Source organism: Phaethon aethereus (genome assembly GCF_964289735.1).
Source record: "Phaethon aethereus genome assembly, chromosome: 2".
NCBI classification, from domain to species: Eukaryota; Metazoa; Chordata; class Aves; order Phaethontiformes; family Phaethontidae; genus Phaethon; species Phaethon aethereus.
In genome coordinates, this window is record NC_138582.1 from 119,384,004 (window position 1) to 119,456,092 (window position 72,089).

The 72,089-nt window shown below is 42.1% G+C and overlaps 1 protein-coding gene across 1 annotated transcript; it reads left to right on the forward strand.

The window, feature by feature from the left end:
- Nucleotides 1–11,560: 11,560 nt before the first annotated feature.
- Nucleotides 11,561–58,945, forward strand: TRANK1 (tetratricopeptide repeat and ankyrin repeat containing 1; the record flags this gene model as incomplete). Its single annotated transcript, XM_082015129.1, has 23 exons — nucleotides 11,561–11,694; nucleotides 13,276–13,399; nucleotides 14,786–14,936; nucleotides 15,953–16,071; nucleotides 18,623–18,706; nucleotides 22,090–22,228; nucleotides 22,810–22,941; nucleotides 26,072–26,239; nucleotides 27,580–27,738; nucleotides 28,124–28,375; nucleotides 29,225–29,401; nucleotides 30,983–33,844; nucleotides 34,445–34,644; nucleotides 35,118–35,255; nucleotides 39,413–39,553; nucleotides 40,241–40,397; nucleotides 42,194–42,282; nucleotides 46,372–46,475; nucleotides 48,014–48,146; nucleotides 50,484–50,629; nucleotides 52,220–55,296; nucleotides 57,489–57,590; nucleotides 58,833–58,945. 23 exons carry the CDS (start codon nucleotides 11,561–11,563, stop codon nucleotides 58,943–58,945), a joined length of 8,901 nt encoding a protein of 2,966 aa, XP_081871255.1.
- Nucleotides 58,946–72,089: the final 13,144 nt, after the last annotated feature.

Genomic DNA, 72,089 nt, shown 5'->3' on the forward strand with positions numbered 1-72,089 from the left:
AGCGGGGAGGGGGAAGCACACCGCCACAGATGCTGACACGGGCAAGGCGAAGCAGCCAGGCTTGAAGGAAAAGGAGTAACAGGAAAGGCTAATAGGCAAGATACTTAGACAGGAGAGATGTGAAGCGATTTTTCAGCACTAGGGCAACTAGAAGCCAAATAATAAAATAGGTATGTATTTGCCATTAGTTGTGTTGCATTATTGTTTACTTATTATGTGCTTAAGGTTCCATTACAAGTTCTTTTAAAGCTATTATTCTGAAGTAGCCGATTTCTCTGGGACAAGCTTCTTGACCTCAGAAGTCAACTAGGGTAAACAGAAGTTCGTTAGCAGTATTGCTACATCAATTTGGAGATATGCTGTTAAAGTCAAGCAAATACCCTGAAATAATCACCCTGATAGAATAGCTGCAGCTTGGATACCTCCACAAAACCACACCTATACTGCAAACTTTTGCCCTCATAACTGTAATAGCTGGAGACATCATTTATGGCCAGTGTCTTTTTGTTGACTAACTCATGTGGGATGGTTATAGCAGAAAAAACCATGGTTTTCCATGTATGGTGCCAGAGAGCAGTAAGGGACAGCTGCTTCCCGAGCGATGGGGAGACATGGGGGTGCCCAGGGGACCAGCTGGGCAAGGGTTTCCATAGCCAGCATCTGCCCCACCGCCCCCGGGCATCAGGCAGCTCTGTGGGGATGGGGATGGGCTGAGGCCAGGCTGGGATGTCAGCCTGTGGGTGGGGGTCAGGATCAGGCCCGGTGAGGGGAACCAGCGTCAGACACAGCCCTGTGATCGCTGGGCCCATGTGAGTTTGCTCCTGACGTATGGTATAGTTTTCTTGGGTCCTCAAGGGAGGGAGGACAAGATCAATTTGCCAGTTCAGGTTGTGTCAGTGTTGGGTGCACGTTGCCACTACAATAGGTGCAACACCTTCAGTTGGGAGCTGAGTCTGCATCCCGCCAGACACAGGTCTCTGGTAAGACGCAGTAGAATCTGACCTGGGCTCGGTGCTGTGCTCTTGGGAGCCGGGAGATGCTGGGTGCTCGGGAAAGCAAGAGCTGTTGGTGGAGTAGCTCCCTCAAGCCAAGGGCTTGCGACACGCGTTGCAACGCTCCTTGCTGGATGTGTTACGAAGGGTGTTCTTCCCCTCAGAGTGAGGTTTTCCCATCATTCAAAAAGGAGCAGAGCTAAAAAGCAGATTCCTAGCATCAGCTTTGTGCTAGGGCCCATCCCTTCTGTGCGACGGATGCACCTCCATCACGGGGTTCACGTGCGGAATGACAAGGCAGCGGAGGGATCTGTCACTCACTCTCTGTTTTCCCTTGGAAATGTACCCACACCAACACTTCCACTCCAGAGTTGCAACAGAAGGGGTGTAGGAGCTAGGTAGAAAGGGCTTTGTACACTATTTTATGCTGCCTTGCTGGACTTCATGAGCATCTCCTCCCGCTGCTCCTTCTTCCGCGCTGAAGCAGCCCGGCGTCAGCGGCGCCGCTTCGCTGTCCGAGCGCCCGTGCCCTGCGACGTGTCGTGCTGCCTCCCCTGCCGCGGCCACCCTGCCCGGTTTCTGTTCCTTCTCCGCTCGTTTAGGATCAGGAAACGCAGCAATTTGTCGGCTCAGTAATCCGCTGGCACCGCGTGTGCGCGGCAGGGACGCAGCTTTTGGAAGCATTTCGCTCTGCACGAGAAGGGGACGCCCCGCTGCGCACCGGCGAAAGGGTTACGAGCTGCCAAGTTTCAGTTTGACAGCCGAGTTAAAAACACCCAAGTTTCATTTTCTGTCGGGTGACTGGTTTGACCAACACACCCAGGGCTTGCAAAGCGATGTAGCAAAGGCTGTTTGTTGTGCCAGTGGTTAGGTCAGCGTCCCTTCCAAGCCAAAAAGCGCTGTTTTCCATTTTCTGCAACCAGAATTGAGGTGGGTTGGCCCTGGGTTTCTCTGCGCTGAGGTGAAACACCCCAAAATACCAGTGACAGGGAGTTCCAAGGTTACATGGAACGCCGGATATGTTACCCACCGTCAGCCGCTCATTCCTCTCAACATTTATGTTCTGTGGATTCAGGTGACCGCTTGTGCCCACCCACGGACTTTGATTTCTTTAGGGCATTTAGCAAACAAGATGACACTGGGGAGCATGCACTTTCCCCACCTCGTGTCGACGCAGCTCCAAACCAGCCACTGTGGCTGCACTGTTGACCGCCTTTCCAAGAAGTGGCCTTTCCCCGCTGTTTGGGTGTGTTCCACTCGGGGCAAAGCGATAAAAACACCCACGCTAAAGGTTAGCGTTCGTTTCTCCAGTCCCTAAATGGGTAGCAGGGTAATTTATGTGCAAACTCGCGGCAGGAGACAGACGATGAGCAGAAATCTGTTTCTGTGTGAGAGGGACGTGCAGACGCTAGCACTTGACGGCAGAGAAAAACCCGATTAAAAATGTGGTTCCCAGACAAGTGGATTATTGCACTGTCTCTTGTAAAGTATTAAACTTTGGCTTATCGATGCGCTTTTTCCAGTGTGAAAAGACGACGGGAAATGATGGATTAGGAAACAGTTACGTTACAACAGGAGAAGCCTTCGCTCCCTGGGTTTTCCTTGCACCGTGGAAGCCCAGAGCAGCAGCTGCTTCCTCTGAGCAGGGAGTTGTCTTGAGAAATCACCCGTAGCAGCAGCGCGCCTCAGGCTGAAGGGGTGACTGAGGCGGGGGCGAACGCTGTTTTTCCACGTATGCTGAAGACGCTGCGACGTCATTTAAAAAAAAAGAAAAAGAAAAAAAAAAAAAAAAAGGCATTTACACCTCCGGGGCGGTGGGAGCAGGTTTCCGAACGCGCTGTTAGGGGATGGCTACCTGCTACCCCCCCGCTCAGGACCCGGCGCGCGGGAAGGGGCGAGGCGGGAACGACCCCCGAGGGGCGGGGCGGTCTCGGTTTCGATTCCCCGCGCGCGCCCCCAGCTCCCGAGGTGACGCGAGGCGCGGCGGGGGCGGGGCGGGGGCGGGGCGGGGGGGGCGCCCGTGTTTAGGGGCGGTGGCCGGCGCGCGCGCCCTGGGGGCCTCGGCGCGCGGTGGTGGCGGGCCGGCAGGAAGGCAGGCAGGTACGCGCGCGTGGCCGACACCCCCCCCTTTCCCCCCCCCGGGGTACGTGCGTGGGGGAGCATCGGTCGCCCTGCGCCCACCCGCCGGCACGGCAAGGCCGCCGCCTCTGCGGCCGCCCCGTGCGGGCTTTGGGGCGCGGGGAGCACGCGTCTGCTCGTCCCGCGTGGCTCCGCGCGCGCCGCAGCAGGAGCCGCTGCCCCTTGGCGGTGGTCTCCCGCCTTGGCCGGGCTTCCCTTGGCCCTCAGCGGGGGGTTCCCGCCGCCCGGGAGCGGGGTGGAGCGGAGGCCCCCCGCACACGCTAAGGAGGGCGGGGGGCGGCCGAAGGGGAGCGGGAGGAGTGCAGCGTGCCCGTTCCTGGCGGGCTTCTGGGGGCGTGGGGCGGCCTGGTACAGCCTGCGCGGAGCGGAGCGGGGGGAGATGCGATGGTGTCTCCGTGCTTGGAGAGGAGAAAGAGGAGTCCTTCGGCACAGCCCTGAGCCGAGCCTTGCCTTCAGGGGTTTGCGATCCTGTCCCTGAAAAGCCAGACTCTTGTACGAGGTCGTGGAGCGGTCACAAAACAGGCTTTTTCGTTTGGAAAGGAGTTTGGGCACGGTGTGCGCTTCAGAATTAAAAAAGGCAAAAAGATCTGTTGTCAGTCTTCATATGTTTTGCGCACTTTACAGAAACTGAACTTCAGGTTTGATGGTGGGAGTTTACTGCAACTGGGGAGAGGCTTTGCTTTCCCATGAAAACATGCAAAAGGGAGTGTTTCCTACCAGTGTTTTTACCAACATGCAATTAAACTCGTCAGGCGTTGGCTGTGAACTCCACAAGCTTGGGAATCTTGTTGTTTTCATTTTTTCATCTCATTTTGGCTGGGATAGAGTTAATTTTCTTCCTACTAGCTGGTATAGCGCTCTGTTCTGAATTTGGTGTGAGCATAACATTGATAACATGCTGATGTTTTAGTTGTTGCTGAGCAGTGTTTACACTAAATCAAGGACTTTTCATCTTTTCACGCTGCCCCGCCAGCAAGGAGGCTGGGGGGGGGGGGCGGGGCACAAGAGGCTGGGTGGGGGCACAGCCAGGAGAGCTGACCCAAAGTGTCCAAAGGGATATTCCATACCCTACAACGTCATGTTTAGTACATGAACTAGTGGGAAAGCTGGCTGCAGGCTGTGGCTCAGGAACTGGCTGGGCATTGGTCAGCAGATGGTGAGCAATTGTATTGGGCATCACTTATTTTTGTATATTCTTTTATCATTATTGTTATTTTCTCTTCCCTTGCTGTCCTATTAAACTGTCTTTATCTCAACCAACGAGTTTTACTTTTTTATTCTCTTCCTCGTCCCACTGTGGGGTGATGAGGCGAGTGAGCGAATGGCTGCGTGGTGTTTTAGCTGCCTGCCAGGTTAAACCACAGCAATGCAAGACCATCTTGAGCTCGTCTGTACGCAGGAAATATTGAGGCTGTTTGTTGCCATTGCTTTTTTACCCGGTCAGCTCTGTTTGATGACAGGAACATTGCTAAGCTGAGCAAACAGCTGCAGCAGTGTAAACACCTCCCTCTTGTATGGCTGAGCTAGACTTAGGGATTTCAAGATTGTTGTTGTTGCAGAGGATAAGAGGCAGGGTTAACTTTTTCCACTGTTTTGTGAGGTTTTGTGTTTTTTTTGTTTGTAAAACAGTAATGACGCTATGTATATAGAATATTGAACATGTTTTTGCATATAACATAGGAGATGCAAGTCCTTCTCTAGTTACTGGAAATCATAAGTATATGTATGTATACACAGAGATTTTCTTGAAAATGCAACTCCATTCTTGCCTTAACCATATGGTTTTATCATAGGTATAACTTGTTACTGGTAGGTTACAAAGAGGGGAGAATCGTTTGAAACTGAAAGCAAAAAAAGTCTGTTTTGTTTCACTTAGCAAAACAGGATGTGCTGGGGAACAAGGCCAAACCTGTCACTGGTGTGAGCTGTGAAGCAGTTTTCGACGAAAGCTGGTCCACATTTGCTCAGCGTGAGTTCAGCTTGCAGGAAAAGGAGGAAGGATGTTCCAAGATGCTACCTGAAATCCAGGATGATGTATCATGGTCTTGTGTGAGGACCTTTGTCACCAAATTAATCAGGAACCCGTTGAGGTCTTGCCTACAAACTGAGCACGCTGTGGTGGTTTTTGTTTTTTGGTCTTTCAGTAGTGTTATTTTTCCTTATAATTTTTTTAGGGAGCTTCCCCAAATGAGGTGTAATTTCAGTGACATGAAGATACCTTATGGACAGGCTTAGGACGTCCCAAGTGGTCTGCAGGAGGCAGTCTGTCAGGTTTCTGTTGCCCTGTTCATGGGTGTAAAACTCTGGTTTCACAGGGAGCGCTCAGGGTATAAAGCAGGTACAAAGCTGGTGTCCTGGGGTGTGTGCATCCATCTCATTTCATAGAAAGTGTTGTCTTGCTCTTGGTGACGTGCTTTTGGTTTCCATTTCCTTGCTCTTTTGCTTCCTGGCCTAGTACCTTTCTTGTGCACAAGTCAACCACAAATCCCTACTCTAGAGGATTTATTTGTACCGTTTTAGTAGCGTCCTCATCTTGAGGTTTTGCTTGGATTACTGCGAGTCAGTAGGGCTGGCCCAGTACTTCTGGCTGGGTTTGGGTCCTGTTTCTGTGGTCTTGTTTGCTGGTCATGCATCTGAAGAAGAACGGAGCTTCTAAGCAGTGTCAGCTGTGTGAGTTTGGTACGTGGCTAGGTGGAGACCTCAGGCAGCTGGGCTTAGTTATTAGCAATAATTGCTTTATAACAGTTTGCAGAAATAGAAACCAACATACAGTCATACTCTAGAGAAGGAGGATCTTGGGAGGGGGTCATTCAGTCCAGCCTTGCCCAGAGCAGGGTCCTAGGCTGGAGCTTGAGTTTTCTTGTATTTGTATTCCACTTGCTCCCCTTGTTTCACCCAGACCTTGCACACATTTCTTCCGTATCTGGTTTGTGCATAGTGTTTGAGGTGTTAAAAGGCCATTGAGATGTCTGTGCTAATATCTTACCCTGGCATGCATTTGCTAAACATTAATAAGGATGTATGTCTTGTTTCTGACAAGGTCTGTGCCCTGCAATCATCAGTTTACTACAAAGCACATTTCCAGGGGAAAGCTTGGTATGAATTGAAGAGCAGCCTAGGAAGTTCTGCTGTGCTTTGTGCACCAGCAGCCATTTAGTATCTCCTGGAAGCACAGCCAGAACTGAGGACTCTCACAGCAGACTTTCAAAATACAGAGGTAGCGCTTGCGCGCTAGACCCAGTGCAGGTACAAATCCCGTCTCGAGAGAGATGTGCTTTGCACGGATTCAAGATGCACTGATTCAGCATGGTACTGCACTGGTGGAGCTATGAAAAGGTAGGCTGAGTTCCCCCCTAGTACTAGTTCTGGCTGAACGCTTAGGAGGGAAGGGTATCTGGAGAAGCAAAACTCTAAGTGGTGTTTAGGCTTGGTTGTTTCCAGTTGCGGAGATTGTGTTCAGGCCTCCAGTTCAGACTGAAACAACCTAATAAAGCTTTCTCTATTAATTTAGAGGCAAACACAGCTACAGAGATGCACGTTGTCTTCACCTCTGGACTGTTGTGATGCATAGGACACTGGCTGGCTGTAGGGCACAAAAGCAATAAAGAAACTTCATTTGGTCCTGTCCTGGCTTTGGGTGGGATAGAGTTAATTTTCTTCCTAATAGCTGGCATAGTGCTGTGTTTTGGATTTAGTATGAGAATGATGTTGATAACACACTGATGTTTTAGTTGTTGCTAAGCAATGTTTATACTAAGTTAAGGACTTTTCAGCTTCTTGTGCTCTACCAGTGAGGAGGTACACAAGAAGCTGGGAGGGGGCACAGCCAGGACAGCTGACCCAAACTGTCCAAAGGGATATTCCATACCATATAACGTCATGCTCAGTACATAAACTGGAATTGGCCGAGGGGATGTGACCATGGCTCAGGAACTGGCCTGGCATTGGTCAGCGGATGGTGAGCAATTGTATTGGGCATGACTTATTTTGTGTATTCTTTTGTCATTATTATTGTTATTGTTATTTTCTCTTCCCTTGCTGTCCTATTAAACTGTCATTATCTCAAACCACTAGTTTTACCTTTTTTTCTGATTCTCTTCCCCATCCCACTGGTGCAAGAGTGAGCGAGCATCCGCATGGTGCTTAGCTGTCAGCTGGAGTAAACCACGACAGTCCAATTTGTGCTAAGTTCAGGGCAACACGCACCCATAAGAAGCTATGACTATGCTGCTCTGCTTACCCTAATCGGTGTCAAATTTGCTCTAGAATCTCATTCTTTGTTTTCAAAGCAGTGCTTGCTTTTACTGGGAGAAAAGGGTCTTTTGGCACTTCCAAGCTCTAGTGCAAATCTGGCAAGGTGATTTGTTACAGAAATGTTTTTTTTTGTTTCGTAGGGCAGAGTGAGAATCTATCCAATGATAGACTATCCCTATCTGTCTGAATCTGTCTTTAACGATAGGGATGTCTAATGAGAAAATATCTAAATGATGGGCTTTTCATCTGAGTTGACCAGCTTCTTCAAGATGAGCTGACATATTTTACAAGGGTTGAACACATTCTTCGTTAGATACTGGCTGAACATTCGATTAAAATGTTCAGATTATCACAAATACCACTACAACTTTTTCCAGACTCAACAGATCCATGAGGATGGCCATGTCTAAATCTCAACTTCTTTCCCCTCTTCTGCATGAGATTTCCTAATGTGTGTACTTATGGCGTGGTCAGTTATGATCTGTTCATCCTGATTGCAGAACTTGTATTTTTCTCTGCTGTTTCTCCAAGGCCTCCTCTGAAAGTAGAGGTGATTTCAAGATTTTTTTGTTTGTCATTTCAGCATTCAATGGAAAAGCCAAGCTCCTGAAAGTAGTACATTTTTTTCAGCTTTTCTCTCTTCATAACTCTCAGGGTTATGCTTAAATGCATTCAAAGGATGCTGTGTTCTGTAAATATGTCTTTGGTGACTGCTGCTGCTGTTGTCAGGAAAGCAAATAAAACTGGCCAGCAGACAGAGCATTGCCTCTTTGAGTTATGGTCTGCTAGAGCCTTCTCATTCTATATTTTTCCTCTCTTTTCTTGGGCCTGCCCTGACATTCACATACATCTATACCAGGACACGCTGAACATGTCATTCAGAAGACCTGTATGCTTGGGTTCGCTCTCAGACTTATAAAGATTTTTGTCCTTTTGCTGAGTGACTGCAGGATTGCCTGTACGGACGGTGCCAGTGGCAGCCATGTGGCTGGAGGGGTCCTTCTGGTGTAGCAGGTCAGGGTGACATGGCAATTCCTTCTTGGTGGCACCACGCTCTCAGAGCCAGCATGCTTTTGTTGGGCAAGAGCCAATGAGAGCCTGGAGGTTTCCTGATGAGAAAACATGAATTATTCGAATGCTGATGAAATGTATTTAGTTGTCACTCAACCACAGTTTAGATGCGTTGTTGGGCTTTTTCTCTCCATACCTGTTGCCGTTGGTAATGTCTGCCTGTTGGGTTAAGGGGGAAGAAGGAAAGATTAGCTATTCCTCTGCTTAATAGGAGTGAGGAATGCACAGTCTTTAGAAGTCAGATTTCCTGGAAGTAGGAAGATGCTAATTTTTCATCACTATTTTAATTCGGATGCAGAGCTCCCCAGATTGCTATACTTCATTTGTTGCTTGCATTGTGGAAAGCTACTGTACCTCAAGAATAAAAACATTATTCTACCACCAGGTAATGCCATAGGGATGGAACCTCAAAGCTTAACTTCCAGTATCAGCAATAATTAAAAGCATGGCTGTGTACACCTTCCACTCTTTCTCTGTGAATAAGCAGTGCCACGCAGTTTCTCTTCTAAAATGTGTGGACCAAATGCAGACAGAACAAATGCAATTGCTTGGGTTCACTCTCAGATTTATAAAGATTTTAGTATTGCCAATTTTAGATGTTCAGAAAGAACAAGCTGGCCTCTTTGAGGCTGATAGCTGGTGTAAGGAATACAACATTTTTCAAGAATGACAAATGGTTTTTCTGGGCAGCCCCTGTTTGTGTTTTCAAGCTTATCTGCTGAAGCGAGAGGAATCAAAACTTAGCCTTTTAAACCCCCAAAACTGCCCTGCTTCTGAGGACAGTCTGACTGAAACAGTTCAGTGGGACATCAACCATCACAATAACATAAGAGTTGGCAACATGTCAAGTAAATGGGAATTTTGCCCACTGGCAGCAGTAGGGGTTGGAGTCGATTGTTTCTGACTTAACTGTATAATCTTTTGTTTTAATCCTTTGAGTAGAAATTAATATGCTTCATTTTGCTGTCACAGTCATGCTGGTGGCCTCAGGAGCTGTAAAAAAAGTGAACAGTAGACCATCTTGCCTGTTTTTCGTTGGCTTTTTTTTTCTTTGAAGTACAAGGTCTCAACAATGCACTGGGAAGGGTCTTTCAGACCTTAGGATGTCCCTGCACATGTATGTGTTTCGTGGACTCCTTAGCTTTGGAGAAATCCCCACTTTACAAGCGGAACCTGTCTTACTCTACTGTGGCTGGGATGGAGTTAGTTTTCACCATAGTAGCTCATATGATGCTGTGCCTTCAATTTGTGACCAAAACAACGCTGATAACATACTGATGTTTTACCTGTTGCTGAGCAGTGTTTGCACAGCGTTGGAGCCTTCTCTGTTTCTCACTCTGCCCTCCCCAGGGAATAGATTGGGGGTGCGCAAGAGATTGGGAGGGGACAGAACTGGGCAGATGACCCAAACTGATACTCCATGCCATGTAACCTCATGCTCAGCCATAAAAAGGGAGAGGAGGGGGCTTAGGGAGATTAGCGATCCCTAAGTCGGCAACTGGCTGGGCAGCGGTCTGCGTGTGGGAGGTGGTGAATGATTGCCTCTGCATCTCTTGTTTTGTTTTATTTCTCTCTTCTTCCACTTCTCTTTCACTTATTAAACAATTTTCATCCTGACACACAATTGTTCTTGCTTTTATTCTTCCTTTCCTCTTCCCTCATCCCTCTGGGGGTGAGGGGAAGTGAGCGCTTCTGCTGCCTACTGGGGTTAACCCACAGGTTATTCAGGTGCAGTTGTGACCTTTATCTGTGTTGTTTAAGCCAGACTAATAAACAACATTTTTATTTAACGCTTGCCATGGTCAGTAGATGTGTAGTAGACCTAGTACAGTAGGTCTTTCGGTTAGTCCGGTGGTTTTGAGTTAAAACTGTTTATGCTTCAGGAAGATGTTAGGCAATAGCAAGACATGCTGTGTTAGTCAGCACAGCGATTCTTTTGGGTCATTGGCTGAGATGTCAGATTTGCGTGCCTGTGTATCTCTTGGGTCTGCAAACTTGGGTGTAGTTGTTAAAGCCCGCAGTAGATGTCCCAGTTACTTAAACGACCTCCAGTTTGGAGTTTGGCTAGGAAACTCCAGTGCTGGAAAAGGATCGGAATTTGTGTTCTGGAAGATACAACTCTGGGTAAAAATTTCACCCTAAGTAGAAGCAGAGCCTTCTTAAAAAAAAAAAAAAAAAAAAAAGCTTGAAATTATTTTATTTTAATCATTAAACTGTTCTTGTCTCAACCCACAAGCTTTCTTACTTTTGCCCTTCTAATTCTCTCCTCCATCCCACTGGGACAGGGGCATGGTGAGCAAGCGGCAGTGTGGTGCCAGGTTACCCACTGGGGTTAAACCGAGACACCATGTGATTAGTTTTATGTAATGAACTTAATTTTAAAATTTTCATGATGAAATATTTGTTTAAATCGGTTGTAATTGATGCCTGTTTCAACCTTTGTTTTCTTCGGGTGCTTGCTATATTAATTTTAATAACTGTTTTAAATCTGATTCAAGGTCTTCATACACTATTAATATACTAATTATTATAATTAATGTACAGTTATTGTACATTACTGTAAACACTGTATGTTACAGTATTTTCATGCAGTAATCAAGTTTCATTGCAGTTTTGTATACATTGGATTATTGAATGTCTAGCCAGAGAGGCTGGGCAAAAAAGTCATAAAGAAAAAGTAAGTAAATGAGTTTTGTGTTTAATTGCAATGTATTCCTGTATTTCTTAAGCATGTGAACTCTGTTCTCTTGGATATTTCCTCCCGCGTTTAGTTTGTGTGCACACATTTAAATAATTTGGAATTTTAATTTAAAAAATATGCTTTAAGACTTGAGAAGAAAACTGGAAAAAATGCCTACTGGTGGTAGATCTGGTTAGCTGAGGTTGATTAAAAGTGGATGGGAAGTTAAGGCATCAACAGCAAGGGTGAGGTTGTTACCTGCGTTACATTTTACTATTCAAACTGCAGCAAACAAAAAAGATGTGTTGTTTTGTCCTCCTTTTCAAATATGCAAAAACTAAGGTGAAAATTTAAGTGGATTTTAGGGAAAGAAGTGTCTCATAAATTAATACTTGCTTTTGATTAATTTTTTTCTCTTATTAGCATGGATGCCATGGAATATGCACAATTTATGAGACAAGCTGGGAACCAGGATTTCAAAAATGGAAATTACGCTTTGGCCATCAGAAAATATGATCAAGCTCTACACATGCTTGGTTGTTTAATGCAATGGGTCCAGTAAGTATTCTTGAATGTAAATGTAAATCGTAAGACTAGCCTGAAATTTGTACAGTAGTGCAGTTAACTCAGAACTGTATTTCTTGCCCTGACACCTGATTTTCTTGTATCTTTTGTCACACTCTTCAGTGTACCAGTTTTATAATTAAAGAGGAATTGCTGTTGCTGACATATATGTGTGATATTGTTTAGTGACTGTAATCTGAATATTTTTATTAAACATCAGTTACAAATTAGTGTAATTAAAGCTCAAATTAATTTTCCATAAACCGTGTTGGTTTCTGTTAAATTACTTCTGTTTCTTAGCTGACATGCCATGGATTAATCTTGCTGTGATTCTGCCGTGTACTGGTCATGCCTATGGCCTCTTGTTACCTGAGTCATCTGATTATCTTTAAAACTATTCATGCAAGTTACTTTATTCTTGTTATTTGGTCTGTCTTAGTATTCTCAGTTTTCTTAAAAAAATAACTTTTCAGCAGAAGAGTTCTTTGGGTATTTCTTTCCAAATGTTAAGTGCTTGTTTTCGTCAGTCAACACCAGTTGCTAATGTTATTAATGATTAAATAGTTGAGTATTGTGTTAACTATTAAATATTCATTACTACTGTGTGTTAACACTACTGCTAACCTAATTTAACACCAGCCATTCATTTATTTTGACTATTAGCTGTTTAGACTAGTTAGTAAAATAAGTCTGGAGCATATGCAGGGAGTAGGACTGAGTGAGGACAGAGCCGAGCAGGCTACATCCAGCGCCTGCCCCTCATGGGCAGCGGGACTTCGTCGTACTGCAGGGATCCGCTCCTGAGTGTCTCCTTTCCCCTTGCCGTGGGTTGCCTCGTCAGTATTTGCTTGCATGCCAGAGTGTGCTCCGAACACGTTCAGTGTAGTTGAAACAACGTTCTTGAGTGTACATTAGTATATAGGATTAAGATGAAGGATGCAGCTCCGTGGCACGTACTATGTGTTTGAGCGCAGGCAAGGCAGGCTTTCTGGGCTCCCCAGCACCCTGTGGACTGTAGTCCTGTCACTCATGTACAGCTCTTTCCAGAAGCTCTCTTGGATACAGGAGATGCTTTATATACTTCAGTATATTCTGTTCTCTAAAATACATTTCTTTATTTCTTAGCTGGTGTAAATGTGGGTAATTCTGTTGACTTCATCAACTGCTGGTACGGTAAAATGGGTTTAGGTTGTTTTTTTGGTGACCAAAATCTGTTTAGCATTCTTTCCACCTAGCAGCTTCCATTTGTGTGTCTGTTTTCTCCTGTTCTTGGCCATTGGCTTTCACTGAGCTGTATCTAGGTGTGTCGAGATGGTCTAAACTCTAAATCCTCATACTGTGTTATTCTAGTGGATTGGCTTTCTGCTTCAGAAGAGACCAGGATATCACTAAGGGTAACACTAAGGTATTATTTAGGATGTCACGAAGAGATTTGATCGCTGATGTTCAAATGATCTTTATTCTCTACAACTCCATTTCTACCTCTACTTTTTTCTTTTTTCTCGTTGCTAACTATAAAGTACGATACGTCCTTTTTCAAGCAAATAAACGGTTATGCTAAAAATGTATTTTTAGGTGTTCCAGGGACATAGCTGTGTTACACTGCAACAAATCAACTGCCTTGTACAATCTTGGTAAATGGAGAGAAGCAGTGTTTTCAGCCTACCAGAGCCTACACTGGGATCCAGAGTATGTTAAGGTATTCAGATGTTTAAGCTGGCAGTTTTTGCATGACTTTTTAAAACAAATATCACTATCTGCTTTTTATTGTGTTTTGGTTTTGAGGTGTGATAAGCAAATAATAGCATAAAATTCCATAATCAGTGTCTGACTCTGTAGATGAGCATCAGAATTACTACTGTAATAGCCCTTTTAATAAAATGAATCAGCTCTCTTTTGCGCCAGGAGATGCTTGTTCTTTCTGGCTCCCAGAGAGGCACCAATGCTTTCAAGGAAGATAAATATTTTATTAATATCCCAGACAAGGTGATAGCAAGTAATAAAATCTTATGTGCCCTTGTGATGCTGGAGACCCAGGGATGGCGCAGCACCGGCCAGGTCTCTGGTCAGGCCACGGCACGCTGTGTAGATCCCATCTGTGGTGAGGTTCACCAGTTCTGTGTTCAGGCTCCGTTAAGACCGCAAGTGGCTCACAGTACAGATTCATCAGTCGCTGACAGCAGTCGGGGCTGGGATGGGGACTTAGCTTTGAAAACTCCCAAGGGCAATCTGCCCAAGTATTCTTTACATGTTAATAAGCCTACAGTTCCTGGGAACAGTACGTGATGATCAAGGTCGTATTGTATTTCCAGTGGACAGAACAATACCCTACACATACGCTTGTGACTAAATACACATTGATTAAGTACACATTGACTCAAATACTCATCTGTTAGGATTAAGCAGCGGTTGTACAGTATTTATAATATGGAGGCATACACCTGGATTGGCTTTTATGTACAATAAATAAGTCTTCTGGATCAACCACTACAGTCTTCCAAAGGCTCTAGTAGGAGGTATTTGATTTAGATTTGGTAAAATTGCATGCAAATAGCAATTTAACTTGCACTGTATTGCAGCATGGCAGTTATCTGGCTTGGACAAATTGGTTCCACTGCGACTCTGAACCAGTACAACCTAGTTCAGTGGTGAATATAAACATGTTCAGGTGCCAAAGGCTGAAGAATATATGCATTGTGGTAAATACTGCAAAATGCAGTGACATGGGGACATAAACATATATTCTGGACCTTGTGACAAAAAAAAAATCCTGTCCAAAGGAGATTAAAATATAGTTGCTAACAGTATGTCTTTCATCCTGTAGTTATTTTCCAAATTTTATATGCCAGGATTTATCACTCTTAGTATCTGTGATGATTTCAGTAGCATATTGTGAATTTCAAGGGATGTTTATTGGACTGTTTTTGGATCTGTGTGTAAGAAGCTGTAAAAATAATACTACATGTCATTTTTATAGCATAATTAGAGAATTTAGGAAAAAAATGGTAACATCTTGTTTTGTAGTAAAGATCTCTGAATATTTTCCCAACAATGGTCTTTTTTTGTTCTTTTTTTTTTTTCTCAGGCTTATTATAGAGCTGGCCACTCATTGATCATGTTATCAGACTCTTATGAGGCGATTTCTATGTTTCATAAAGGTTTGATTCTCCTGAATGCTTCTGCAGATCGGACTCAAGTTGCTGATTTTGTAGCAGGAATCTTCATAAGTATCAATGGTAAACTCAATTTAAGAGCTTAATTTTTCTAAGAGCCTTTCAATAGTGGGGACAACACAAGTCCCTGGTAGGGCATGCTTCGTGAGATGATTTATTTGGTACTTAGTGCCTCAGGTCTGTTTGAGAATTATGAATATGTTGAGCGACCTAATCAAAAGGATGTGGTGAACTTGGTCCAGTTTGTATACAGCAGATATCAATGGTCCCAAAACACTGTGCAGGGAAGTGTGTTATCTCACAAGAACAGGTCTGTTGTGGAATAGTTAGAAAAGGTTGAAATTTAGAGTCAGGGCGACAAGGTTAGAGATTTGGAGCTCCAGACCCCTAAGGCTTTAGTGGTTTTTGTCCAAACCACTCTGCTTTTCTTTTAGCTAGGTAGATTTGAAAATAGTTAGAAGATACTCAGCTTAAACCTGAGTTTGTAGTGCCCTGTATTCCAGTGTGGGGGACTTTCCCTCAGCTAGTAATGGGCAGCAATGAAAAGAGGGAATTTGGCCTTTCTGTGGCATTGTGGGGTTTTTCTGAGCAATGTCCACCCTGTGTCTTGCTGCCCTCTCCTCAGCCTCTCCTTCTATACTTGCTTTTTTGTCTGGTTCACAAGCTTTGTCTGATGGGGCCTGCAGGCATGCCGGGCGATTGCAGGTTGTGCCCCTGCTGCATTTACTTGAACCTGTAGCCCCATGTTAAGAACCTTGATTAGCTTTAGCAGCATCCGTAGTTGGGCTCACCCACAAGTGGAAGAACCACCATGAAGTTCACAATGTCTTGGGACTTAGATGTGTTTCCTGAGGGCAGGGATTAATTTTTTTTTCCCCTTGTTTAATGAAGACTGGCCACTGAAGACAAGGTGCCGTATCAGTTGGATAGCCAGGGATATTTAAGCCCCCGTTTGGCATTCTCCTGGGTATTAATCAGTGCTAAAATTGTCTCTGTGCAATGAAGTAAATTAATTGGAGACCCCAATTTTAAAAGTGCTTTGTATACTAAATAGTTTCCTTGATTGCTTATTCTTGCAGATGAGAGAGTCTTTCCACCAACTTTTCCCCCTGCATATGATTATATTTTCAGCACAAGGTTTGATGCTGTGATTTGGCAAGCAGTGATAGAAAGGTTGGCTCAGAAAGGGAAGTGGCGGGTAAGTCTGTCGCTGCGTTACCTACTGCTGCATCATAGGTCCTCATGTCTTACCTCTTCAGAGTAAGTTCCTGTTACCTTTAAAATCCCAAACAATGGGTACTTATTGTTCCCTGCTTCAAACGTCTTGATTTTTAAGACTTGAAAAATACTTTTAGTGATAAATAATTTCTGAAATTTATTTCTTGAAGGTATACAGCGAACCTGAAATCCCACTTGTCTCTGGCTGTTGTCTCTGTTATGATTTATGGTGCCATCTGGTGTCATTATTCTTGAAGGAAATTAGAGGGGAAAAAAAATACCTATGTATTTATGGTCCCTTTTACTTTTCCTTCTGTATGACAAGCTGGACTTTTGAAGCTGTCTGTGAAAGACCCACTAATAAAGGAGCATCTCAGAGGAAGTACATGGTTATTAAACAAAACCAAGTAATTTAGAAAAATCAGAAGGTGAATCACCTGAAATTATTTCAGTCCTCTTTTCTGTGGTGACTATATAAAATTGATCACTGTCATGATTATTTGGGTGTCAGTGGCAAGGAGCTGGTGGGGAGGCTGCAGGGGCCTCTGTGCGGAGACGCTTGGGGCTGCCCTGTGGCAGGCATGGCTGATTCCAGCAGGTGCCAGCAGACCCATTGCAGGGCACAGCTGAGCCCCTCAGCCAAGATGGTGGCCCCTTGGGGAAGCATGTTTAAGAAAGGGCAAAAGGCTGCCTGGCAGAGTGAGGGGGAAAAAGTGAGGAACAGCCCTGTTCCTGTTCCAGGAGAGGAGGGAGCGGGAGGAAGCGCTTCAGGCCTGGAGCAGGACTTCCCTTGCAGCCTGTGGAGAGGCCATGCAGGAGCAGGCTCCTGACAGGAACCACAGCCCAGGGAGGACCCATGCTGGAGCAGGGGAAAAGCATGAGAAGGAGGGAGCAACAGAGAGGGGCTGCAATGCATTGACTGCAGCCCCACATTCCCCAGAGAATCATAGAATCTTTGGGTTGGAAGGGACCTTTTAAAGGTCATCTAGTCCAACCCCCCAACAATGAGCAGAGACATCTTCCAACTAGACCAAGTTGCTCAGAGCTCCGTCCAACTTGATTTTGAACACTTCCAGTGATGGGATCCACACCTTCTCTGGGCAACCTGTTCCAGTGTATCACCACACGTATCATAGAAAATTTCTACCTTATGTCCAATTTAAACTTACCCTTTTTCAGGTTAAAACCATTGCCCCTTGTCCTATCACTATAAGTCTTGTTAAAAAGTCTCTCAGAAGCCCCCTCTATCTATAGAAAGGCTGCAATAAGGTCTCCCTGGAGCCTTCTCTTCTTAGGCTGAACAACCCCAACTCTCTCAGCCTGTCCTCACAGGAGAGGTGTGCCATCCCTCTGATCATTCTGGTGGCCCTTCTCTGGATCTGCTCCAACAGGTCCATGTCTTTCTTGTGCTGAGGGCTCCAGAGCTGGACGCAGTTCTCCAGGTGGGGTCTCACCAGAGTGGAGCAGAGGGGGAGAACCACCTCGCCTGACCTGCTGGCCACGCTTGTTTTGATGCAGCCCAGGATGCAATTGGCTTTCTGGGCTGCGAGCGCACATTGCCAGCTATGATCCAATTTTTCATCCACCAGTACCCCCAAGCCCTTCTTGGCAGGACTGCTCTCAATCCCTTCCTCCCATAGTCTGTACTGATACTAGGGGCTGCCCCTACCCAGGTGCAGGACCCTTGTTGAACTTCATGAGGTTTGCATGGGCTCATTCCTTCAAGCCTGTCCACGTCCTTCTGGATGGCATCCCGTCCCTCTAGCCTATCAAATGCATCACTCAGCTTGGTGCCATTTCCAAACTTGCTGAGTGATTGCACCACGCAAGCCCACTGTCCATGTTGTTGATGAAAGTATTAAATAGTACTGGTCCCAGTACAGACCCTTAAGGGACACTACTCGTTACTGGTTTCCACTTGGACACTGAGCTGTTGACTAGAAATCTTTGGATGCAGCGATCCAGCCAATTCCTTATCCATCCAACAGTCCATCCATTGAACCCCTATATGTCCAATTTAGAGCTAAGAAGTTTGTGGGGGTCTATATCAAAGGTCTTACAGAAGTCCAGGTAGGTGACTCTAGTTCTTCCCTTATCCTCTGGTGAAGCTAGGTGGTTTTTCCAGGAGCAAGGCAAAGTTTTTAGGAAAACGGAGAAAACTGAAAAAGGTATAGTATGCATTTCTTGCTTTCTGCTCAGGATGTTGATGTAACTGGGGAGTCTCATCCCCATAAATGTAAAGGCCCATTCCTAAAGTGAAGGGTCACTTCCCAGAGGCTTTTAAGGCCTGACGTTTCTACATGGTTTTTATTTCTGAGGAAACTTTCATCGGTCATAGCTTCCCACAGTCCACTGTGTATTACATCAATTCAGTTGATAAATGGAAAGGGAGATTGAGTAATCTGTTTTGATCTTAAAAAAAGATCTGAAACGTTGCTAGCCCTTGTTTGCTTTCCTACAAGACCTGATGAGGCAGTGGAAAAGAAAATTTCTAACCATGCTTATAAGACTACTAATGTGTCTTTTCCCAGTCTCTTCTGTTGTTGTTATCTGAGAAGAAAGAGTTGCCCACCAATCTCAGAGTCAACCAATTATCACTGAAGAATCTCTTTGAGGTAAAGTAGCATCCTTTCTTTTTCTTGTGTTTATTTCTTTTCTTCCTGTTTGCTTTAGTGAGAGATTTTCCATCTTGTGTGCAAGGCTAAAAAGATCAAAGAAAAATAAAATGGTAAATAATACATGGACTTTATGTTTATATTAAATAATCTGTTTTGTCCATTTTCATTTGTATGTTAAAAAAAAAACCTTAATTTGCATAACTTCTGTATGTAATTTAATGTTTCCTTTAATTTGATCAAAAGAAGTCATCTTTGTCTCAAGCACAGCAAGCTATTCATGTCATGCTTGGAACCTGAGAACTTAATGTAGAAAATATCTGACGGTTAAGGTGGATATGTTTTCCAACTAAGGCAATTTATGATATCCCTGGGATAGGGTGTTTTTATGTGTTGCTAGCCTGTCTCTGGACTGCTTGATGATTACAGGGACATGAGCTGGGTGCAGTGTTGGAATTTTCCCTCCCCTCCATGCCCCAAAGTTTTGGTAAGTTACTTTGTAACTAGGCAGCAACTGCTCAAATTTCTCCCTAAAGGCTTTGGCACTTTCCAAATGACTTGGAGGATTTTGGCAAGATGGAAACATGAAGTCGTAGACCAAGAAGCCACAATTCCTAATGCCTTTCACTGAAATGGCATCTGCAGACAGCAGAATTTGATCCTTAAGTTGCTCTTCTGAAACTTGCTCTTTATCTTGTGATTCCTTGTGTTCTGCAGCATTTGGGAACCTCCAAAGCTTTCTGTGCTGGCAGGATAAAATAAAATCTTCCAGCTGTCGGAAGCTGCCGTGCTCATGCGTAGTTTGCTGCTGGTTGGCCGTGCCTGTGCTGTGCCGTGCACGCCGGTACACTCCAGAGTCCCTCCCACATTGCGCTGTGAGCTCGGTGGTCTTGTGGGGGCTCGCTGCAGCTTGCCTCTGCCTTTGTGCGTGGGTATCCCACCAAAACACTTTGAATGCACGAAGGGGTGTGCAGTCATTGCTTCTGGCCCCTCGGGAACCGGCGTGTAGCCGGAGGCTGACTGTGAGCCAGGAGCTGCTGGGCGTTCACCAGCTCTGCAACTCAGGAACAGCCAATGGCTGTAGCAGTAACATACCGACTTTCTGAAGGCATCTCACAGTGTATGTGTCTGCCTACCACACACTGGATGCCCAGCCTGTCTCAACTGCAGTTAAGTAAAGCATTTCTTATGGACGATTAAAAAATTCTTCTCTGTATGCATTTTTTTGCTTTATTTTTCCATTTCTTTTATCTTTAAAAGATATGGTTACGCATTCATTGAGAAATTCCATTAGGCTTTATGCTGAAGTATACTTGATTTCTTAGAACACTGTGGTTTTCCTGACGGAAGCTTCGGAAGATGTTAACTGTAGGCTACGTGGTACACTTGCTTGGCATTTACTGCTGGCACATTAACAGTTTAGGGCATATTGATGGAATGTGCCAGAATTTGCCATTTGGCTGTTGCAGTGTTTGTGTTACTTTGCTCATAATAATTTCAATTTTGTGCTTTTTCCACAAATGTATCTCAGTTGGGTGCCTGACAGAGTGAGCAGGAGTAGTTCTGAAAAAGAAGGGTAATGCAAGGGAAACAAATCGACATATATTCATAGGGTTGTTTATAGTGATAGCAGAAGAATTAGTGGGTGAATATATGCAAGCATGCCCTGGTTAGTTACCCTTAAGCAGGTATGCCGTGTCAGTGCCAGCAGAGTAGCCCATATGGGACTTCATGCTGCCCACCATCATCCCTTGTGTGTTTGCTCATTTTTTTGCAAGAAGGGAGGGTGGGTCAGGGTTGGGTCCTCGATCAGCCAGACCGATGACCAGGCAGTGACATGGCTGTGGTGCTAGAGCAGCATGGCTGTGGTGGGGACAAAGGCATGAAAGCCTCAGCTTAAAGCAGCTCCCAAGCAAAGGTGTCCGCTGCCGCTGCCATAGTTTGGGTGGTCTGGTGCAAAGGAGTCCTGCATGGGGTGAATGTGCTCCTCACATGACAGTAAAGCATGTCAGTGCAGTAGAGGACACATGTAGGGTGTCAGCAAAAAATCTTTCTTCCTAGGTAAGCAAATCAAGATGCCTCATTGAGAGAGGAGGATAAAAGTGGGTTGCCTTTGCAAAATAGTATGTCCTTGGTTATTGAGTTGGCCCCACCGGTCTTAGCTGTTCTAGTGGGTTTGTTGTACATGTGGAAGACTGAAAGAATCAGGACGAAAGATTCCTAAACGCTGCTTTTCTTTTGCAAAAATTAGAAAACATGGCTTTCTGACAAATCGAACTTCCCCTGCTGCCACTGCATTCTCCCTGTAATTTGTTATATTTTGTTTTTTGTAACTGCGCAAACAGTAATTCTTGCCAGTCAAAATTTGGCGTGAGGTGTTAGAAAAAAAGATTTATTTGTGGATGTTGGAAGCATGTGTGAAGACTGCTATTTAAAAAGATGACTGGCACAAATGGAGAAATGATGTCTGAACAGTTTCCGACCACCCCCTCATGTCCTGATCCTTCTGGCATATTGTCTCAATTTCCGCCTGAGCTTTCTCTGCCCACCTCCAGAGTTCCGCAAATTGCTGTGCCCCTCGTAGACTGTGCTTCATGCTCATGAAGTCCTTGCTCAAACATCCTTTTTCAGTTCAGCTGCCTTCTGCTCAGGCTGCGTGCTTTCAATCTTGGTCTGTAAATGTCCCTGTAAGTTCCATACTTTTATCAGATGAGCTTCTAGGAATTTATCTGGCCAAAAATCTGTCTCCTAAGGCTTAACACCTTTTCTTTGTGTAAGCAGTCGTATTGTCATTGTTGTCTTAACACCAGGTGCTTCCTGAGCTGGATGAAAGTAGGGCTTTTCCTTTCTCTCTATCCATGGGGTTCCTGAGCTGGTTACCTGAGTTCCCTAAACCTCCTTCCCCCAGGCTCTAACTCCCTTTTCCCAGTTTCAAGTATTTCTGCAGCCTTTTCTTGCTTTGGGGTAACTCCCTGCATAAGCTGCCTCATCCAAGCTTAAAATACAGGCACAATATCTAGTTACAGCAATATGTGCACTGAGATACAGTAACATTTAAAAGACAAGTGTAAGGCCGAAAGTTGCAGTCAATTACGGAGAAGAAATATGGAAATACGTATTATAAAATAAATTTTAGGTTCAGTGCTCTTCAGAGCACGAGGAGATTCTTTTAAGTTTCATGAACATCTCACAGGAGAAGAGTATTTGTTTTGAGCTTCTACTGGAATTGTTACCTATATAATAAATGTTTCATTTTACAGTGGATATGGCTTGATTGTTGTTGTTCCACTGATTCTTGCCATAAAAAACATGGAAATAGGATTAAAAAATAAATGCCTTCTGTGTATGTAAAAATAATGTGTTGTAATTGTTCTCTTTACCAGACTTCTGAGTTGTATGGGCATGGTGAGAAGATGCAAGAAGTAGCAGAGTTAGTCAAGTGGCTAATTTCCATTGGGGCGAAAGTTGAATCCATTGGAGTGTATCTGCTTCATGCTGTTATCAGACTGTGTATCAAAGCAAGTGAGTGACATCCATAGCTAAAATAAAATAATGGTGGCCTTCATCAGAGAACCGACAGCTAGATCTGATCTCATTAGTTTAAAAAAAAGCTCATCTAGGTATGACCTTGCATGTGCTAATAAGGTACTATTTTAAAAACATTGCAAACAACTCTCTTTGATCATCTGTGCCTGATAGTGGTACAAACCCTAATATGGTTGTTCTCTTTGTGGTTTGAGGCAAAACTGTGGTTGATGTGGGTCTTTTGTAACCTGCATATATCAGCTTTCATGAAAATACAGTATTTCCTCCTGCCACCTCAGTGTGGAGCAACAGTTTCTATGCGTGCTGAAGAGTTGTGAGTCAACCTCAGATTTGCGCTTGCTGTGAGTCATCGAGAACATAGCATCATGCTCCCACAATGCAGCTGGCTCTTACATTGATTTTTTTTTTTCCACGTATTTCTTCCCTCCCCTACTCCCCATCTTCGAGAAAAGATTTCATACAGGTGCATCTTGCCACTCCATAGGGGAAAAACCAGGATCTGTTTCTGCTGTATCTCTGTTCACTATTTGTAACAAGTGGGTTTTTTGACCATTCAGGAAAGAACCATCTCTTCAGGTGGTTACTGACTCAGAGGCCAGACTTGAAGGATAGGATCAACCAGCAAGACAGAGATGGATGCACCCTCCTGCATATTGTGGCATCTTCCAGTGAATATTCCCAGAAACGCAGTAAATACAGTTCTTTTTTGTGTGTGTGTGGTGTTTTATTTTCATACTGAAAAATGCGTAATGGAAGAATATTTCAGACCCCGATGTTTACTATTTCATGTTAAGGAAGAAAATGAGAAAATCCTTTTATCTGAATGTAGGCTTGGTCATGGTAACTAATATTTAAACATTTCAACAATTCCCTTCTAAAGTAGTATACCTGATTACTGACCATTTGCTTTGCTCTTTGGTTTGACTGGTTATGATTTTCCCACAAGTCTGCTGCAGCTTTTAGAAATGTAGAAGATACCTTTTAAAGTTTGATGTACCCTTAAGGTCATATTAGACCATCTAGAGACCTGCGCTGTTCTTTTTAAATAGGTGAAGATTTAAAACCTTAATAGCAGTGTACTTTCTCAGAAGAGAAAGGTGAAATGCTTTCCTTCACGTTTTTTGTGGGATTTCTTTTATGTTAACTTAGCGTGTTCTTTTTTCCTTGTATTTCTTACTCTGCCCACGAGGTGGCAATAGGAAATAAGCATCAATGCCAAGATAACACCAGACTTTAGGTCATCAAATCCGATGACATTCTGGTGGTTCTCTTTAATAGTGTGAACGAAAGGTGCACACCCTACATTTAAATAATTTCATTTTCTGGAAAGGTGTAACACATCCTTCACAGCAGTTCCATCTGTTGCTAAATGACTCCCGCATTTCCAGAAGAGACCATACATATTTTTTTCAAAGTTTATTTAGTTATATAGTATACATGTTATATACAGTATATATTTCTATATGTATTTATTTATTAAATACATATATATTTATATAGTATGTATTATCTTCAGAGTATCTATTTACATATATTTATTGATTAAAGTTTATGACTTTGTATTTATATAGTATATATATTATATATAGAGTATATTTATAAAGATATATATAAATATACATATAAAAATAAACCCTTACACTCCTCTGTTAACAAAAAATAATCCCTAAAGTAGCTTGCAGGGTCAGGCTTCAACAAACAAAGCAAGACATTTGAGTTAGCCTTGCATCATTTTTTCCTCCTCTAGGTTTTGCCTTTGGCACATGCAGATGTGCCCAGGGGAGGTGTGATGGTCTAACACTTACGTGCTCACCATCGCTTAGTCTTCTCCTGCGTGCCCTGGTGGTTTGGTGCTCCTGAGCTCCCCGGCTGTTCTGGGGGCTCATGGCTTAGGGCAAATGTGCCTCTGAAGCAAGAGGAGTACAGGCAGCTGCTTGCAGGGCTCTGAAGTTTCCCTTGGTAGTGCAGTGTGACGTGCTGTGGTGGGTTGACCTTGGCCAGGTACCAGGTGCCCACCAGAGCCACTCTGTCACTCCCCTCCTCAGCTGGATAGAGGAGAGAAAATTTAACAAAAAGCTCGTGGGTCGAGATGAGGACGGGGAGAGATCAGTCAGCAATTAGTCATGACCAAAACAGACTCGACTTGGGGAAATTAGTTTAATTTATTACCAATCAGAATAGGATAATCGGAAATAAAACCAAATCTTAAAACACCTTCCCCCTACCCCTCCTTTCTTCCTGGGCTCAACTTCACTCCCGATTTTTCTCTGCCTCCTCCCCCCAAGCAGTGCAGGGGGACGGGGAGTGGGGGTTGTGGTCAGTTCATCACACGTTGTCTCTGCTTCTCCTTCCTCCTCAGGGGAAGGACTCACTCTTTCTGTGTTCCACTGTGGGGTCGCTCCCACTGGAGACAGTCCTCCATGGACTTCTCCAACGTGAGTCCTTCCAACAGGCTGCAGTTCTTCATGAACTGCTCCAGCCTGAGTCCATTCCATGGGGTGCAGTCCTTCGGGAACAGACTGCTCCAGGCTGGGTCCCCCATGGGGTCATAAGTCCTGCCAGCAAATCTGCTGCAGCCTGGGCTCCTCTCTCCAACAGGCCCACAGGTCCTGCCAGGAGCCTGCTCCATGGGCTTCCCATGGGGTCATGGCCTCCTTCGTGCATCCCCCTGCTCTGGTGTGGGCTCCTCTCTGGGTTGCAGGTGGAGATCTGCTCCAGCGTGGAGCTCCATGGGCTGCAGGGGAACAGCCTGCCTCACCATGGTCTTCATCACGGGCTGCAGGGGAATCTCTGCTCCAGTGCCTGGAGCCCCTCCTGCCCCTCCTTCTGCTCTGACCTGGGTGTCTGCAGAGCTGTTTCTCTCACAGATTCTCACTCCTCTCTCCAGCTGCAATTGCTGTGCCCCTTTGCCTCCTGCACCCCTTCTTAACTCTGTTACCCCAGAGGTGCTACCACCATCACTGCTGGACTCAGCCTTGGCCAATGGCGGGTCTATCTTGGAGCCGGCTGGCGTTGGCTCCCTTGGACACAGGGGAAGCTTCTCACAGAAGCCACCCCTGCAGCCCCCTGCTACCAAAACCTTGCCATGCAAACCCAATACACATACTAAGGAGGAAGCATGTCATCTTCCAGAATATTAGATACTGTGTCAAGGCTTTAGATAACCATTATACTTACTGTGTTTATGTGTGATCTGTAATACTTGTTGTGAAATACTATAGAGGATAGTAGTTCTGTTGAAAGCAATGGTACCTACCATTAGTCAAATTAGACATCTTTGTTATAAGGCTTATTACCAAGAAAATCTTGTGTTTTATGTTGCATAGGAAAGAAACTTAGTGCCTAGCTGTATATGTTCATGCCTGAATATGTGAAATATTCTGGTTTATTGAGTCACCTTCCAAACAGTAGCAAAATCCCTTGTTTTGTTTTTTCTTTATGTACAGAGCAGTTTGCCTAGAGCCTGGAGAGCAGGGTTGGGGCATAAGGGAGGAGGTGAATTCCACATACTGCCCCTGGCCGGTGAGATGCTCATGAGGCACCCAGTCACTTTGTGCTTCTGTGCTTCCATTTCCCAATTAATAATAATGAAGATAGAGTTTTAATTTTTTTGAAGGGGTTTCTTTTGGGGAAAATACCTAACAATATCTCATTCTTATGACACTGAAAAAATTTAGGGGGTTTTTTTGGGTTTTTTTTTTAAATTTAAATTATGCTAGAAATTTTGCCAGGAAATTAAAAATACAAAGGAAGACATAACAAAACCCCTGAGCTGTGAGAATTATTCTTTCACTGATGTTCATTCATGTAATGTTTTAGGCCAAACAGAAGATGTGGTTATGCTCCTGAATTTTGGGGTTGATCCCACTGTTCCAGATTCACGGTCAAGATATGTCATAGATATCTTGAAAAAGAACAAAAACTTTGATGCTGTAAAAGCTGTCAGCAATCACATTGAGAAACACACTTCCTCTGAGAAACAGACAGGTACTGCATGGACTGCCTGCTTTTCTTGTTTTAAAATTACATCCTTCAGATACAACGTTGTTTAATTTGTAATTGGTAACGGTAGGTGGTTTTTCTGTAACTTTTTCTATTTGTTGTCACTTTTCCTTGGCACTAACCAACCAGAACTTTAAGATAACAGCTGTATTAGCATTATTACTGTATTAGCCAAAAGCATAACCTTTTCAAAATAGAACTTGCTTGTGTCATGCAGATTTCAAAGCACAGATGGAGCAAAAGGCTGCACAGGCAAATCAAACTTGGCAAAAAGCAAAGATTTTAGGCTATATCCCCGATTTCATGTGTGTATTGCATATAAGTTCTCTGGAAGGCACCGGGTTTCATTGCACTTCCATTGTATGGCTCCTGCCAAGCAGATTCCCACAGTTCCTCTTTCTTTACTGAACAGATCTGCCCTGACCTGGAGAAGGTCTTAGCCCAGTGGTTCTCAGTTAGGAGGTTAACACCAATCCCCCTGTGGTAGTAATTGCTTTGGTTGGTGTTCCAGGTAGCTCAGTCTGTCTTTTATGGTCAATTTTTTTTTTTTTTTTGGCCAATGTATAGCCCCAAATTGTTTTCTAGGCTTAGCGCAAAATGAGAGGCTGGAGAATAAGCCACTTGCTTTACAGATAACAGCCTGAGGTTAATCCTGGTTGTCTTTGTCCTAAGGGATAAAACTGCTGTTTTGTTTGGTCTTTAAAGTACTTGAATTCCTCAAAGCTTTTAGGAAAGTCAAGCCACGTCTTTCCGTGTTCATTTAAGGGCATTTATTAGGACATAATTTAAAATCTGCCATTGCCCATTACCTAAGTATCTCTTAAACTTGTAGGTATGATTTTGGTGTGGTGGGGGTTTTTGCTTTTGTTTGTTCGTTTGTTTTGTGGTTTTTTTTTTTTTTCTTTTAAGAGGACAAATTATTTTGTGGCTGTATTTCTTAAATGCCACTAAGGAATCAGACAAGCTCAGGACACATGATTAAAACTATACTGAAAACATTACTGGTTTTAGTCATCTACTCTAAAAATTCAGAACAATGATATCACTGCGAGGCAGCAGTGTCCTGCCTGCATGCAGATCAACTTGTGAACTATTACAATTTTCAGCTTAGTGTATTATGGTAAAGAGTGTATTTGATGAGAGAATCAAATATCCTTTGGGATACAAAGTCCATCACAGGACTGGCTTTGGCAGGAAGTTTCAGCCATGTGATTTTAACCTGCCACTACACATTTCTCGGAGCCTTGAGATGTATCGTATTACAGGCCTGCACTGAAAACATGGCAGCAAGGAACTGGGTTTTCAATTTCTGTAATGTTTTGCAGGGAGGAATGAAAGCGGAGCCATAGCTGATGCAGATTCTCTCCTGGATGTTCTTGAACAGTTTGTCCAGTTCTACAAATTTGAAAATGGAGCACATCATAAAAATGTATTGAAGGAAGATGCAGTTAAGCAATTTCTGAAACTGCTGTCTTCTATGAAAGGTACAGCAAGTTCCCATCTCTCCCCTTCACAAAACTTAATTGCTGTGAAAAATGTGTTTGATGCTAATGTACAGGTTTTGCGCTCTTGCCTTTCCTTCCCTTCCCTGTTTCTGCAACTGATATTACTGGAACAATGTGCTTTTACTTATTCTTACTGTTGTGTTTTGTGCTTAGAACCACTGGGGTATGCACAAAATTTCAGTATGATGAATCAAAATCTTCAAACTTATTTGGCTGTCTGCATCAGGACAAAAAGATGCAAGTGTTCCATTTTGCTGTTCTGTACTTTCAATTTAGTGAGTTCATTATTCTGAAATTAGTTTACAGTGAGATTGATTTTATTAAGTGGTTTGAGTGAGTTATGTTGTCTTGACTGTCTTTGCAGAAATCCCCAAAGGGGTGGTTTGCAACATCTCCCATGCCTGTGCTAACAGCTTCATAAAACAGTTGCTGGAGAAGCAAATGTGGGATAAAGTTTTGCTGCTGCTAACAGGGAAAGCCAGTGGGGAAGAGCCGTCAGGTGGAGGACTCTTCAAAAACTGCAGTCTTTCAGATGTTGACATTGGCAACGTTATCAAGCAGTGTGACAGATCGGACAAACAAGTGCACCTCATAAGATGCTTGATTGAACGAGGAGGTGAAAAACCGTGCAATATTAATGTGTTACAATAGATCTGATACTTTATTTGGCATTTTTGGAACAACATTGTTTTAGAAATACCAACACATGTTTTTTGTGGCTCTGTATAAGTGCAGCAGCTTGTTGGAGTGCAGTCCACTGGCTGCATCCACTGCGTGCGACGTGGGGAGGCTTGTAAGGTTACGTGGGAGGGAAGATGTCTTTCAAATGAAATTTGGCTGTCAGGGTTGGTAAAAGGCAAAAAGCCAAAGATTATTGTTGCTTCTTTTCTTGTAGTTTCTTTGGTTTTTAATTTCTTTGTCTTCAACCACAATGTTATCCTGATTGATAGAAACTGTAGGCCACAGTCTTTGGGTTCAGTCTGTTGTTATGTTACAAGTAATTGACTACTTCAGTGATTTCAAAGGCATGACCAGATGTCTGTCTGTCTGTAGCTAGTGTGGACATCATAATTTTTCTTGTTTTGCATGCGGCTTATTGCTAGGATTACTCTGGCATTTTTCATTTCGCCTTATAATTTGATGGACACACAGTCCTGCTGCAGCATTGTGAGTGCCAGAGGTGCAAGGAGGCTTCTTGTTTTGGTCAGTAACTGACTTGAAGATATGCCTTTCTCTCTTCCTATCACAACAGGAGGACTGGTTGCTTACCTTAATGGGAGATCAGAGGAGAGTCTGAAGATTTTCTTAGTCAATAACTCTTTAATCGATACATGTAAAAAGCTGACAAAAAAAATGTCACCTACTCAGCAATCAGCATGTACCTTCATCTGTTTAGAACTTTCTGTAGTTTGCGGTTTTGGCGTTTCAGATTTAACCCCTGATACTTTCATGTCCTTCACACCAGCTCTGCCAGATGGGATTGGAACCAACTCTGAAATACCACTGCAAATATGTCTCAGAAAGAATTATTTTGAACTGGTGTATTTGCTGCTGACCAAAGGTGCAGATCCTCGAAATCTCTCCATTGCACAAGGAGATACTCCTTTGCATGCTGCAGTTTCCATCTGTTTAAATAATAGAGGTAAGGCTTTTGTGTGCCTGGGAAACACAAAGGGCTCTAGCAGATGTGCGCCATTTGCTTTCACAGAAACAGTTGAAAAACACCCCCATTTCTTACCTGTCCAGGCCACTGGCCCTTCTGCTGCTGTTTCCTGATGTGATAGCAGCAGATCAGGATGTTTGACTGTGTCAGAGCCCCCAAAGTTTGCAGGCCAGAGGGTACACAGCAGTCTTTGTTAAGCTGATGTGTTCTGCTTTGTGGTTGCAGTGGCTGGGGCTGTGAGGAGAGTTAACGGCAGCTTAGGTGACCGGGGGAATCAAGGAGCTGTAATGTCTCTGACAGTTACTGTTTTGTGAATGTATTTTTTTTTAATCAAGCTGATTAAGAAAGGAAGGCTCCTGTCTGAAACCCTGTACGGTGTGTACTAGGTGGGAATGAAGTAAACTAGGTGGAAATGAAGAAATCTAGGAAGAAACAAAGGCAAAGGCAAGAACGATGGCAGCAGACTTTGAAGGAAATCCTACAGTAGCGTCTGAAATCTGTTTCCCAATTTTTGTTCAGTTGTAAATCAAGCAAAGTTTTGTTCAGAGGAGGAGTGAGTGAGAAGACTGTAGGGCTTACATAAAAATGTAAGAATTTAAGATAAACTATCAAATTAAGTCCTAAATTCAGGTTTGATTTTAAATTAAGAAAAAAATGCATTTTTGAGTTGAAGGATTAAAATAGTAAAAAATACTGAATTTACTCATTTTTAAAGCACAAACATTTCATGTAATAGCTTTAAAGAGATCACAGGATAGATGCTGCCAGTTGTTTTTAAATCAAAAGATTAAGAAGTCCAATGACAATATCTTCTTTTAAGTATTTTTCACTGTGTAAAGTTTTTGGGGTGGAATTTCTTTATGATGATTTTGGTGTGTCACTATTTTACAGTTAGGAAAGAAATGTTTAACACATATTATCTGGTTTAATTCACGTATATTATCCCAATTAAATCCAGACAGCTGTGGAATATCTCATTTCTTTTTTTTTCCTGAGGGAGGTATTGGACTAATCTTATTTTGTAGGAAATTGCTTTAGGGACCTCAGATGTCAGGAAATAATTGGGATTTGCCACAGGTTATTTTAGGAAACCTAAGTTATCTGCAGCAGATTACTTCTGGGTGGCATATTAAAGTGAGCCAAACGACCCCAGAGCAGTGTGCAGAGCTGCTACTTGTCCAGATGACCAGAGTCACCAGCCTAGCTTGGGGAGCACTCAGGGCTGATGTTAGAAGATGAACGAATCTGTCTGCACCCTGAGATTAAAAAAAGGAATGTAATTGATGCTACAGGAACAATTGCAGCACTAGGGATTTCTAAATCTTTGCTTCCAATGTATTGTTTTCCCTGAATATTAGAAAAGCTCAGTTTGAGCCATTTCAAATAAGCATCTTTTACAAACATGAAATGTAGTTTTTTTTTTTCTTTCGAAAGCAAATTGATTTTCATTTAATAGCTGCAGAAAAAGTTAAAAATCATTGACCTACAAAGCAGCCTTGTAAAGCAAGTGTTTGTTTTTTTTTTTTTAAATTTATTTATTATCTGTTCTCTTGCTTTCAGATGGCATTGGTTTAAACATCCTGAACTATCTACTTGATCTCTTTGCTTCAAGACCTTCCAACTTCCCATATCTTAATCCAAACATACAAGATGAGAATGGAAATACAGTGATGCACGTTGTTTTTCAGAGAGGAGTTTCAAAACAGGCTAAGAGAATAATGGAGTCATTGGCAAAATTTGATGTTAACTTTAATATAAAAAACAAATTAGGAAGAGATGTGAGGCATAGAATTAAAAAAAATGACCCACTGTTACTTGCCTGGAATAATGCTGCACTGGAGAAAAAGAAGCACCGTCAGGATATAGTGGGGCAGTTGGTTAAAACATCTAAGCCCATTCCAGCCTCTGAGATTCCACAGCCAAAGAGCACAGGGCGTGCTTTGTCAGGATCCTCATTAAAGGCACCATCTGGCAACACAGAGCATAATGATTCAAAAACCCTGTCTTCTGTGAAGACAAAAAAAGATGAGTTGGCAAAGCAGGAAACAGAAGGAATAAATAGCCCCTTAACGCTGCAGGAAAGTCTAGTGCAGGCAATCACAGCTTTAATTCAGCAACTGAAATTGGGTGACACCCTGAGAAAGGATCATTCTCTGGTACAAAAGCCATCTTCAGCCCAGACTAATTTGGAAGAGGGAAGAAGTGAGTCCTCACAACCTTGTGGAAGCATAGCTTATCCTGAAGGAAAAGGGGATGACTGGGAGAAAAAAGGAGCCAGGGAATTTAGTATGGCCCTGCCTAATAGCGAGAAGGAAGAACCAGAGGAAGAGAAGGGGAAGATTCTGGATATGGAGGCATATGTGCAGGAGTTTGATAACATGACCTGGGAAATAGAGTGTACTCCTGAATTGCTGAAGATGTTGGGCAGCAAAGCTGTGCCTCATTATCTGAAAACTAAAACTATAATGACAATTAAGCAGCTTGGCACTGGGGAGTGGACCAGGGGCCTTCAGAAGCCACTGAAACACTTGAAAGCCGATATCCAGCTGTATGAAGCCAAGTTGGGCAAAGGTGCAAGAATGCTATGGGAGCTTGCAATAGACTTTTCTCCTCGTTGCAGCGAGAGTGCGGAAAAGATTATGGAGACAGAACAGACAAAAAGTCTTCCAGAAAAATCGGGTAGAGTTTACACGGAAATAATCAGAATTTGGGCCATTGTTCTTGACCACTGCAAGCTGAACCGTGTCTTAGATAATATATGTATTTCCTACAATCGTGGTTTATCCTGCATCTTGAGGAAGAAACTCAAGGGCATAAATGAAGGACATCAGAAGCACAGTGTGACAACGCAGAAGCGCGTTCCGCGTTGTTATGTTGAAGACTCAGAGGCAGAAAAATCAAAAGAACATACCATACCTGAGTATTTCCCTCCAGCCAGTGCAGCAGAATTGGAATACAATATAATGAAATTTCACAGCTTCAGTACTAACATGGCGCTTAACATTATAAATGATGTACATTCTTCTGTTGAATACCCTTTCCGGGTTGGGGAGTTGGAGTATGCAGTAATTGATCTCAATCCAAAGCCCATGGAACCAATCATTTTAATTGGGAGAAGTGGGACAGGGAAGACAACTTGCTGCTTGTATAGGCTTTGGAAGAAATTCTGTTCTTACTGGGAAAAATCCACCCTCGCAAATGGTCCTCTGCTGGAGAGGCAGACATGGCAGCAAAGACAGTGCAGTGAGGTTGAAAAAACTAGGTTAGAGAAGGAAGAGAGTGAAGTAAAACAGGACAGTGATGATTCGAGTGACGAGCAAGAGCAGGACAGTGAGGATGAAAAGGTTCCTGCGGGTACAGCTGGTGCGGAAATGAATTCATGTGATGACCATGAAGAAGACCAAATGCACAGCACAGAAGCATTGAACAGGCTGGAGCACCTGCACCAGATCTTTGTGACAAAAAATCCTGTCTTGTGCCAAGAAGTTCAGAAGAATTTCATCGAACTTAGCAAGTCTTCCAAGGTAACCAGTCACTTCAAGCCTCTGGAGCCAAATGTGCACAAGCTACAAGACATTAAAGATGAAAATTTTCCGTTGTTTGTCACCTCCAAGCAGTTGTTGCTGTTACTGGATGCATCCATGCCTGACCCATTTTTTCTGAGAGACGAAGATGGAAGCCTTAAAAGAACCATTGTTGGTTGGAGTCCTCAGGAAGACTTGGTTGTACCAAATTGGCAAGATGAGGATGAAGAAGGTAATGTTGAAGCAGAACATGATGATGATGAAGGAGCTGCAGATGTGTACTCTAGGGAAAGTGATCCTCGGACTTTTGTGACTTATGATTTATTTACAAATGAAATATGGCCAAAAATGATAAAAGGTAAAAGCCTGTACAATCCAGCACTGGTTTGGAAAGAAATAAAATCATTTCTGAAAGGCTCTTTTGAGGCACTGAGTTGCTTTGGGGGTAAACTTACTGAGGAGCAGTACAAAAAGCTAGGCCGAAAGAGGTCACCGAACTTCACAGAAGACAGGAGTGAAATCTATCACCTCTTTTGTCTTTATCAGCAGATACGATCGCAGAGAGGTTACTTTGATGAAGAAGATTTGCTGTATAACTTATCTCAAAGACTGTCAAAGCTCAGGGAGCTGCCGTGGTCCATCCATGAGTTCTATGGTGATGAGATACAGGATTTCACCCAAGCTGAGTTAGCACTGTTAATGAAATGCATCAATGACCCTAATGCCATGTTTCTAACTGGTGACACTGCCCAGAGCATAATGAAGGGAGTTGCTTTTCGTTTTAGTGATCTGAGGTCACTGTTTCATTATGCAAGCAAGAACTCCTTGAACAAGAAGCAGCGTGTTAGAAAACCAAAAAGGATATATCAGTTGTACCAGAACTACAGGTCACATTCAGGTAGAGTAACAAATTTCCTTATGATCTGAGCCTGTGCTCTTTAGATGTCACTAATGATGGAAGTTTTCTACTGGTCAATTTAAAACAGCAGCCTGTTTTTTTAAGAGGTCAGATGGTCAGCTTTTTCTGACATGCAGATTCTGTATTTTGACATCTCGCTGGAAAACCAAGAACAAACATTGTTTAAATTGTCATTTTTTGAACACTCATGATTATTGCGTGTTTTGACAGTATTTGTTTGAAGGAAAACTTAACAAATAATTGTACCCATTTCTGTTGTCTCATCCCAAAATCGCTGGACTTTGCAGCACTGGTGTTCTGCTGCTGCTTTTCTTATTTGTTTCTCATTTATGACCTTCATTTTATGAGGATGCTGCTAAGCCTTTGTAGCATGGTTTCTGATCTTTGCAGGCCCAAGAATGAGGTCCACTCAAAATGGCAGAAACATCAAGGGGACCTTACAGCTTCTCTCTTCTCTGACTAGTGTTTTTTGTTATTATATTTCTTAATTTCAAAATTCTAACAATCTCTTAAAAGTGTGTTTGCAAGAGAGTATGAGACAGACTGAAGTTTTTAAAATCTGTATTCTGCTTATTACAGGTATTCTCCGTTTAGCATCTGGAGTGGTTGATTTGCTTCAGCATTATTTCCCAGAATCTTTTGATCGCCTTCCTAAGGACTGCGGTCTCTTTGAAGGACCAAAACCTACAGTCTTGGAGTCCTGCAGTGTTAGTGACCTAGCAATTCTGCTGAGGGGCAACAAAAGGAAAACGCAACCCATTGAATTTGGAGCACATCAGGTTTGCTTTTCCTAGGTATACGGCTTTTTGCAGATTCTTCCAGCTCTGTTGCTAAATCATCATTTTATATTGACTGCCCACAACTTTCCTTTTTAAGCACTTGTATCTCGCTGATAAATTATGCTTTTTAAACTTAGGAACCTTTATTGTGTTGGTTTCTGATTCTTCTTAATACATGTCTGGCTCTTTCTGTTCTTTTTTGCATCAGGTGTTTCCTGTCCTGTTCCTTTCTAACTCCAAATTTTCTTACACCAGATCTATGACTGTCTTCTCATATAAATGTATGCATTTATAAGTCTTCTAGAGGCGGCTTTGTGACCTTTTTTGCAGAATGTGCTGGAATGAATGTGCTAAATGCTGTCTGGTTTTGAGAAAGCTCTTACATTATCGTGATGTTTGTTTGCTTTCTCTATGAGGCTGTTATCTTCTTTTGCTTCCTAATTTATTCCTTTCATTAATGTATTTTATGACAGGTGGTATTAGTGGCAAATGAAACTGCAAAGGAGAAGATACCCGAGGAACTCAGTTTAGCACTTGTACTGACAGTTTATGAAGCAAAGGGCTTGGAATTTGATGATGTACTCCTTTACAACTTTTTCACAGACTCGGAGGTATTTAATTCTTACCCATTTTCTGCATTTTTTGTTAATGTCTTGATTTTACAAGTGGTCTAATTGGCTTTCCAGCTGGGGAAGGTTTCATTGTTTTCTCTGAAGGTGGTTGGTTTTATCACAGTAAAAAACAGAGCTATGAATTAACGCCTCTTCCCTTAGTGCTGCATTTTCCTTCAGGCTGGCTGTTGCAATTTAAGGGAGAGCCTTGGGGTTCACACAGCAGCGCATAAACACACACACTTCTGCTACATGCAAAGGCTGCTGCACTAGCTTACAGCATGTCCCTACCAGCTGCTCCCTCTTCAGGTCCATCACCCTCACATACTCTTTATCTTATATTGGGGTTCTGGGTTCTAGAAAAACACCTTAGACCCCCTGCTTTGCATCACTACTCTGTTCAGAGTGTGATTTTTTTGGTGTGCTAGCTGATAGAAATAATTTCTCAGCCCCAGACAAAATGAAACAGAATTAACTTTTTTAATTAAAAGCTTAGTAAAACAATTATGTTTAGACTCAAATAGTGTGCGTATGTGTTTGGGGGCAGAGGGTGTGCTTGGTAGACATCCACAGCTTAGCTCCAGAAAACTCGTTCCGGTCTAGCTGAGGAGTTTGTCAGGAAGCAGGATGGTCTCTGTAGCAGAGACCATTGCCTGTAAAATGGCCTCGAATGAAGGCGACTTTTTTTCCTGGAGGTGTTTTGTATTTTTTATGTACTTCCTTTTCCCCCTTAGCGGTTCTCCAGGGAGCTCAGACCCTGCCCTGCCAGGGTTTCCTGTAACTCCAGACCCTGCAGGGAGTGGTCCTCTAGGCTCTTAGCAAAGAGCTGTCGGCTGCAGGAGCCTCGCTGCTGTTGCTGGAATGTCACCCAGCCCCACCGCCCCAGCTAGGCAGTAGGCAGCATCCTTACTGAACATGCCTGCAGAGAGCCGAGAATGCCCACGGCTGAGCTGCTCTGCAATTAAACGTTCAGTGTGAACATCTCTGTTGCAGATGCCCTCTGCTTCTAGCCCTTAAAACAGTGTCTCATACGGGGTTTTCAGCAGATGAAAATCACAGATGTGTAAAGGAAAATAGGGCAGTTTACTCATCTACTAGCCTCTGTGCAGAGTCGCATTACGTAGTGAGGGTGGAAGGAAGGAACTTGAGGTGAATGACCTAGAATATTGCTTACTGAGATTTGGGGACATTATTATACTGGCTGTCATGATAGATTTCTCGAAGTTGATATGTTTTTGGTGATGTGAGTTGTGCTCAGAAAAACAATGAACTAATAGCAGAATCGGAAGTTGAGTGTGGTGAGCATTTTAAGTCAGCTAGACTAATTGGCTTGGAGAACTGTTCCCATATAATTCTTCTGTTTTCCTGCAAGTCACGAGTAATTGAGTTGATTTGAGCAGGCAAGAAATAAACTCACCCTGAAGTTTTCTAGGTTTGAAAAGTTGAATTTCTGGACTGTTGTAAACACAGCAAATATGGCTGTGTACTCCTTACATTTTTTGAGTTTCTTTTTGTTGGACTTGAAAATGAGATTTGAAATGAGTCTTGTTTCATGAAGCAGGTTAAATGAAGACTCAAAAAGGGAAAAACTCTAAGCCCCAAAAACCCAGCAAGCTGTTGACCAAATTGATACCATTACCTGTTGGTTATGTTGTAGTCCATGACAGGCTTAGGAGTGTTTTGATTGATGATATATTGCAATCATAACTTCAAAATACATTTTGCAAGAAAAGTTTCCCTCATTTTTTCCAGTTAAGACAGTTAACATGTATTAGGTTGCTTAATACTCTGAACTATGGGTGTGTGTATATATAAAAATTTAAAAAGTGCTATTTCAGACTTATTATGATTACTTTTCAGTTTGTGTCAAACTTGACACTGTGTAATCAGGTTTCCGTTAAATACCAAAAAAGAGGAGAACATAACAACTTAAAACATACTTATGATTTTCTGGGTTGTTAGTTTTGTGTGGGATCAGGAACCTGCAGAAAGGTGTGATCAGCACCTGGCGTTTTGGCATTTGTTGAATGACATGAGAGTGCATACCACCAATCTGCTGCCACACTTAACATTTATTTAAGAATGTTTGTGCACATTTATAGAAATTTCTCACATGTACATATGTCAGAGTCCAATATTATCTGACTATGCTTTTTTAGGTATTCCACATAAGTAGTTTTTTGCTCATCTCTGAGCCTTCTTCCAAGGGTGCGTGTTGGTTGGTAACATTCCACTCCCTGGCTCAGACCAGCATGTAGTGATTACTGGTGTTGCACAGTGAGCTTAATACATTTATCGCATGAATGACCAGCCCTCTTGCCTGTGCGCAGTCAGGATGAAAACATATGCCTGTATGGGATATTGATGGGTCCACCTCCACAGCTTCAACTCTTTTGTATTGTCCGTGGCTGAACCCGCCCCGCACCTTTCCCCCTCTTCTCGTCATGGTTTACATGAGCAATGACGACTTGCATGCCAAAGATGGTGTGCCAAATGGCCCTCCTCTTATCCACTGCCTTTTCCTGACAAGGCAAATGATCTGGGCCCTGTTCAGAGAACTGCCTCTTCAGCTCACTAACTAAAGGACAGCAGCCACTTGCCTCTGCTTCTATGGATCCTACATGCTTCAAGTCTCCTTGGTGCTACCAAGGTTGGGCAAGGTTGAGTTGTGAGCCTGCTGGCCTACGACTCGCTGAGCTTGGCAGCTGCCCATCCTGACCTACAGGCTCAGATCTATCCAAGCCTTAGATAGCTGATTTTAGCATGACAGTTTGCAGCTTATAAGCGTTACCCCACCACCGTTTACTTCTTATCCTTCCCTGGGCTGGCAGGGAGCTGCCTGGCCCAGCAGACAACACGCCCCCATGGTGAGTCTGCCTGTTGCAGTATTGGGGTTTGTAGGAGGATCTTCAGCACTAAGACTAAACCTTAAGCCTCGGCCGTACTGAGGGTAACCTAATTTGCTCCTTTTCACCATGGATGGGTTATCCATTGTAGGGGTGTATCTCCAGGTTTATCTGAAAATTTATAGTCCACCCAAGGAAGTTTTCATGTTTAATATAAAATTTACTTATTTACATTAGGCGTTGCATGTGATCTGGATTTAGATGAGTAATACAGCAGTATCCTGTAATCACAGGCATAATTTAACAGTGGCAATATACAGCAAAATCACAATACAAACACGATTCCCATTAGCAGTCCCTAGATGCTCCACCATCATGATGCTGGGCATCCCCAGTCCCCAGCAAGTAATATGTAGCTTGAAGCCAGCTCAAGCCAGTTGCGCTCTTCCAGGTTTGTTTTATTTGGTGCTCAGGTTTTACGCACTCTGGGCCATGTATTCACTTTGGCCATGTTGGTCTGGCTGGCTCAGGAAAACATTACTCTCTAGTAGCTGTTTCAGGGACAGTTGTGTAGTCAGCCTGATGACTGCCTGGTACAGCTGTGTATCTCAAACCAAGGTTACCCTCCAATACCATTTGTATTGAGATGAATTTCAGCTTTCTTGATGAAAATTGGTGGTCATTCTTTATGTGCTTCCCTGAGAGAATATCTTTTTTCTTTTTCCACCTGTGGAAAAATAAGGGAAGATTGGCGAAGAGGATTGTAAACATGCTCAAGTAGCTTGCAGCTGTGGTTAGAAAAACACATATATCATACTAATTCTTGTTTAGCCTTGTGTGTTGGACAAGTAGGATATCTGTGTTTAGATAACATAGGCCTGTGATAGACTTAGAGGCACCCTATCAAACATGCTTGAGATTCCTGCCCTGCTGTGGGAAAGATCAAAGCACGTTAGTAAACTACATCTGTGTGAACGCCTGAAATACAGGTGAGAACAACAGGTTCGGTGATCCTCTTGTCATGGACCAAGCTCCACGGTCCCTGTGTCCCCATTTGTGTGCCTCTGCCTGGGTGCTGCTTCAGGGATCCCCCAGTTGGTGAGGTAATGAAAATAAATTTACTCTACATTTCATCTGTGGTTTTGTAGTTGTTCCTGTGTACTGCCTGTGCCGACTCACACACCACCCATCTCCTCTGAGCCTTCTTCAGTTGTGGGGGTGTGTTGGTCAGTCACAACATATGACCTTATTTGCATATGTGGGCAGTAGTGATTGCTGCATACAAGTAACCTCATTGTCTTGACATTTTAGGCTAGCAAAGAATGGAAGATTATTTCTTCTTATACTCCTGATTCAGATGTGCAAGTAGGAAGCAAATTGCTAATTGAAATGCCTTTAGAGGATGCTACTGGTATGCAGAAAAGAACTCCTTTTAATGTAGAAATGTACAAGGTGAGTTTTTCATAACATTGGGAATAGGAAGGATAAACTAAATTCCTACATCTTGGAAATTTCTTCAAGAAATACTTTCATCCTGTAGTTCCACATTTATCAAGGTTGCTTTATCTTTTTAGTTGTTGTTCACATTTGTATAATAGAATCTTGATTTTGAAACATAAAAAGTTTTTTCAAATGTGATTTGATAAGAGAGTAGAAACTACATGTAATAAACTCTTAGGTATATTTACAGAACAGCTGTAGTTAAAGCAAATAGCAAATCAGCTTGTCAATATTTATTATTACTTTAGTCTGGTTTCAGATTGGTGTCACTACCTTAAAATTAAGGAAACTTCTTAGAATCTAGTGAGTCAGATATTTGCAGGATTGTATGGTAAAAAGTCACTAATTATATGTGCAAGTGATTACAAGGAAAATGGACTGTCACACCTGCAGCTGCTAGATTTGCTGTTGCAGTAGCTGCATGCAAATTAGCTGGAAAATGGCTTATGTAATTGAAGAATCACATATTTAGTATTTAGACTTGCTTAAAGATACTTTCTTATCTGTTACTCATTCTGTATATATTTGCTGTTTTTTTTATAAGTGCAAAGTATCTTTGTTTCTAACAATTTAGCTCATCTGGTGTTTCATTTATTTTATTTTATTTTGGTGTGTTGCCTTTTTTTTGTTCTGCTTCAGATGCTGAATGGAGAACTAAAGCAATTGTATACTGCCATTACAAGAGCCAAGGTCAATCTTTGGATCTTTGATGAAGACAGTGATAAACGGGCTCCAGCTTTTAAGTATTTCATCAAAAGAGAATTTGTTCAGGTTGTCAAAGCAGATGAAAAGAAAGGTAAAGTTATCCTAAAACTTTCTTAAAAGGCTTTCAGACAGGACAGCCTACTCATGCTTTCTTGCTTTTAGGCTGTGTAATAAAGAAGGTTAAATTCCTTGGTCCCTCTGCCTTTGCAAATTTCCAGCAATTTCAGTGGGTCTTACTTCTTTTGGCTCTAAAGATCAGTTGTATATGTTAATACATAACTTTGTCACTAATTCATTAGTATAATTTTTCCTGCACGGTAATGAAGGCTTTTCATGGAAAACCATCCCAGCCAAAAGATATTTTTCAAATTAAAGAATTTGGTTTCTGTGAAGAAATCTGGTGGGAGATGTGGTGGTCGGAGGCCGTCTTGGGCTTAGCGACCATGACATGATAGAATTCTCAATTGTGAGCGAAGTAAGGAGAGGTGTCAGCAAAACTGCTACCATGGACTTCCGGAGAGCAGACTTTGGCCTGTTCAGGTCACTGGTTGAGAGAGTCCCTTGGGAGACAGTCCTGAAGGACAAAGGGTCCAGGAAGGCCGGACAGTCTTCAGGAAGGAAATCTTAAAGGCGCAGGAGCAGACGGTCCCCATGTGCCGTAAGAAGAGCTGGCGGGGAAGGCGACCGGCCTGGCTGAACAGGGAGATTTTGCTGGGACTCAGGGAAAAGAGGAGAGTTTATCACCTCTGGAAGAAGGGGCAGGCAACTCACGAAGAGTACAAGGATCTCGTTAGGTCAAGCAGGGACAAAATTAGAAAGGCAAAAGCCCAGCTAGAGCTCAGTCTGGCCACAGTCGTAAAGGATAATAAAAAATGCTTCCACAAATATATTAACAACAACAACAAGAGAGGCAAGGAGAATCTCCATCCCTTACTGGATATGGCGGGGAACATTGTTTCCAAGGATGAGGACAAGGTTGAGGTACTTAATGCCGCCTTTGCCTCAGTCTTTAATAGCCAGTCCAGGTATCCACAGGGTATTCAGACCCCTGAGCTGGAAGGCCGGGATGGAGAGCACAATAACCCGCCCATAATCCGGGAGGAAGCAGTTAAGGACCTGTTAAGCCACCTGGACTCCCACAAGTCTATGGGGCCTGATGGGATCCACCCGAGAGTACTGAGAGAGCTGGCGGAGGAGCTTGCCAAGCCACTCTCCATCATTTATCAGCAGTCCTGGTTAACAGGGGAGGTCCCAGAAGACTGGGGTTGTTCAGTCTGGAGAAAAGGAGGCTGAGGGGAGACCTCATTGTTCTTTACAACTACCTGAAAGGAGGTTGTGGCGAGGTGGGTGTTGGTCTCTTCTCCCAAGTGACTAGTGATAGAACGAGAGGAAATGGCCTCAAGTTGCACCAGGGGAGGCTTAGATTGGATATTGGGAAAAATTTCTTCACTGAGAGGGTGACCAAGCATTGGAAGAGGCTGCCCAGGGAGGTGGGCAACCATCTCTGGAAGTGTTCAAAAAACATGTGGGTGTGGCACTTCAGGACATGGTTTAGGGGACATGGTGGTGCTGGTTTAATGGTTGGACTTGATGATCTTGAAGATCCTTTCCAAACTTAGTGATTCTGTGAAGACAGTGGATTTACTCAAAGTTTTGTCCAAAAACCAAGCATAATTTTTAAAGATCTTTCAATACCAAACACAACTTGTTGATTTTCAGTGCTGATTGAAAGGGATAAAATGTGTTTAACTCGGTTACCATTGCTGGTGTGAGCACAAATCATGAAGAGTTTGGAACATTATGAGATGTTAATACTTCGTTTTGGTACATAAGTGGTTTCTGTTCTTTATCCATTCTATCATAAAATGTTTACCCCTGACGTTCTAGACTTAGACGACAGCATGTTTGCTAAAACTTCAACTCCAGAAGAATGGATTGCACAGGGGGACTACTACGCTAAACATCAGTTCTGGGAGGTAGGAGCATATGTTTATCTGAAATAAGGATTCTTGTCTATTCTGGAACTTTTTTTTTCCCTTTGCATCTATAAAATTATCTGTAAACCTTCAGCTGCTCTGTAGCAGTGTATCTTAGTTTGTGGTTTGTAGTTGTGTAGGTGTCTACAGACTACTTGTAAATGACTTGCAAGAATTAAGTAGGGAGGGCAAGCCTATTGTCTGTAATCTTAAATTCACTACACAGAAATTTGCAGTCCAATGAAGGGAAATTTTAATGCACACAAATGAAAGACGGTTGGAAAAAACAATTATTAGCAACAGCTGGAATTGACTAGAATTTGTGAATCTAAACCACATGCTTGACAATATCATTGCACATTAGTGTAGGAAAACAAAAACATTTCTTGGAAGTATATTGATTTGGGTGATGATCTCAGAGCCCTTTTATGGGTTTTTTTTGGACAGTAATTAAGGGAGGGATACAAAACACACATTAAGGAACAGCATGTAACAACCAAAGGGAGCACTCAGAAAACCGCAGAAAGAGTAGCAAAATTATGGTTTCATTCCCTTTAAATAAAGAACATGGAGATTTTAGTCTTTTATTTCCTAAATTGATAGTTAATACAATCCAGATATGGGATGACAGTTAATGGAATGGAGGCAAAACCCAGCCAGGACAAGGACACCATGAATTCTTACAAAGAATTAAGGAATATCTCTAGATCAACTGCCCTTGTCCTTGTGGGTGATTTTTAACTTCCCAGACATCAACTGAGAGTATCATATGGCAGACGCAAACTATTCCAGGAAATTTCTGAAGCATGTTGGTGATAACTTCTTGGTACAGGTACTAAGGGAGCCAACTAGCAAAGGAGCCAACTAGCCCTCCTAGATTTGTTGTTTGTAAACAGAGACGGACTTGCGGGCAAAGTGGTGATGGTGGCTGTCTTGGTCACAGGGACCACCAGTTAGCCAAGTTTCAAATAGTTGGTGATGGGGAAAAACTGCCAACAAAACTTCAAGCCTGGATATGGGCAGGGCAGACTTCGGGCTGCTGAAGGAGCTAGTTAGTAAAGTCCCCTGGGAATCTGCTTTTGAAGATGTTTGGGTCCATGAATGGTGGTTGCTTTTTAAGAGCTGTCTCTTAAAAGTGCAGGACTGGGCAATTCCAAAATGTCAGAAGTCAAGCAAGCGGGGCAGAAAGCCCGTTTAGTTGAGCAGGGTTCTTCTTCTAGGACTTGGTCAGAAAAGAAAAGTGTATGGACATTGGAAGCAAGGATAGGAGACATGGGAGGATTACAGAGATGCTGTTAGCTGTTGTAGGGAGAAAATTTGTGCAGCCAAAGCTTAATTAGAGTTCAAGCTGGCCAGCACTGTGAAGGACAACAAAAAGGGCTTTTAAAAATATGTTAACAGTGAAGGGAGGATCAGAGATAACACTGGTTCATTACTTGGTGAGGTCAGTCACCTCACAAATAGGGATGTAGACAAAGCAGAGACGTTTAATGCCTTCTTTGCCTCTGTCTTTAACACCAGTGATGGGCCCTGGGACCCCCCAGAACCCTGTGTTGGAAGACTGTGCTTGGGGGGGTGGTGATAAACTCCCAGCTGACTCTGAACTTGTTTGAGGCTTGCTGCTTCAGTTGGGTGTGCATAAATCTGTGGGGCCCAATGGGATTCATCCCAGGGTAATGAAAGAGCTGGCCAATTTTATTGTGGGACCTCTCCATTATTTTTCAACAGTCTTGGGAGTCTGGAGAGGTCCCAGTCACCTGGAAGCTGTCAAATTTTTCCCAATTTTCAAGAATGGTAAGAAGGAAGACCCAGTTAAGTACAGGCCTGTCAGTCTCACTTCAGTGCCTGGTAAAATTATGGAGAAGGTTGTTCTGGGAGTTACTGAAAAACACTGGAGAGAATGCAGTCATTGGTCATAGCCAGCATGGGTTCACAAGGGGAAAGTCCTACTTAACCAGTTTAATTTCCTTTTATGATAAGGTCACCCATCTAGTTGACCAATGGAAGCAAGTAGATTTGGTGGGTTTTGGATTTTAGCAAAGCTTTTTCGTCTCTCACAGTATCCTTCTGGACAAAATGTCAGCGCACAGCTAGACAAATCCATAATACGCTGGGTAAGCAATTGGCTGACAGGTTGGGCTCAAAGAGTTACAGTAAATAGGATTACATCAGGCTGGCAGCCAGTCGCCAGTGGGGTTCCCCAGGGCTCAATTCTAGGGCCAGTGCTCTTTAATGTTTTTATAAATGATCTGGATGCAGGAATCAAATATACATTACGTAAATTTGCTGTCGATCCTAAACTAGGAGCTATGGACTGCTTCGAGGGTAGAGAGGCTTTACAGACAGATCTGGATAGACTAGAGATCTCTGCAATCCCCAACTCTATGAATCATAATTTAACAAGAGCAAGTGCTGGATTATGCACCTGGGATGGGGTAATCCTGGGTATATGTACAAACTGGGGGACGAGAGGCTGGAGAGCAGCCCTGCGGAAAGAGATCTGAGGTTTGGGTTGATGGCAAGTTGAATAAGAATCAACAAAAAAGGGCCGGCTGTGTCCTGAGGTGCATGAAGGACAGCATAGCTAGCTGGTTGAGGGAAGTGATTGTCCCACTCTACATTTCACTGGTGCAGCCCCACCTCAAGTACTGTGTGCAGTTTTGGGTGCCTGAAATAAGAAGGACATCAGACTATTAGAGTGTCTCCAGAGGAGAGTGACTAAGGTGGTGAGAGGTCTTGAGGGCAAGACTTACAAGGAGCAGCTGAGGTCATTTGGTTTCTTCAGCTTGGAGAAGAGAAGGCTGAGGAGTGACCTCATGGCAGTCACAACTTCCTCAAAGGAGGCAGCGGAGGTGGAGGTGCTGATATCTTCTCTCTGGCAACCAGTGATAGGGCGCGAGGAAAAGGAACGAAGCTGCATCAGGAGAAGTTCACATTGGTCATTAGGAAGACATTTTCCACTGAGAAGGTGGTTGGTCACTGAACAGGCTCCCCAGGGTCACGGCACCAAGCCTGTCAGAGTTCAAGGAGCATCTGGATGATGCTCTTAGCCATATGGTTTAGTTTTAGGTAGTCCTGCAAGGAGCAGGGAGTTGGACTTTACAATCCTTATGGGTGTCCCTTGCAATTTGAGGTAATGTATGATGCTATGAAATAAAATTTTGGATGCTCTTTTTGATCATGGCAGACAAGGCTTCCATTTTTTGCTCATAGGAACATATAATTGTTTGTATGGAAAATAGATATTTATAACAAGGCAAAAATTAAAATAATCCGCTGCTACTATACAGACAATCTTTATTCCCCCTTGAAAAAAAGGGCAATTTCCTAAACAGACAGAAACATGTTTAGACAAAAAACACACAGCTGAGAAAATTTCATCTTGAAATCTGAAATGTATTGGCTATATTACCTGCTATTCTGTTTTCTTTATGACCCTGATCTTTTCTTATCGTAGCCACATTAAAGAGAAATTATCTGGTGAATTTGGAAGTTCTAAGAGTGGCTTGCAATGTGCAATTTCCCGACAGAAACAAATACTAAATTAATGGATAGAATAAAGATATAATGTGTTGCAGAATGAGTGAGGTGATAATGAAGCAAACCTTGCTAGGAGCATGGCAGCTCCCAATGCTTCTCATTAGCTTATCACAGAAAGGGCCTGGTATGGTAAAAGCACGAGTAACTGTTCCATGTTCTTCAATTTAACTTTGCACATATTGTTTTTCCTAACTTTTATTAATAGTATTTATGTGGTAGATGCCTGGTGACTTACCAATTAATCATTTAGGCCATCATTCAAATTACATGTGCTATTTGTTCTATCAGCCTACCAGGAATTTTTCTTTCACTACTTCCATGTAAAATATTGTAATTAAAATTCTAATTGTGATAGTCACATGTGGACTGACTTTAAAGCTTTTCTTTTTGTCCTAAAAATATACTGCAATGTTTTACCCTTTCTTTCTGCTAGGCACCCTGCCAGTCTTTCTGTTTTCCATTACAGTGACTGTAAAATTAATTATTGCTTTTGTGTGATAGCCGTGGCTGGATGCACATGTGTGAATGTGCTGTATTATTTCACCCCAGGTGGCAGCCAAATGTTACCAAAAGGGGGGAGCATCTGAGAAGTCAAAACTGGCCCTGGCACACGATGCCGTTCTCAAAGTGCACTCAAAGAAAAGCAGCCCCAGGTAAGTGTAAATGCAGATGAGCGAGTGTCATTCTGTCGTGCCAGACCTCATGGGTGTTTGCAGGGGAGATTCCCACCACAGTTGTGGGTCCAGACTGGAGACACTGGAGAACCATGCAGGCAAGGTGTCTTCACATCTTTGTGGGTGGGAAAAGAGATGTAAGAAGTTGGAAAGTCTAGCACAGCTCCAACAGGATCTGGGGCACTGCTCCCTTTGGAAGCAACAAGATTTGCATTACCTCAAGAGGCTTTATATTCTTAGATATAGGTAGAAGAGCATAAGTCATCAGCAGTGCTCAACCCGGTTAATCCCACTGCATATTCACTTAAAGAAGAAGAAATGGTGTTGTACACTGGGGAAAAAAACCTGCTAACAAAAAGTGAGCTTTGAGGTAGAATTAGTGTTAGAGTCTATCTAAACCAAACAAGCAGAACTAGGTCTGAACCAAAGGGCAGTTTTAAAGGGACAGATTTTGAGATGGATCCTTCAGTTCAGCTGTCAGCTGGGCAAAATAACTCAAGGGTTTGACAGGGGAGAAAGTTTGCAATTTCTTGAAGAGGCTGTTTGGGACTTGTCTCAGATAAGGCAGGAAAAAGCTTCATGGGGAGGATTCTAGACCTAAGTGAATTAAGTTGTGTTCATGCTGGGGAGGCTGGAAACTAGCAGTGATAGCAGAATGGGTAAGGAATGACTAGAGCAGAGGAAGCTAGCACTGAAGGGAGCAGTGGGAGGGTCTGGGGAAATGTTACGACTGGAGTCGTTCAGGGTTTTACCTTTTTTTATTACCTGTTTTATATTAGTGGCCCTCGCTAGAAGTACAAGGATACTTAGAAAATTTTGTGATCATAGAGAATTTGTTGATGGGATTGAAAAAATATTTTTCCAGTTGGCCGTAAGCTGGGGTGCTTGTCAACTGTATAAAATTTGAGGAGAAGAAATTGGGTATATTAGGATAAGTTAAGTTGACAGAACATATGTAATAATGAAGCTGTGAAAATGGCATTTTTTTTTTTTTTTAGTAGAGGTATTAATGCTGGTATACAAAGCCTAAGTAAGATTCCTGTGTGCTCTGTAATAAATTCTCTGTACAGTTCTGATCTTCTAGGATCAGACTAGGTCTGGGAAGAAAATAGACATGCTGCAATGATACCAGAAAGACTGGACTTGTTTAGTTATACAGAACGAAGGCTGAGAACAAATTTGATTATTGTCTTTAATGGCACTGGGGCTGAACAGCAGAAGGGAAGGAGGAGCAAGTTAAGCTAGAAAAGAGAAGCAGCACAAAACCACACTAGTATACTTAGTTTGAGAATTTTTTTTTTTTAAAGGGCTTTTTACTAACAGAGCAGTTTGATTCTGGAACAGACTTCTGGACAGAACAGTGTCAGCCCAAAATATAACTAATTGTAAGGTAATACCTCGTCAGGTTATGTATGAAGAAGAACACATGATGTCAGTGTTGGCTGGATTCAGTGATGGATCATGTGATCCTAAACTTAATTTGTATGTAAGTGGTAATTTTCTCTTACTTTCTACAGGGAGAAACAGATGGAATATATGACACTGGCCAAAACTTACTTGGAATGTGGAGAACCAAAACTGGCACTAAAATGTCTGTTTCAGTCAAAGGAGTTCTGGCTTTGTGCAGAGCTGTGTAAAAAGTTAGGAAAGGTATTAAATCCTCTAAAGTATCCTTTTTTCCTACAGCTTTTTGTCCCAGCATATTACTCGTAAGGTAATAGTATTTTTCTGTGACATGGTAGTAGCTGAACTAAAACTCTTTAAGCTGGGCCGTTCAAGGGGAAGCATTTGTCACAGAATAACGAGAAGAGGAATGAAGAGGACAATGATGCAGTTATGCAGTCCAGGTTTATTTCATAGAATCATAGAGTGTGTGGGTTGGAAGGGACCTTTGGAGGTCTCCTAGTCCAACCCCTCTGCAATGAGCCAAGACATCTTCAACTAGATCAGGTTGCTCAGAGCCCCATCCAACCTGACCTGGAATGTTTCCAGGGATGGGGCATCTACCACCTCTCTGGGCAACCTGTGCCAGTGTTTCACCACCCTCATTGTGAAAAATTTCTTCCTTATATCTAGTCTATATCTGCCCTCTTTTAGTTTAAAACCATTAAAAAAAATGGTTTTAAAACCTGTTCCTGTCGCAACAGGTGCTGCTAAAAAGTCTGTCCCCATCTTTCCTGTAGGCCCCCTTTAAGTACTGGAAGGCTGCAGTAAGGTCTCCCCAGAGCCTTCTCTTCTTCAGGCTGAACAACCCCAACTCCCTCAGCCTGTCCTCATAGGAGAGGTGTTCCATCCCTCTGATCATTTTTGTGGCCTTCTCTGGACCCTCTCCAACAGGTCCATGTCTTTCCTGTGCTGAGAGCTCCAGAGCTGGATGCAGGACTCCAGGTGGGGTCTCATCAGAGCGGAGCAGAGGGGCAGAATTGCCTCCCTCGACCTGCTGGCCCCTCTTCGTTTGATGCAGCCCAGGATACGGTTGGCTTTCTGGGCTGTGAGCGCACGTTGCTGGCTCATGTCCAGCTTTTCATCCACCAGTACCCCTAAGTCCTTCAGGGCAGGGCTGCTCTCAATCACTCCACCACCCAGACTGTACTGATACCCGGGGTTGCCCCGACCCAGATGCAGGATCCTGCACTTGGCCTTGTTGAACCTCATGGGGTTCACACAGGCCCATTCTTTGAGCTTGTCCAGGTCCTTCTGGATGGCATGCTGTCCCTCAGGTGTGTCAGCTGCACCACTCAGCTTGGTGTTGTCTGCAAATTTGCTGAGGGTGCCCTCAATCCCAGTGTCGGTGTCACTGATGAAGATATTAAACAGTACTAGTCCCAATACGGACCTCTGAGGGACACCACTTGTCACCGATCTCCATTTGGACGTTGAGCCATTGACCACTACCCTCTGGATGCAACCATCCAACCAATTCTTCACCTACCCAACAGTCCACCCATCAAATCCATCTCTCTCCAATTTGGAGAGAAGGATGTTCTGAGGGACTGTGTCAAAGCCCTTACAGAAGTCCAGATAGATGACATCGGTAGCTCTTCCCTTGTGCCCTGATGTGGTCACTCTATCATGGAATGCCACTAGGCTGGTCAGGCAGGACTTCCCCTTGGTGAAGCCATGCTGGCTGTCTCAAATTACCTCCCTGTCCTCCATGTTCCTTCGCATGGCTTCTAGGAGGATCTGTACCATGATCTTCCCAGGCACAGAGCTGGGGCTGACGGGTTGGTAGTTCCCAGCGTTCTCCTTGCTACCTTTTTTGCAGTGTTTCCCTTTTTCCAGTCTCCAGGGACTTTACCTGACTGCCATGACTTTTCAAATATCATTTCTTTGACTTTTGTCAAATGTCATCATCAGTCATTTTTGCTTTGCAGCCGAAAGTTAATTATTGACTGATTTAATGAAACTTAAGCTGTTACTTCATTCAATACTCTGATGATACTGAAACTTCACTGATTACAGCCATCTAAATGGAACCTTGAAACTTGCAAGGATTAAGTAATGTACTAACAATAATTTTCAAAGTGTATGACAATATTTAACATTTTTATTTGCAGTGCATTTCCACTAAAAGAACGTAAAGTAATTGTTCACAAATATTTAAAGTTTAAGATACAAGGTTAGTGTTCCCATTCTGCAGCCGTAACTTCTAATTTTAATCCTCTTGATTCTGAGATGTTTGCAAGTCAACATAAGTGTCTGTAGTGCTTTTTAATAACAGGCGGAGCTGGGTGAATGGAAAGTACTTTGGAAATCCTGTATAATACCTTTAACATTCTAGCTTTTCAGACAAATATTTTGGAGGGTTTTTTAAATTTGTTTGGTTTTAATAATGGTTACTTTAAGTATTTGATTACATTCAAATTGCATTTTATTAAAGTGTGCTTCTCTGAGACACCTACATTATGGAATTACTAAATTTAGTCTATTCATGTAGTTTTGACTGTTTAGAGCACTTCAGTTTCATTACTGACTTCTGCATTGCAGATGAAAGATGCTGCAGTTTACTATCAGAAAAGCCAGTGCTATAAAGAAGCATCTGAATGTTACGAACAAATTGAGGAATTTGATCTTGCAATCAAAATGTACTGTCAGGAAGAGCTCTATGAAGAAGCAGCAAAGGCAGTTGAAAGGTATGTCTTCCAAGTTGGTATTGGATATAATTACTTTTTCAATTTCCAAATTCAGCATAATACAGCTGGCTCACCATAGAATTTTCACAAGAGTTTTGTATGGTAACTTTTTTGTTTTATATGAAGTTAAATTAACTTTGTCAGAATTCTCACTTGGGTAATAATAACACAGTGAAAGCATTCTACTTCATTCACAGCTGGAGCATTTTCCTGGGATTTTTTTTCAGTCTCTATTACTGGTCTTGCAAGTTCTCCTTCATCCAGTCCTCTGAACTAGGTTCTTACGGTAAATATGACAAAAACACTTAATAGAAGTATAAAATACTTCTCTCTTAAGAGTGAAATAGTAATGGATTTAGCCACTTAGTCACTGACTTCTGTAGGAGTATATCCATTAGATGTGTGGTACATAATGCAGCAGTCGTTGTGGCAAATGAACTATTTGTCTCAAAATCTGTAACTTAGAGCAAAGAATTTAAATGACCAGCTTGCGCTGCTTCTCTGACAGATTCTTGGTCCCAGTCTCTGAGATGAACAGAAGTTCATCTCCCCTGTGCTGATGATGACTTGATTGATGACTTTTAAAGAATATATGGACCAATTAGAATTCTAGCAAGGCCTAGAGTTACACACCTTCACTGGAATCTGTTGTGATGTACCTTTAATAATGGCAACTGTTTTTTAAAGGACTAAGGTTATTTAATATGTAGAGATACTTTGATCAAAAAGTTCAAGCATTAAAGTCACCTTACCAACTAATGATTTTTTTAAATTAACCTCCCCAAATCATTCATGCAAATCTATCAACTTAGGTACAAAAATCTACACTCCCACATTTATCATGAAAAAGGTGATCATGAAAGGCTAATGATAATTTACTTGCTCATCAGGAAAAAATTACTTGTTTTCAGCACGTAGGAGAGAATACCTTTGCAAGACTGGCTTAGCGGCTATCTTAATAATTCCACATCAGCCAATAACAATTAATAACTGCATGTTTTAAATTGCATTTTTTGAACGATGCAACCAGGTACTTTGCTCAGGCACTCAATAAGCAGCAAAGTATCTGTAGATACATAGGACAGAATTGAAAGAGTTCTCTAAACTGAGCCATTTATGTAAATTTTACAGAATGTTATCTATATTGGCCTGTGGAGAATTCATTGAAATTCTGACTTATTTCATTCTGGCTTCTGTTCATGTATACAACCATTCTATATTGAGGTTTACTTTAATAAACAGAAGATTATAACTGGCAAAATGTGATTAAAATAATTTGTACAGTGATTTGACAGCATGGAGGAAGATTCACTAATGCTGTAAGCCGTGTGATCTTGTTTGTACCAGAAGTTCTAATGACCTTGCTTCAGACAGCTTTATGCTGTAACAAAATTCTTTCTGTAGATCTTTTAAGATGATGTGATTGTTTTTCACATGACAGACATATCACTTGAAATAGCTGGCCTTTTTGAAGGAAGGGCTTCTGGGGGCAGCTATTTGTTCAATGTTTTGGAGGCTTTTTAAAAAGGCAGTATTTTTTGGTGTAGGTTAGTCATCTATGGTAGTAAATTGATGTGTCTATTATTTCAGATACGAAGAGATGTTAAATACAAAAGGACAAATGGTTTCCAAACTCTCATGTACAGCAAATCAGTTGTATTTGGAAGCAGCTGCAAAGTATCTAAGTATGAACAGAACTGAGGAAATGATGCAAGTCCTCTCAAAACTTGATATAGAGGATCAGCTTGAGTTTCTGAAGTCTCGTGGATGCTTGCACCAAACAGCAGACTTATTGAAAAGGGAAGGTCGAGAGGAAGAAGCTGCAAAATTAATGAAACAACATGGGTTTGCTCTGGAAGCAGCCAACCTCACAGCTATAAAAGAATTTCGTGCATCGTGTTTGCTTGCTGCAGCACGTGCCAGTGTGACTCGCTGTTCAGAATCGGACCTGGTGGACATGGAGGTCATCCTAAGAGAAGCCCTCGAACTTTGTGAGCAAACTGGTCAGAAGTCTGGCATTGCTGAGGCTGTGTTTCTGCAGGGAGCTCTGAAGGGAGACTTTGCAAAGCTGAGCAATGCATGCTGTCAGTTCCTCTCTCTGAATCATTCTGCTGGTGCAGTTGAAGCTCTCTTTGCATTATCTCGCTGCAGCGCTCCTAGCCAGAACATTCTTTTTACGGCAACACGTGGCTTAATGGCTCTTCTGAGTCTGGTTAGGGGTTTGAAGAAAGCAGCCACCAATGCGGAAAAGGATATGGTGAAGTCATGCTTTGCTTATTTTGGGATTGTCCCAACAGGTGACAGTTGCCAGGTGTCTCAAAATGAAGCTGAACCCATTCTCAGGTTTTTGTCAGACAAGCCAAGTCTGAAAGAGAGGAAGACAAAAGGTGATTTCTCAGTAAGCACAGAGGAGGTAAAATCAGCTTTGAAGCAGCACTTGTTAAGCAGGTTGTGCTCTATTACCCATGAGTTACTGAACAAGCATTACCCTGATATCTGTATGAAATTCATTGTTGGTTTGAACTGTGAAGACAAAACCTGTGAGGATTACCATAAGCCCTTGTTGCGCCATGAAGCAAAGACAATATTTCAGTGTAAAATGCATCTGGTGGCAATAAGCGGACTGTTGTTGGAAGCCACGCACACTTTCCCTAAAGAGCTACTGAATCAGTGCAAAACCTTTGATGATATTTTGACTGCTGACAAATATGCATCATGTAAAGCTCTCCTAGAAATGTTTTTTCCTAATCATTTTCATTTGAGAATACTGTCTGAGAACCCAAAGGCATGCAAAGAAATACTGGAATTCAGTAACATTATTTCCAAACCCTGTAGAGCAATGTTGAAGGAGTACATCACATTTAAGTTTAAAAATGAAGGCACTGCAGCCAGAAGAGAATCAACTGACTTGTGGCTAAGTGCCATGCAAGTTTTCGTATTATCTTCGGGATACCCTGAAGAATTTGAGAAACTTCTTTTTAAGGAAGAGGATGATTATAACAAAGAGCTAAACTTTGCTTTGTCAAAGGCAAAAAACTCCCCAAAGAGTAAAGGCCAAGGAGGAAAGGCCAAAGGAATAGAGGGCAGACATGGTATGTTGCTACCTGACAAAAATGCTGAAAATGCAGGGAGAACGCACTTGTGCTTCATTCGACTTCTTGAAAATTCACTTGAACAATTCTATGTTCATAAGAACCCAGAAAACTGTAAAAGGTTTTTTTTCCGTTTCATGAACGTCCTGGTCAAGAAGTGCACGAGATACCTGATTCCAAGCATAGGAAATACAGTGATGTTGTTGGAATTCCAGTACATTCTCTGTTGTGCTGTCCTGATGCGTCTGTCCAAGAACATTACCCTCTGCTTTCCAAAGAGTTACATTGCTCTCATTCATTACTGGGAGTTTTTGTTCAGAAGCAAGGACCGTAATAAAGAAATTAGAGACACATTTTCTATTATACAGGAGTATAGACCAAAGGATGCATATGTAGCTGTACAGAATTTCAGATATCATCTCTGTTATCTAGCAGAAGTTTTGTGTGGAGTTCATGGAAGGTTCAATGTCCTTCTGGACGCTTTTGAGGATCCTGATTGCATAACTTCAGGGGAGGCTGAGCGGACTGTAGTGCTGTGCTTAGTGATGTTACTGAATGCTGATCAGGTGCAGAATTCTAAATATAGATCCCTCTTATGCCACCACTTTCCTGAAATCAAGGCGATGCTGAAGTCAATGAGGAAAGACTCTCCCTCTAAAGTGCCTGAAAGATTGCTAAGGGTTGTGGAACAAGTGAGTGATGCCACACATGTAAGAGAAATTGCTGCAGGCCTGCAAGAGCTTCTGACAGAGCGAGATGCAGAGTACTTGGTTGACTGCCGATGGAAGTGGGACTCTGCCTACACTCAGGGGCATCCACCCATACGGGGCATCCTGTATGAAACCATAAACCTTGACAGGTTTATGACCTCGTTGGATAAGACAGAATATGCTGATGAGCTAGAAAAGGAACTTGAAAGGGTTCATTGCTTAGAAGACCAAAAGGATCCCCTGGAGGTCATTGCGCTCAGCAAGCAACAGAAGCAAGAACAGAAAGCATCGGCTCAGCGCCAGCTGCGTCGTGTCTTCCATTTCGTTTCTCTGTGCATGAAGTGGAAAAGAAAGGCCTGCTCCAAATCTGAGCCTGTTGCAATGGAAGGAGAGGAATTTTTATCAGAGATCTTTAAAAAAGCAGATATTGACCAAACTCAGTGTGACCTCTGTGGAGTCAGATTTATCCAGAGCTCTGAGAACTATTTCAGCCGGTCAGAAAACATGGAGGCAGACACTTCTGAAGCTTTGACACCAACAGAGATCAGTGGGGAAGAAAAGTGGCATGCAGAAGGAAATGCAATTTCTGTGGCCAGTGAGGCTTACATAAAGCACAGAAACTTAGATGAACACAGAAATAATAATGCTGCCTACAAACACTATGCCGACTTTTTCAGAAGCAAGATAGATCCAATGATATATGATGGACTGGAAGTAGTGGAGGCCATTACAGAAAAGACTTACACCCAAGACCATTTAGCATATAAAGAAGGTTCCAACTTACGCCAGAGAAAAATCAAAGAGAATATTAAGAAGATTTCAGACGCAGTAGAAGAAATCTATGAGAGAAAAGCCTGGGCTAAAGGTAGGAACTTTCCAGTTTTCTTTTAAACAATTTAATATGTCATTTGTGGCCAAACTTCTAGACCTGACAAAGCTCCATTTGAAAATCTTAATGTGGTCAAGATTAAGGTATTTCCAGGTATTTCAGGTAGCTGAGGAAAAGAGAAACTGAGACAGCTGAAAATACTAAAAAATATATTCTCATATTTTCCAAACACAAAGCGATGCATCAGATAGTACAGGTAAAGTGAATAGTGATGAATTTTAGTAAAGTGAATTTTATCTACATGATCAGATGTGCTGTGTTCTCTGAATTTATACAGTCTTACAGCAGCCTGTTACATTAGACCAGGTAATCTTAACTAATTTTTCTGCTATTTCCTATTTATTTAGTTCTGCCAGCCATAGTAATTTGGTTACGCACGGGTAGAGTGTTAGGAGTACTTGGAGTCTTTGGTTAAGGATATCCCTGACTAGTCTGCCCTTGAACTTGTAATTTTGCTAGGGCTTAACTACAAATCTGTGGGATGTCAGGCACTCAAAGGAAACTCTTGTATTATAAAGTCCAGTAAATTATGGTACTTAAATGTCAAAATATGTATCTCTCTTTTTTTTTCCCCCCCTCATATGCTTAAAGCATTATTTTATGCTGAGTTTTTGCAGGCAAAATTGAATCACTGAATGAGTGGCCTAGGAGTAAAATTGTTTGGGATGCTTGCTGTGGGAAAGTGACATCTTAAATCAAAACATTGTTACTGGCTTTAGTTGTAGAAATCCACCAACCCTGTCAAGTTGTCACTTTGCCTGTGATGTCTGACAGCAATGAAAAACTGTAATATTTGATATGTTCATCAGCTCTGATCAGTGAAATACATTAAACTTGTAACTAAATCACAGAATCACAGAATCATTAAGGTTGGAAAAGACCTTCAAGATCATCAAGTCCAACCGTTAACCCAACACCACCATGCCCCCTAAACCATGTCCCAAAGTGCCACGTCCACACATTTTTTGAACACTTCCAGTGATGGTGACTCCACCACCTCCCTGGGCAGCCTGTTCCAATGTTTGACCACTGTCGCCCTAAAGAAATTCTTCCTAATACCCAAGCTAAACCTCCCCTTGCGCAACTTGAGGCCATTTCCTCTTGTTCTATCACTAGTCACTTGGGAGAAGAGACCAACACCCACCTCGCCACAACCCCCTTTCAGGTAGTTGTAAAGAGCAATGAGGTCTCCTCTCAGCCTCCTCTTCTCCAGACTGAACAACCCCAGTTCCCTCAGCTGCTCCTCATAAGACCTGTGCTCTAGACCCCTCACCAGCTTTGTTGTCCTTCTCTGGACACGCTCCAGCACCTCAGCATCCTTCTTGTAGTGAGGGGCCCAAAACTGAACACAGTATTCGAGGTGCGGCCTCACCAGCGCCGAGTACAGGGGCACGATCACTTCCCTACTCCTGCTGGCCACACTATTTCTGATACAGGCCAGGATGCTGTCGGCCTTCTTGGCCAACCTAAAAGTTAGGTTGTGGTCCTCATGTGTAAGCTTTATCTTTACTCCTAGTGGAAAGCTTTTACATATGGATGAAGTCCATAAAGCTTTCCTTATTATTTAATTGGCTTTCTGCTCAATGAACCATGATAGTGATGAATATGATATATGTAGTAGGCTTAATTAGATAATAGTTGATTTTTGTATGACAGTTGCTTGATGGATGTTACCTTGTTCTTCCACCCAGTGAAAATATATTTACAGAAATTATTTGCCTTAGAAATTACTTTCACTTTATAACAAGCATTTTTCAAGTCCTTAATGGTGCAGTTAAGCAAGGACTGCAACATCTCAGGTCCATGTTTTACTTTGACTTGTATAATTTCAGAGTGATAAGGAAAACCAGGTACTTTAATGCCCAAAAATAGACAAACCAGAATGTTTTCAGGAGTTTCAAGTATACCTTAAAAGGGGCAGCACAAGGATGGAGACCTTCTCCTCAGATAGTGCTAGTAATGTTGATTGGAATGGGAAGTAGTACATACAGTATCTTCACCCTCAGTAGTGTATTTGCCTGCACATGCGATCACTGGTGACAGACTTCTTGCTTTGCAGCATCATCATACAGCACAGCTCTGTGTAACTTCTTTTCATGCTTGGCTTTTAGCTGCTGTCCATCTCTCAGTTAGCTTTCTTAAGGAGTGTTAATTGTGCTCCATTTCAGCTGAAGAAATAATAACCAAACATGCCAACAAATTGGTTGCCACCATTGATGAGGCTCGTAAGTGGCTGAAGAAAATGGACTCTCATAGGATAAAAGAAGGAGGTATGTTTTCAAATTACACAGATTTCTGTGCCCCTTAGAGGACGCTGTTTGGTAATGGTCTCTTAGCATCACTTTAGTCTCCAAGTCAGCAGTGTTGTGGATAGTCACTTACCCTGTAGGCAACCAGGAACAGGCACCTCCATAGGGGCAGTCTGGAAAACATGAGTTAACCCATCTTTACTCAGTGGCTCTTTAAAACAGAGCATGAGCCTCACAGCTGGCTACAGGGTGGCCAGAGTGGAGCAAGCCGCCTCCCCTGGCCCTCAGTGGATCCCAGCCTGCATAAAGTGTGCGTGTGGTTGTGCACACAGGCACACGCAGATGCACACATGCTTCAAGTGCAGTATTCAGGATATAAACTTGGGCAGGAGGAAACAGAAGAGACGCTATCTTCATCTTCACCAGTAAGATAGAGCTGTTTCTTAACTATGCTGCAGCAATGCATTTATGGGCAGTGTGGATCCAAGTTCTTGGAAACCAGCTTCCTAACAACACTAATCCTTAGCTTGATTTTAAGAGTTCTGTGGAAAAATATTACATGCAGTTGGTTTTCTTTTGTTTTCACTTCCATTTCACTTGGGTTTCACACCAGAAGTAACATACATTGATGCAGTCTATTGCATCACAGACCTCTGAGGAAAAGTTTAAGGCTTCATTGTGCCTACCTGTATGTTTAGGTTTAAATACATACTTAGGTGGTGGGATTGCAACAATTGCATAAAAAGGCAGCAGTGAAGTGATCAGGCTTACAAATTGTGCTATATATATAAATCATTAAAGTAGCTCTATTTTAGAAAATTTGATTGTGATAAAGCCTTGTGTTACATCTTCCTATTCCAAGAAAGATGTCGTTAATAAGAATTATATGCGGGTGCTCGTACAGTCTCACAAACAATGTTATGGTCTGTCTTTGAAGTCCGTAAGCAAATGTATTGTCTGCTGAAACTGAACCTTGAGAGAGGAGAGACATACTGCTTAAAAAGTCAAAAGCCATAACAATAGAAACAGATTTTTAGTGTAAAAATTAATTACTAGTCCAGCAAGTGGCTTAGCAGTCTCTGCTTCCTAGCAGAGCTCTGAAGCACATTGTCATATTAAGCCAAGTACCTCTTGGACATGTTTATACACACATGAAGGCAGATTGCTGACATATAAAATAGCAATAACATAGCTTGTCATACTATTAAGAGGAATAGTTGTTGGGGTTTTCCATTCTGCATTAATTTCTTGTTTTTAATGTAGGCATTGTGCATGATAGAGACTTGGAAAATGAAGTGGAAGATGAGAGCATGGCTTTTGAAGAACTTGTGTATAAAAAACCCTCAAGAAAAAAAGGAAGATGTGGGAAATGGTAGTTAGAAAAAATATGCAGGTGACTATTTTATCTTCTTAATCTAATTTTAGAATTAAAAAATTGTTAAAATAGAGGGATAGGGCCAGAAATGGGAAGAGTCTGAAGAAAAAGAGCAACTTATGCTATTGGGGGTTTTATGATTTGTATTGTGTCAGAATAATTACTTGTGTGGTGATGATGTAATTGTTAAAACCTATGACAGGACAAATTTCCTTTGAAACCTACGTGGTAGCTTGAAAGTAACAAAAAGCCAAAGAAACAAACAAGCAACAAAAAATAATAATGTTTCTGCCTTATCTCAGGGGTATTTTTCTACTCAGTCTTCTTTTTCTTCCCTGTTAAATTACATCATCATCATTCTGAGCTGGAATACTCAGAAAAATAGAAGGATAGTTTCTCTGATTTTAAGAGGTTTTAATCGGTGTTTTTACGTTACCATTGTAAATCTGCTGTGTTCTGAATCTTGTTATGTTTGGAAATTTTTGAGTCTTCAGGTGACATACTTACAGTATCTCTCTTCTATTTTTATAGACAAGAACAGTAATTTCTAAACACATTTTTGACAGTGTACATACTTCTAGATAGGTATGATAGTTATGGATTTTCTTCTATTTGATCAAGTTTTGATATAAACCGTTACTTGTACATATTGAAATATAGATAATCTTTCTTTAAAAGAATATTAGTCATTTTAAGTGTTTTTTAATTGGTAAAAGTCTTTTTGTAATGTATAATAATGTTTTTATAAAACCTGTAAGATTTTTAAAATCACTTGATCTTGTCTTATTTTTTGAATACTTTCTGTAAGTTGTATGTGACTGACTGCATGAGTGAGATTTGCAAGTTGGGTCCAGAGTATCAGTTCATACTGACTCTCTTTTACTCCTGGGATTTTAATGTCTCCAACATACTGTAGTTTCCTTTAGCAACGTTTCAAATTAATGCATTTGCATGTTAAACATATTTAATTAGAGTATTATTTAGTTTTTGAAATATTTTGTCTTGAAAAGGGAGTCACTTTGTATACATAAACAAATTGTTTCAATAATTACCTTTTGCCAAAAACTTAGTAACTTGTTACTGTGCCTAACATCGTGGAAGTGGGACATTTTACATGGGTGAAAATGAAATGCTACTGTAGAATAGAGCAACGTGGGCAGCAGTAATAGTTATCTATTGCACTGTAATTGCTGTTGTCTGCAAGAAGACTCTTTACGAAGTGCTTCATCTTAAAGAAGCCTTGCTGCTTAAGCAAGTGTCTAGTTAGAAGATAGTTTAAAAACATACGTTGATGAAACGTAATGCTAGTCACTTGCACTGTATAGGAATCGAGAATTAAGAAAGTTGGATCATTAATGTAACTTCTTTGGCTTTGTTTTCTATTGTGATGTGTATTTTGCATTTGAGATTACACCAAGAAACTTTCTTGATTAGTTTCTCAGCTTGAGTATTTACATTTGTGGCAGTAAATACTACCTAAGCTTTTTAAGGACAATTACAATTTAAAAATCCTCACTGGCCACAGTTTAAAGATCTAGTGATCATATTTTTTCTTTCTCTTCATGGGAAAAATGAAGCTTTAAAAACAGTATTGCAAAACACCAATCAAAGAGAAAACAAAGAAGGAGAAGTTAGAACAGAAGTGATATTGCATCAGGAACTTCATCTCTGGTGCATTTCCTTGGTGCAGGGACCTATCATCCTTGGTATGGTCCAATACAAACCACTAGTCATTCTCCGAGTTTGAGCACTCCCAGATGGAACTTATTTCAGTAGCAGGTTTGCTTGTGATCCAAAATTAATGGCAATTCCAATTTCAGGGCTTATGGTTTCACAGCTATATTAGGCCAAGGTTTCAGTAGTGTTCAAGTGGAGATGGGAAATCCAGTTGGCTCTCCAGTCCAATATCAGTGCTTAAAGGGGTTTTCCCCTATGATGGTATGCATACATGAATATGAACCTTTCTTTTCTGTCGCAGTCTCTTCAGAAAATAATGATCTGTGTGCATTAATCCTATTTGAATGTTTAATTAGCAAAAAGGCATTGTCCAGATATATGCTTGGGGTTTTTTTTTGTTTGTTAAATCTTTCTCACCCTGGGTGGAAGCTCCAGTGTTCTGGCACCAGCTAATGCCTTTGACTCAAAGGGCTTAAGAGCCATGACAGGTGCCTTGGTACATGTGAGATGCATATTGCAGCAAAACCCTTGGAGCTGAGTAGTGGATGCAGGCTGTCAAGCTAATCCACCCACTTCTTCCTAAGCCATGCTGAGCTGAAAAAGAATTTAGAAAAGGCTTTGGAAGCACAGAAACTGGTGACTTGAAATCTCTCTCCCTGGTGATACAAAAATGACACATAAATGAAAAAGAAAAATGAACTATTTACTGTAGTTGGAAGACGGGGGTATGGTCTAAAAGATGACAATTCTCCAAATTCCAAACTCCTCAAAAAAAAAAAAAAACTCTTGCTTACTTGAATATTTTTATATTAATATTACATATTAATAGAAAGGACTGTGTGGTAAGTGATGGTTACATTCCATCTTTTTCCTTTATTCCCCTTAAAAGCATTGTTTCGTAATATTGCCCTCAGGTTTATTCCAAAACACTTTCCTAACAATTAACTGTTACAAACTCTGACTCAGCAAAAACACTTAAGCACTCGCTGTTTTTTTTCAGTATTTGCTTTCATTCCTAAAGGGGAAGTCTCTTGCTTTTATGCTTACTGAAAACGTAGGAGGGAAGAAATTTTCTTATCTCAGTGTAAATAAAATAAAAGGTTTTCCTGCCAGCAATCCCTGTGACATTTGCCAAGAACTGAATACGAAGCACCCTTCCTTATATGAAAGGGGACCACAGCCATTGCTGCTGAGCTTCTACCTTTGTTGTTGGAGTGTTCAGTTTTCATAAAAACCTTCACACCTGCACTTACTGAAGTGTCTCCAGGTCTTGCTGTGTATTAGATTTATGGCACATCTGTCATTCAGGCTTTCAATTAGCATGTAACTGAAATGAATAGCAAAGTACCAGGCAACACCCTTCACTTGTTTATCTTGCTGTAGTAGGTGTCAGAAATTTTGGGTGTCTTCCCTAATGCCCATTTATAAGAGCTAGTGTGGCAGGTAACGGAAGAGTTTACGTATTTTGTTTTGTAGTTTTCATGATGACATTTGTATGCCAAGATTTCTGACTGTACTTATACTCAAGTCAATGTGAAACACTGAGTCAGATACTTGAACACCAAAGCAACTGAATTTTCAGATGAATAGTTATTACAAACAAGTACTCTGTGAGAATAAGAGCATTTATTTCACTTTTCTGATGTGAACTTCTGATACTGTTTTCAGCCTGTGATCTGAGCACGGTATGTGTATGTGCATAGGTGGTGTGTATTCATATTGTCATCTTTGCTGTGTTGATCCTGCCTTGTAGTAAGAGGATGGGCTGCAGTGTCTCTGAAGTTTGTTACGATCATTCTGTGCTGCTTGATCTGTGGAAATAGTGTTTGGAAAGAAATCGGTAGAAGACTCTTACCTCCCTACCTACCTACTGCCCATCTTCTGTTTAGTCTGCACACAGAGTTTCATGGTTTAAATAAAGGTGCCCTTGCTAGTGATTTAAGTAATGTCAATACTCCAGACGTTTAGAAGTTACTTTCATCAGGCTTCTGATCAACTGGTTTCTAAATAGTCCTGTGTCAACCGGTGCTGAAATCTTAGCAAACAATTGACAGAATTAGGTTACCTCTAAGACGTTCTGCAGGAAAATAAAAAATACTTATGCTGGAAAGTAGTTTTCATTAGATCTTGTAGAAGTAAATCCTTGTAATTCCCTTTTGTAAAGAAGTGAATAGGTCTTTACTGAATCTGTCACACCAGTTCAGTGCTATATGCCTCTCTGCGAACTCTTCATTGTCACATTTGCTCGTCCGGTGCTAGATATGCTTTATGAAATCATGGGATGATGTTTTTACCTTTGACCAATCAGGGGTAGAACATTTGAGGTGTTTAAAAGTTGTCTGCTTCCCTAGAAATAGACAGTGTAGAGCAAAACACTACACAGAGATCTGCTGCTGACTTGCCTTGTCAGCTTAGATATGCTGAGCTTTGAGTTACTCCAGTATTAGCGATGTCGCAGAGTAGGTATCTATGTAGTTTGGGGCACTCTGCATGTGTTATACAGCCTTTCTCTCAGGAAGTTTATATTTATAGTAGTTTTGGGCAGGGTCCCCAAAAGTAGAAGAGTGCTTGAGCATGGAACCACTTAAAAGGACTCTGAAGCATCAGATGAGGTGCCTGTTTCCTATGGAGAAAGTTGGGTGCCTCAATATGGGATATGGAGCAAAAGGACACTGAGCTGAGAGGTACTGGTCATATGAAATAGTGTTTCAGATGTCAAAAGACATGCAGAAAGGAAAATGCTGAATGCAGGTGAGTTTCAGACCCTCTGTGTGATTGGAGCTTTGACTGGGGGAGTCTGGGAGTAGGAGAATGTGTGAAGCATGCAGCAGGGAAACCTTCGGTAGTGCCTCTGTCAAAAGAACAGATCGGAGTTTTTTATTTTCCACCAGGAGACAGCCAGAAAAAGGTTTACTTGGAGGAGGATGTGATGATGCAGTACATCTCTAGGCTGCGGAGACGGCCAGGTTTCAAACGCGTCCCTCCCGGGAGGATGCTCTGAGCTGTGTGCCAGTTTGCCTAGAGGAGGATTCACTGCAGCTGCTGCTGAAGGTGACTTAATTCAGGATTGTTTTGGGCCCAAGAGAGGGTGGAAGAGGGACCCATTCAGGAAGGGAAGATATGCATTGCAGTTGCAGGTGTCAGCACTGGTAGACCTACATGTGAAAAAACAACCAGCCCTTGGAAGGGGACCTGTAGCTCCAGTGCTAGTGGTGCTTGGTCACCAGGGTAGGGTGGAGCCTCCTTTCTCTTGATAAGTGGCTGCTGAATTCATTGTGCAGTGAAACAGCTTCAGCAGAAGTGGAAATGCAGCCTGGTAGCCAAGCTCATCCTCTGCTAAGCTGTGCATGATGTGGAATTAGACCTGGATCTCCTGTTCCCCGGGAGAGTACTCTGATTCAGAGACTTGGCGATAGTGACCATTCTGTGTTTTATGGGGATACCCATGGTGTGCAAGAACCTTGGGGGGTACTGGATGAAGATAAAAGATGAGAGAGACGCCCATTTCCTGGGTTCTGGTTGGACTTACAGGTAGGTCACATGCTGAGCTGCTCAACCTTGTCAAAATACAGCAGTTCTGGGGTGTATAATGGAGGTACTGGGTGAGACCAAGGGTGGTGCAGCCCAGCATCTTGTTTTTGGTATTGGCCAATTGCTAATCCCACCCATTTTCTTCTGAAGCCCTTTCCCTTCCCCTAGTCAGTCTGCTTCTTTATAGCATCAAGTTCAGTGTGACATTACCTTCAAGGCAAAGAATGCTGTTTCACAGGCAACCCCGTGGTGATGAGGCTACTCCTGCCCTTCTGTCCATTAAATGCAGGTATTAATATTGCTTACATAATTCCATTAATTTTTAGAATTGGCATTTTTTTTGACAACTGGTGCTTTGCAATCTTGTAATTTTTCACTGAAAAGTGCTGGAGTAAGTTAGCAGTGCTGTTGTATTTATTTAAACCATGATTATCGGGCAGATATAATGTGTTTAAATGCTTTAACAAATCATGCAGAACCACGTTTTCCACAGTTCCTATATAAAACATGGACAAGTTTCCTTAAAGATGCACTCTGAGCCATTAACAAGGAACTCCTGGCTGGAGACGTGCATAAAGAACAGAGGGATCAAGCTGAAGTGAATAAGTAATGAAAAAACCTGTCAGCTTCCAAGTCACTCTGCTTGTCTCTGTAAATAACATGCCTGTGCAACTCTCACTTTTTCTTGACCCTGTCACTTTGAATGTGTCTGCGGTTCAGCCTGATGCCATTCAGACAAGATTAAACACCAGCTACTAGGAAGGAATTTCCCAATGTTACATTCACAGTTTCTCACCACTCCTTACTTTAATGGAGAAGTCATTGATGTTTAAGAACGGAATAAACTTGTAGTACAATGAACTGTACCCGTGAGCTGGACTATTTATAGCTCCGTGCTCTGCAGCAATCTTGATGAGGGGGAAAGAATAGACTTTGGTGGTTGTGTGGAATATTTTTTATGTTGGGAATTCAAACTAGCTTGCTCTTTGTTACAGTACTGTGACTATAGGTGAGGAGAGAGGAGAATTTTGCCTGTTTCCACCACCAGCTCTAAGGAAAGAAGTCCTTCCTCTTCCCCTCACCTTGCCCATTTTGTGTTTTCTAGTTCAGAAATAGCTACCTCCACCTATTTTTGCTGGAGGATCTTTTTGAAGGTCTTGCAGCTTGTGAGTCATCAAGATAAAGGGACCCAGGTTAGACAACCACCTTTGGCCAGGAGCAGCTGTCAGGATTGACTCAAGCTTGTCCAAGGCTGGAGCCACCACTTGGGGCTGGCCACCATTCCCCAACTGGAAAACATTCCTTTCTAGGTGTAACGAGCTTTTAATATGAACTGTAATCACCTGGGCCTTTAATTGGCATCAGTGATGCATCTGCTTTTCTGCTTGAAGCATTTTTATAGGAATTGCTAGAGCACAATCTGAAGAAATTGTGCCTTTATGGAAGAAAGGACACAATCTTTCCTGGTTCAAAGCTGTAGTACAGACCTCCACCTCCATATTCCTGCTAATTAAAACTGGGGTGAAAGAGAAGAGAAAATGCCACTTCTTGTCTGATGCTCCTCGTCCAGCCATCCCCATATTGTACTCATACTGCAAAGGTTACTAAAAAATCAGCCAAAAATGTGGAACAGAATTATACATACCATTATACATACTTGAGAAAAATAATTCCTTTGACTACTCAAAGAAACCCCAAACTGTACAAACCTTTCTCTTTAGGAAAGCTGCAATATTCAGAATAAGAATGAAGTTGGGAGGTTTTACCTAAATGATAAATGAAGCAGTATCTCCCTTTTTCATGTAATTACTCTTGTGCTTTCTCTTTAAACAGTATCTCAAGCCCAGACCTTGAGATCCGGACTAGAATATTGTCTGAACACAGGTTTTTATATTCCCATACATGGTGGACAATCTTGTATTCATTACCACAAGATTTCCCCACCTCTCATAGTGCCAATTCCACAGATTGAGGTGTTACACACTGCCTTAAAACTAAAAGACTGCATTGTGTGTTTAATGAATTTTGATGCTTTCTATATACCTTTATTTCTTGAATCTTCTAGAGTGTCTTCAGCCAAACCCAATTTTCCTCCAGCTGGAGGTGCTCGACTTACTGCTTGCTTTCAAAGAAACAGAAAATATGAAGTAAGCACTTCCCCCCAGGAGCCTGGGAGTAAAGAGAAATACCAATTGGTCATGAGACTCGGGACGAAACCTTAAAATTTGGAAATAGTGAGGCATATGACAGAATTGGACTGTTTGTGACAGGGAAAAGAGAAAGCAAAACAGTCTTTATTGTCGGATATCCTCTGTTCCTTCCCATTCCCAAGAGGCAGGGTGGAGATGATCAGCAGTGAACACCATGTGGGATTTTATAGCAGCTTTTTAGTCGGCACCTAATAAAATGTGCTGTAGAAGCCTCTTCTTACACAGGGTGTTAGCTAAGAAGCGATGTCATATTTCAAAATGAAGCACTTGGGCAGTGGGTGTGTGTGGAGGAGAGAGTGGGATCATGCTGTAAAAAGTGCTCACATTTTTAGCCAGACAGCACTTCTGCAGCAAATAAAATCTCTCTCTCCGGCAGATGGAGGAGAGGTGAGTGGGAGGGAAGTTTGGAAGCGCACTTTGTCATTTCTGTTCGCTGACTGCTTCGGCTGCAAGGGAGAGTGCATGAAATTCCAGTCGATAAACGGGTGGATTCCAAAGTGCAGCAGCACCAAGGAGGGAGAGGCAGCTCTCCGTAATTATGGAGCAGCTTCCACCTGGGACTGTCAAAATGCTTTACAAACATTAGGCAGCTGAGCTTTATGATACCCCAGTGGACATGTATCGATCACTCCTCTTTAGAGATGGACAAATTCAGGAATAGGGAGTGTGTGAGAAGCTCTAGGTGCACAAGAATATTGATTTGTAGGGCTGGACCTCATGCTACTAGCACCTTCTGCTCCCAGTATAGGACCTCACTCCCTGTACGTGTTTTCAGGCTCAGACTAGCTGCCTGGCATTCACATGGACACTTGTGTACGTGCCCGACCCAGCCTTCCCCTTGGAATACACTGTCATTTACTTTCCTTGATCAGGCTTAATTTACCTGTCACATTCATTAGAACTCATGACTTTAAAGCTCTCCTGGAAAATGAATTTTCTCATCTGAGAACGGCAGGGAGAGAATCGCTAAGTGAGAGGATCTGTACTGTTTCCAGCTGCAAAATATTACTTATTCCCCCTCAACACTTGTTTTAAATGTGGGGGAAAAAAAGCATTTCTGGTAATTTGTTGCAATATAAATTAATTAGCTTTCCACATTTCCTCAAAAAAAGGCTGCTGTTTTAAAGCAAGGTCAAAATCATGGTTACGTGAAGGTATGTATGTGGGTGAAATGTTTAAACGTGAGGTCAGATTCTGCTGTCTGTGCACTGAGAGTAACTATGTGAGTATATTTGCGCCCAGCATAAACGCTTCAAGACATATTTTAATCTTATTTATACTTACGGGAAAGTGGAGTAAATCTGGTAAAAATCAGATTAATTTCATTGGTATAAGAGGAAAACAAGTAAAACCAGAGTCACGTTCTTCAAGTCTTAACTGCAAGGCAGTCGGGTCTCAATGTACAAGCTGAAGTGGACCTTCTGAACTACTCTGACCTGTTCATCCAGTCAGAAATCGAAAAAGGGATGTTCTCTTGGCAGCTCGACTGGATGTCGATAGTAGTGAACCGCTGGTGGAGGCTACAGGGCAGTGAACCTCTTGCTTTCTTTCTCAGGTTCTAGAAAGCGTTTATTTCTGTGGCTAGGAGCGGGTGTCTCTGCGCGTATAAGGATTTCTTAAGCTAAGCTTCTGAAATGTTAGATGACTTGGCTGGTTTTCTTTGTGAGGTGACTCTGCTCCTGTCGCACAAGGGCCTGGTGTTCTGGCTGCCTGATTAGGTATCCAAAACACAGATTCATCTCCTGGGTTTATGCTTTTTAACTCTGGTATCTCGGACCAATCAGTCCTGGTTGTCCCTGCCTTGCTAAACTGGGGTAGTAAAATATATTCTGTGAATGTCTGGCGTTCATCATCCTGCTATTTTTATAATTGCAAACTATTTGTGTCTTCAACGCTGACTCCTAAAGCAAGGTATTTCACTGAAGCTGAAAGGGAAATGACCCTGCATCTTTTCCAGCTTATTTGTAATTTCTTTTTTTTTTTTTTGTTCCTCTTTGGTGATCTCTGTCCTACTTTGTCACAGATACTAATCTTGGCTGATTGATAGGAAGAGATGAATAAAAAAAAAAACAACAGCTTTATAAACAAAGATAGAGAATTCTTTTGCTTCATTTACAAGACAAATATCTTAAGCAGGATGAAAGAGCGCAAACTGACCCATTTCCAGACTAACTGCGGAGTAGATTACCAAAGAAACTAAAGTGTAAGTTTGGTGGTTTATTTTTCTGCCTTGGTGTGAAAAGACAGAACAAACCAACGGTGGCTTCAAAAAAGATAGCTAGCTGGGCCCACTGTCATGAATAGTTTCTACTGAAGTGTGTTTACAGCTTATGACATGAACATTGCCATGAAAATGTATATTGCAGATTAGATTTATTTATGAAATCTTTGCAAATTACACCTATGAATTTGTTGTCAGTCACAAAAGTCCAGTCAATGAAACACGTGAAATCACCTCTAGTGATTTTGTGCGTAGGACTTGCTGAAGTAATAAATTATATGTAGATATTCTTACTTTTTTCTGCATTAAAAGAACTTGACAAGTTGATTGGGCGTTGAAACCTGGGTGAAGAAAGTTTATAACCTAATGACAAAACCTTGCAGAGGAGGCGTTAACCTCATCTGCTCTTAGATATCTTGAAGATATCTTCAGATGGCCACAAAGAATTCCTTATTCAAATGGTTTTAACTTTAAAATATAATTCAATAAATGTTCTGTTATTATTCATAGTATTCCATGTAATTATATTTAATTGATTAAAGTGTATCAGGTTTTTGCCTTTTATGTAATTGAAATTTCCATCCAAATTAGCGTAACTCTAATCATGAATAAAAAGGAATCCCCTTAGAAATAAGAAGCATTAGCTGGCTTTTTCTAATGGAATACAGTCTAAAAATTGTTACCTAATTATACATTCTTCTAGTTACCAAAGAAAAAGTACCAAATTTAGTAAAAACATTTCACTTACTTGCAAAACAGCATGTCTTAATAATTGCTAAAAGTGAGATTCGATCTTCAAAAAAATAACTAAGTATAACAAATATGAGATAAGAATAAAGCCACATTTTGAATCAGGATGTGTTCTTTGCTGAACTAAATCATGTTAAAATTAGCTTTTTCAGCCTTACCCATACGTTACCTTTCTCTTTGAGCTCTTGTAGGCTTTGTGTGCATTTGATGATAGCTGCATTTGTGAATTTAATTTTTTTAGGTTTTCTTTCTGCTATCAGTTGAGTAATGAACAATTAATAGATGACCTCAAATTATGTGGTGACCTCAAATGTACATCTTTCTCTCTCTCTTTTCTCTTTAGTGAAAACACATTAAAGCCAATGTGCCCAGTGAATGTGTTAGGCACTCAAATATTAGGTACTTGGCTCCACAATGAAATCCAAAATCCTCTGTTCAGAAATATATGCAGTTCATGTAGAGAATAAAACTCCTCAGGATCTGATCCAGTCCAACCATTACACTGACTTATGAGATCATCTAAAATGTACAGCTGCCTCAAACTAGGCGTGTGGAAATAATGGAGAGAAGGATGAGGTGCCTTGGTGTCTACATGGGATCCATCTCTCTAAAGCATCTCCTGAAGCTCCATCCTGAAGACAACACTGAAATGGTGGGAGCATTTGGACACAAAATGGGAGCACAGTCAGCCTCTTCCTCACCCAGTATATTAAGACGAACATCTCCCACCTTCAGACCATGACACAAAGCCAAACTGGAGGCAAGGTTCTCTTGAGGACCTGGCCCTTTCATGCAAACTGTCATTAAGAGACTGACTTGGTGAGAAAGGGAGGGGGTACGGGGACAAAGACCTTGTAGCCTGGCACTGGGGTCATTCAGTGATGAAGCCTGCTCACCTCAATGGTTCTGCATTTTACACTAAACAGCTTCTGGAAAAAATGAAGTTGCTGAGAGCAATTAGAGGTAGCTGAGGGGAAGGGGAGATGATCAAGAATGCGATTTTGGCTTTTTGAACTGAAGTCTCACTTCTGTGACTTTCAGCTCTTTCTTAAATCTAGCTCTTGGTCACTCTGAGAGTTTAGGAGTAAAAGAGCCAGCACTACTTTGCTTCTCAGCACATGGATACTAATTGTTTCCCTTTGGACTTATGCCATGTCATCTAAAAAAATATGCAGTGAATAAACAAAGCTGTAAGTCATGTGCAATCATCCCCAACCTACTGGAATTATTAACAGCACCCACTCATTGACAGTATAACAGAGAGGCTCAGCTTTCTTTTAAATTCTCACCTGGAAAAGTGGCCATAAAAAAAATGCAGGCTCAGATAGACTCTGTTCTGAAAGAATTTTTATTGAAAACTTTCAGTATTTACCAGAGCGTGATACTCTCCTTTGGAGTACTCACTGAACATTTAAAACTGCTAAGCTGGTCACCTTGCCTCCAGATATTTTCTATGGCCTTGCAATATAGGTGCATGTAACGCAGAAATTTGACTGAAACTTTTTTTTTTAAATGTCTAAAATAAATGAATTCCCATTCCTGCCTTAAAAAAAAGAATTAAAACATAAAGCAAGAATTTGTTCACATGGTGCTGTTCTCTCCCTTACCAACTTGCTGGAGAGGCAATTTTTTGCTAGTCTTGATTTCCAAGTGCAGTTCACACTCACCACAGAGCATGAAGCACTGAGTACAGTGAAATAATGGGTGTAGCCTCCTTAAATCTTCCAGTGGAAATGGCAGGGGAACAGCTAGCCTGCACTCTTTTCAGAACATCATGTCTGACAGTTCTGCACAGACTGAATTCATTTCCTCAGCTCTGATTCTTGGGAATTTGTCACACACACTGGCCAGTATTGCTGTATGACCAATGTGTGCGTTGGTGCATGTATGACCTATGTATTCAATACGTTTGGTATTTAAAAATACCTGAAACTCCAGATAGCCTCAGTCAATTATTTGAACTAGGTAAAATTAATACAGGGAACAGCTGTTTCCTCTTTAAAGAGTCAAGTCTATAGGTTTGTCCCTAAAATGAACAAAGTTATTCATAAAAGTATCTCATCTGCTTGGTTTCAGCAAATGGACTAGGAGTTTTTACATCTTTAGTTAAGGCTGACTCACTCTTTTATTCATCTTTGATGGCAAAGCTCAACAGATAATTCTAATTACGTTCTGATACAAAGATGGTGTTTTGAATCACACCTTCGGTTTCATGCAAAGGTCTAAGGTATGCCATGCTTCAGCACCAGCTTCACATAAGGGAAATGCGTCTGGAGTGCGTTTGACGGTCTTACAGTGATCTTCAGCACAGGCACAGGAGGATAAAGCACTGGCTAACAACGCTGATCAAGTAAACTCCGCTCCTTTCTTTACAAAGCCATCAGACAGATGCTGTATTTGTACCTTATTAAGTAAATAAAATACATAGCTGGTGAGATGCAGGATTTTTCATTCAGATTAGTTTGCAGATACTATCCACAGGGCTTTTCTGGTGATGTAAGTTGCCTGGGTAGCAAAATATCGTCCCCAGGCTCCCAGGCTGTGAGCAAATACTCCGCCGCAGGCCTGTTCCTAACAAGTGTAGAGGGATTAGAAACTGTTTGCTTATTTTGAACTGTTTCACTCCTGTTTCCTTACTTGAGAGACATTTATGGATCATTTAAGGGAGCAAAAAGTGGTATTTGCAGGGGACATTTTTGAAGTGAAGTTAAATTTTTGGGTGACAGCATGTTTTCCAGACAAACTACTGCTTGACT